Source organism: Symphodus melops, assembly GCF_947650265.1.
Source record: "Symphodus melops genome assembly, chromosome: 4".
Taxonomy (NCBI): Eukaryota; Metazoa; Chordata; class Actinopteri; order Labriformes; family Labridae; genus Symphodus; species Symphodus melops.
Genome location: NC_136694.1, coordinates 11,942,326 through 12,013,252, shown reverse-complemented (window position 1 = coordinate 12,013,252; position 70,927 = coordinate 11,942,326). Strand labels below are relative to the sequence as shown.

Here is a 70,927-nt window from a genome sequence, read left to right as displayed (position 1 = left end):
TGTTTGAGACAGACAGGTGGCTTTTAGGTATAACCTAGAAAACCATGGCCTAAATCCCTGGCTTATCATCCTTCAGAGATGCACAGTCTCATGCTCGCTCACACACACACACACACACACACACACACACACACACACACACACACACACACACACACACACACACACACACACAAAGAGAGGCAGCAGCACAGAACACAACTCACAAGATCAAACACGCAGAATTTGATGCCCCTGGTGCTGGATTTCACATTGTTAAAAAACCCTGTCTTGTGATTGCTCTCTAAAAGGAGTTAAGAAACCGTTATATGTTTTCCTCACTTCTGCAGCAAAAAAACTGTAGAAGAAAGGGAGTTGTGTTGTTTCAACATTTCATCTGATATACCCGCATCAATGTGACAGCTCCTTGGAATGCTGGAGGCTAGTTTGTGTCCTCTTTTTATTCACTGTTAGTCCTCAGCCTGGCTTGTTCGAACATCACTTCATTATTGTTGGTGTTGCGTAATTGTTGTTTCTTTTGAATGCACTACTTCCCGCTTCTCTGTCAGTAAAACTTACAGAATTTATTTTCACATCGCAGTATCCTGCTTTGTTATAGGACTTAGACCTATAGTGGTTGTGAAGTACAGATGGGCCTTTTTTGAATATATTTCACTATTCAATAAGGTATTTAAGTGCTAAAAGGGACATTTTCAGGCATGTTATGGATCTGCTCTTTTTAATTGCTTGACTCTGATCTCCCTGTAACAACATCAGACAACAAACTCACCTGTGTTCCTCAAAGAGGTGCATGACAAATGAAAGGCTTAAACAAAAATATGTGAAATGCCTTTTACAAAGATGCACTCCTAATAATGTCTCAATAATTTAAAGAGGACTGCTCCGGAAATTCTCCTAATATGGTTGTTCAACATTTCACCACACAGACTACCCGTATCGGACAGGAGAGGGCCTCTCCCCTCCTGTCCGGTGTCATGACATAAAAGGAACTACCCAGGAGCAATGAAGCAGCAGGAACAATTTGGGTTATTGTGTTTTGTCCAAGGACACCTCAATCTGAGGCTGCAGGACCTGGAGATCGAATCCCTGACCTGGTTCTGGTCTATGGACATGAACTTTGTGTTGGCCTGAAGGAATTGGAACTTGAGGCCAATGTATAGTCCCAAGAATTGCATCTCTGTCTTTTTCAGATGACATGGTTTTGTTGACTTAAAACATTGTTATACATAGAAGTCACTACGGTGAATGTACGCGAGTGTTAAAGCAGTTGGGATGACGGTGAGAACCTCCATGTCTGAAAGCATGGCTCTCTGCCAGAAAATGCAGAAAAGTGAAAGACTGACAGATTAATGCAGATATTGTACTGGACTCAAGCTATACTGACTGTGTTCATGTCTAAGTGACAGTTTGTGACATCTGTATTGCAGAAAAGTCAGATGAAAATGTATTTCTCCCCTTTTCATGCAAATGATGTTGAACAGCAGCAGAACGCATTTGTTAGATACACCGTGACAGTTTTAGCAATATGGTTGTGACAAAGACTTCACTCTCAGTTCTTAATTCTCATCAGACATCCAAATGTTTCTCTGTGAACACATCCTGAAATAAATGCCAAGCCTGCCCTTGTATTCATTTCATAGGTTACCATCAAGATTTCTTGGCCATTAGTGGATGCATTTAAATATTACTGAGTGCATTTCTATTAGTTTTAAATTATAGTATCCAGTATCTATCTACATTCTCTGACAATAAAGAGGAAAACACCTCACCAATCAGACCCTTTGTGTTTTTGAGGTTTTCACCTCTGGTTGATGGAAATACAAGTCACATTACTTTGTATATATGGCTTTAACACAGTTCTCCCAGAGGCTTGATGAGACACTGTGGTTAAAGCAATATCAAGCTCCATTCATCTAAAAAATGCTCTGCACTGCTGAGCGTGTAACTTTTATTGTGGCACAGATGGGTCACATGGAGCTTATCAAAACAATGGATCACTTCTTTCCGATATGATTTCCATCAAGGGTTATATCTTTCAATTTGTCCTCTTTTTTATGACTTGCTCTTCTCTTATATCAACTTTGAAATGATTATTGTCTGTGGAGGCTGTGGGGGAAAATAACACCTAGAAGATCTATCAGCACTTTCAATTCACAATCTTGAATATACTGGCATCGTATCTGTGAGAAAAGTTGATGTGATTTCAAGTATACTTTATTGAATTTCAAATAAGATTTTTTTTATTTTTTGTTACTGATGACCTCGATTTGAACCCTCGTTGCGCCCATATAGACCACTCTCCAGTCTGTGCTGAGACCAGTTGAATCAGAATAATTGGCCATGTATGTTTAACACACAAGGAATTTAACTTTCCTAGACTGTGCACTCTCTGTACAATTAGAACATTAAATAATTACAATCAACTAAAAATATAAACAAGGAGGTAATGAAAGACTCATATGTGCCAGACTAAATAAGATAAGTGGTGAGTAGTGCAAAAGAATGATGAAGTAGTTATCTTTTACAGTGTGCGTAAATGGACTTGAGCTCATATAGCGCTTTTCTTGCCTATTCTACCGGTCTTCTGACTACTCAAAGCACTTTTACACCTACCCATTCGCACTTGTTCACACACTGATGGCATTGGCTTCTATAGCACCGTTTCCACACAGCAGTCCAGTACGGATTGGTACAGTTTGGTACGGTTTGGTTTGGTAAAGCCTGATTCCGTTTATGTTTCCACAGCCTCCCATGCCCTATTTGGTAGGCGACGTGTAAGCCGGATGCCGATAGCCGCGTCAGCAACATAATCGCGTCACATGATAGCAGCTAACTGCTATATAATGAATTCAACAAAAGAGAAAAATGGGACACAAACACTGGAAGACATCCCGCAGTTCATCTACTCTGTCACTGACTGGTGGCTCTTTATTACAAAACTCAATCAAGTTTTGTTCAGAGAAGGCTGTGTGCTGCGAGGAGAAATAAACAGACTGTGTATTTAAACATGGCAGGGTTTTGTTTAGCATTGTCACACGGGAAGTGACGATTCTTTTGACCAATCAACGGACTGCAGTGTTTAGCTCCACCTTTTAGGGTTGGCTCGATATTCTTGGCACCCCAACACAAGTGTCCCAAGAAGTAGGATTATTCCCGGGATTAGTCTATGGAAACGTCGCAAAATGTGTGTGGGGGAAAGTAAATAACATGAAAATGAAAATAAATAAATAAATAATTCAAATTACTATAAATTTTTTCACATTAGAAAGTAAAACTGCTCATTCTAGAACCATACCACACATTCAGTTCACCCCTGGCACAGCAATTTGAGGTCACTGTTCATCAGAGTGACAGCCTGGGGGAAGAAACTGTTCTTATGATGGGTTGTTTTGTCATACAGGGATCTGTAATGCCTGCCAGAGTGAAGGAACTTGAACAGTTTGTGTCCCAGGTGTGAGGGGTCTGCAGTGATCCTATCTGGCCATTTCCTGACCCTGGACCGGTATACTGTAAGTCCTGGATAAGGCGAAGGTCGACACTGATGATTTTTTCTGCAGTCCTGACTGTCCGTTGCAGTTTGGCAGAGAGCAGGATGGGCAGGTGTGTCAAACCATTGTTACTTTTTAACAATATAAAGTTTGTATGCCTCAAGTATTGATACAGTAAAACACTTACTGTTAAATATTGCATTATTTTAAGCTGTATTATGTTGGTTTTATGCATTTAGATGTTTAGGTTTTGCATGTGTTCTTGAGTTTAGACAAAGAAAGATCATCCCAAAGTACTGACCTCTGATTTGTAATTGAGTAGACATATAAAGTACTATCAAATTTAAATATTAAGTGAGAAGCTTTTTCTGAAGTATTTCAGTTTGAATTCATCTACACTTTTCCAGTAAATGCAGCCAACTGCAATAAAAGAAACAATGAATAGAACAGAGGATAGAGTCAGAAATCTGGCAGAGAAACAACGGGGGACGACATATGGGAAAGGAGCCATGGGTCCGAAAAAAAAAAACGGGCCGTCCGCTTGGATCAACACAGCTTCCGTAAATGTTGCACATGTACAAATCACTACACCAACAGCGTCCTGAGAGAAAGAATGTTAGTACACCATAGTGACCTCTGAGGTCGTGTTCAACCGTTTGCAAGGAGCCAGTTTGAGCAAAAAATACCAGAGCCAAATCTTATTCCCGGTGCAGCGCTGCCATGAGATAATTAATGAGATACGAAATAGAAAGACACCTTTTTTGGAGAAATATATTGCAGTATTTTCTCCCTGGATTAAATGGTTTAATAGTGTAGATGAAAAAAAAAAACATCTTTTGAAATAGTTTACAACTCACAGAAGTCTTAGAAAACACAAAGCACCCAACGAAAATCTTTTTTAAGAGGTAACAGGCCACAAAAGTCAGAAACCATCCAAGAAACTTGTAAATGCAATCAATAAATATGTTCAATTTGTGATGAAAATCTCAATCTATAAACACACTGTTAAGGAGTGAAATAGTTTTCTTCTGTAATGTAGTGTAGTACTTCGTAATACAGTTTTGAAAAAAAAGGAACAAGACAGAGAAAGTGCTAGCCGTGTACGCAGAGAGACTAAAGGGTATAAGACAGCTTTAGAGAGAACAAAGCAGTAAAATGTTATTTCCAGGTTGTTTCACAGATATTTGCTATAAAGAGAACACATCACAGAACCCTGGGGGAAGGCTCCATCTTGCCCATGCATCGTGGCCTTCTTGCAGGGTGTTTGTATTACAACTGGCTCACACAGACAGATTGAGAATCTTTATATCTAATCTGCCACAGAAAAACACAATGCAATGAGACTGTTAGAGAGTCAAAACTGTGACTTCAAGTAAATATGTTTGGTGATACTTTACAAATTATTATCACATCAGTCCATTATTATAAAAACATTATTTGGTGACTGAGTTAATGTACTCAGACACATTTTATTATTGTGTCATGCCTACATTTATATGCAGAACCCACACCATAAATTTAAATGTTCTAGTTTAGAGTCAAGAGTAGGTATATTAATTGAACAGAAAGATAAAGCAAAAGCAAGAATAACTTATCTTCTTTTACAAGCTTTTGAGACCAAAATTAGCTAGCTTAAACACATCAAACTTAAACAGCCGTTCCAGTTTTTGCACATTGGTCCACCCCAATATTTCATTACATTTTGTACAATATAAAAGAAAATGGGACTCACTTTATCCAAATCACACATTTCACATCAGTTTTTTATTGGAATGTTTTTTAATAGACCAATGTCAATGATCTTAACTTAACGGAGCCACAAATGATCTTTGGTTTTAGATTAGCTACATGTTACAGGATTTTACATATTATGGATTTTGTGTGTACTTCTGTTCTCATAGATCTCTAAAAAATCATTCCAAACCCCCTTTTTAAATAAGCATCATTTATATGAGTAAACAGTCTGTGTTTGGTTACCTGAAATTAGCACTTGCTTCTCCTGCTGCACTGACCACTATCTGACCATTATTTACTGTGCACATTCCCTGCCACTATGTTCCCTCTGTGCAAACCAAAACATTATGGCACTCATGCCGTGCTACATTGTCTTTTCTGACACACACAAATGTTGACTGGCTGGGGTCGCCGGTGGCGCAGCGGCAGTGCGCGCGATCCCACGTATTGAGGCTCAGTCCTTGCGCGCGGGCGGCCCGGGTTCGTTTCCGGCCTGTGGCCCATTTCCCGCATATCTCTCCCCACTCTCTCCCCCCTTCTGACTCTATCCGCTTTCCTCCCTCTATAATAAAGGCATAAAAATGCCAAAAATAAATCTTAAAAAAAAAATAAAAAAAAAATGTTGACTGGCTGTTCTTGGGTTTCATAAGTTTACAAATCCATAGCCAGTACCTGCAGCCGACAAAATAGCTGACTCCCCATGTGGTCACAGGTCAGCACTCAGAGAGACAGCGCAGCACCAGGGATCCTGTTACTCCACTTCTACTCTATACTATATGTTTACACCACAGAGCACCGTGCTAATACTAGAAAAGCCCGAGTGTCAGAGGCCCCTGCTTGTTTTGTGAGTAATTTCTCCAAGAATTTTAAAAAATGGACAAATAATGTTCTCCCTGGCTGAGGGACCAGATTAATTTTTTATACTCTATACTTTTTGAAAGTACGCAAGCTTTTTTTACCTGCTGTCTTTGCCATATGCTTTGTGATTCTCGGACTGTCAAGACTGTGTCTCGGACATTAATGAAGGTGTGTATAGGTTGAAAGAACTGCACATTTCTCGGCTCCGAAAAGCCCTAATCCAGCCCTTAAACTCAGAAAAGTTTAGATCATTCTGTCAACACGTAAAGAAAGAGGAGAGATATGGTTCAGCATTTAATCATTACCCTTTCTCAGAAAGTTACTGTTGCTTGGTAGTCTGTTGACATGACATGCATCTGCCCATTGAAGACATGCAAACAGTTCAGTTGTTCTATAATTTCATGTTAACTCAGGAGGAAATATCGTCTTGTTTGCCAGAGGATCAAAGTGTGATAGTAATTACCTGTTCACTATGGGGATCAGGGGAAACAGGATACAATGTAATTGTTACCTCCAGCATCTATAATTGGCATACTCATTTGTGTAGGTACCTGATAAAATGATGTCATTGACAATAATCTTGTGGGACTGAAATGTAATCAGCAACTATGAAAGAAAATACTCCAATTATAATTTGTTGCATGCAGACAACAATAGCTGCAGTGTAATCAGCATTTTGATTAGAATGCAGGTGCACACACTTGGCACCTGAATAGAGGTTAGAACGTGATAACAGACGTTTCTGACGTGATGGCCATGTAGGCTGTTTTTATAGTTAATAATTGTTTAGGAGCAGCCATGCAGATGAGGTCCTGCACAGGACAGCAGGCTCAGTTGATGAAGTGTGAGACTCCAGATGCAGAGAATGAAGACAACATGAAAAGAAGCATCTGCTCACCTCATCACAGAGTCCCTTATGGAACAAGGAGATGGTATTTCTGAGGCTTTCACAGACGTGCTCACACAAATTTGCCAGAATCTTTGTTATCAGCACTACTCCAGAGAAGCAAGTCTGGAAGCTCAACAATCAATTGCAGCATGTACGGAAAAAAGCTGTTAATTCCCTGTGATGCAAACAGTACAAAACCAACCATATTTGATTTGTTTCCGTCTGTTTCTAGTAAGAGCCATGATACAGGATAAAAACCAATGTCCTATTCATTGTGAACGACTGACCCTAATATGTTGGTCTATAATGGAAGCATTGTGGGACATTTTAGCCCATGTCAGGAGGTGAGATTGCTTTCACCACAGTTGGCTGATAGGAAACTTACATGTATTCAAATAACAAAACAGCTTAAAACATTTCAGATCATTTAGCAGCCATTCTATGGTTATATATACTATATATATATATATATATATAACAACACAGCTTGTTGTCATTGTCAGGAACACACAGAAGAACAGTTATGATCTTAGGAGCAATATTTAAAGTTCTTATTAAAAAAAGACACAAACAAAATGAACCAATGGGACCAAACGGGATGTTTGCAATAATCTATACATTTCTGACTTTTATTCCTTCGGGTGTTTCTTCTTCTCTTTGTCTTTGTATGTACAGTATATATATTTAAGGCTGGATTAGGGCTGTCAATCAATCAATCAATCAATCAATCTTTATTTATATAGCGTCAATTCATAACAGGCGTTATCTCAAGACACTTTACAAAAGCAGGTAAAGGACCTTACTGTTTGTCTGTTAACATTAACAAAAGAGCAGGTAACAAGACCATGCTCATTGTTATGTTTACAAAAAGCAGGTAAAGGACCTTACTTATGGCTATATTACAAGAGCCCAGCTGTCAATCGATTAAAATATTTAATCGTGATTAATCGCACAATTTCCAATAGTTAATTCATGATTAATCTCAAATTAATTCTAATGAATTTCATCTGTTTTTCATGTACTTTAAAGGAATACTTTTTAAGTCTTAAATACTCATCAACATGGACAAATGTGTTTATTTCCATTGCAACAAACAATGAGAAATATTGTCCACAATAAGCTCCACAGTAACCTTAAAGGTACTGCATGCTCAAAACCTGAATGTAACATTACTTAGTAATACACACAATGTTAACTAAATCCTGTTTTTTAAACAGCTCAACACAAAGCCACTGACCTCATGCTTCCCAGATAGACACACGTAATGTGATTGTGTCTAACTTCACATGGGGGAAATAAAGACTCATTCAAGTGAGATCTAAATGGGGTGGTACAAAAAATTAAAACAAATGAAGTGCGCATGTTACAGTGAGGAGTGTAATACAAAATTAAGACTCAGCCTATATATTACATTAAGGCTATAGCTTATACTTCTTCATTTCTTTGGATAAAACCTTCCTTCAATTTTTTTTCATGACAAAAGGAACATAGAAACTCTACAAATAAATTAAAGGAACTACAGCATACAGTACATGAGTTGTCCCCATTACTTCTATTTCTTTGCACTGAGACAGTTGCTCAAACAGACAAGCCTGTTAACATTTTCGGATGACAGGGCAGCTCGCTTCTTCTGAACAACATGCCCAGACAGTGAAAATAACCTTTCACACGGTACGGATGTGGCAAGTGTTGCCCAGTACATGCACGCAAAGCTGGCCATCTCGCTGTGTGCCCCTTCATGTTTGGACCGTCATGTTGGGGAGTGATGGACCTCCATCACTCGTGATAGATGACACAACGTTGGCAGCACCACTGAGCAGGAAACGAACTTCTCTCCTCCCAGAAGATCAGTTATGTACCTGCAATAAAAGAGAAAAACACTTTAGTTAGGAATAACTTACATTCACACACCCAAGGACAAGTGAGTTCACTCTCTCTTTCCTCTCTTTACACTTCTGACACAGACCCACTTTGATTTAGAAATAAACACACAATAAACAATTGAATTAATAAATTCCCTGCAGTGCTCCAGCACTGTCTCCACCTTCTTCAGTTTCTCAAGCTCAGCTGTTGGAATGGTGAAGTTGGTTGGATGTAGGGCCGGTGCATCCCTCAGTGGTTCTTGATTTCTCTGAACACGCTTTATCTCCTCTGGTGTACTGGACCATCTCGTGGACACGTCCTGTGTGAGTGACTCTTTCTTGGGATGATGTGCAATTTGCTGCTGTTCAAGCTCCGCTGTATAGAACATCTGCAGCAGCTTTTTGCAGATGTTGAAGGACCCCAGCCTTCTCAGGAAGTACAGACGGCTCTGTCCCTTCCTGCAGGTAGTGTCCATGTTAGGCGACCAGTCCAGCTTGTCATCCAGCTGCAGCCCCAGGTACCCGTAGGTCCTGACCACCTCCACGTCGACCCCGCCGATGGAAACAGGTTCTAGATGTGGTTTCTTCCTTCGGAAGTCCACCACCATCTCCTTGGTCTTGGAGGTGTTTAGCTGCAGATGGTTGGCACTGCACCACGTCACAAAGTCCTCGATCAGGCTCCTGTACTCCTCCTCCTGTCCATCCCAGACACAAGCAACTATCGCAGTGTCGTCCGAGTATTTCTGCATGTGGCAGAGCTCAGAGTTATACTGGAAGTCAGAGGTGTACAGGGTGAACAGGACAGGGGAGAGCACAGTCCCCTGTGGTGCTCCGGTGCTGCTGACCACAGTGTCAGATGTGCAGTCCTTCAGTCTGACGTACTGTGGTCTCTCTGTGAGGTAGTCCGTGATCCACCTCACCAGGTGCGAGTCCACCCTCATCTCGGTCAGCTTGTCTCTCAGTAGGAGGGGATGGATGGTGTCGAAAGCGCTTGAGAAATCAAAGAACATGATTCTCATCACGCTGCTCCCTTTGTCCAGATGAGAGTAAGCCCTGTGTAGAAGATAGAGGATGGCATCGTCCACGCCCACCTTTGCCTGGTATGCAAACTGCAGGGGATCCTGTGCGTGTTGTACCTGGGGTCTGAGGTGTTGGAGCAGCAGCCGTTCGAAGGTCTTCATAACGTGGGATGTCAGAGCGATTGGTCTGAAGTCGCCTGGCTCACTGGGGTTCTTCTTCTTGGGGACAGGGGTGAGGCACGAGGTCTTCCAGAGCACAGGAACCTTCCCGAGCCGCAGGCTCATGTTGAAGATGTGCTGAAGTGGCTCCCCCAGCTCAGCAGAGCAGGCCTTTAGCATCCTGGGACACACCTTGTCTGGGCCTGCTGCCTTCCTGGGGCGGAGTCTCTTCAGCTCCTTGCTCACCTGGTCTCTGGTGATGGTGGGGGGCAGGGGGGATGGATTGTCACTGGAGGTTGTATCTGTTCTGGTGGAGGTGTTGGGGGGAGTGAGAGGGGGGGAGGGGGTGTGTAGAGGGGTGCTGGGGGGGTGTAGAGGGGTGCTGGGGGGGGGAGGAGTGAGAGGGGGGGAGGGGGTGTGTAGAGGGGTGCTGGGGGGACAGGCACTGGCTGCAGCGACGGGGCTGTCGAACCTGTTAAAAAACAAGTTGAGCTGGTTTGCTCTCTCAGGGTCCCCGTCTTCTGCGTTGTTGTTTTTCTTTTTGCAGCCTGTGATGGTCTTCATGCCCTCCCAGACCTCTCTCATGTTGTTCTGCTGCAGCTTCTGTTCTACCTTCCTTCTGTACTCCTCCTTTGCCTCTCGGAGTCTGACCTTGAGTTCCCCCTGCACCCGCTTCAGCTCTGCCTGGTCTCCCTCCTTGAATGCCCTTTTCTTCCTGTTAAGGATCTCCTTGACATCGCTGGTGATCCAGGGCTTGTTATTCGGGAAGCAGCGCACAGTTTTAGTGGGAACCACAACGTCCATGCAGAAGTTCATGTAGTCAGTTGTGCAGTGTGTGACCCCCTCAATGTCATCACCATGGGTCTCTTGTAGGGCACTCCAGTCAGTGGTCTCAAAACAGTCTCTGAGGGCCTCCTCTGCCTCGGGAGACCACTTTCTGAAGGTGCGTGTAGTTATCGGTTGTCTCTGGATCATAGTTTTGTACTGTGGCTTTAGTAGGACCAGGTTGTGGTCGGACTTACCCAGAGGTGGTAGGGGGGTGGCAGTGTAGGCGTCCTTCACGTTTGCATACAGGAGGTCTATTGTCCTGTTCTTCCTGGTGGGACAGCTTACAAACTGGTGAAAGTCCGGTAGTGTGGAGTTCAGAGTAACATGGTTAAAGTCCCCTGAGATGGCGATGAAAGCATCCGGGTGCAGCGTTTGTAATCTTGAGGTGGTCGCGTGGATGACGTCACACGCAGTTTCGGCGTGTGCCCGGGGAGGAACGTAAACACAGACCACGATCGCGTGAGAAAATTCCCTCGGCATGTAGTAAGGACGGAGACCCACCGCCAGCAGCTCGATGTCTTTGCTGCACGTTGCCTCCTTCACAGTAACATGTCCATGGTGGCACCATCTGTTGTTAATAAACAGCGCGAGTCCTCCTCCTTTCCGTTTGCCGCTGCGTTTCGTGTCTCTGTCCGCTCTCACTGTAGTAAAGCCCGGTAGATCCACGTTAGCGTCCGGGGTGTTTTGAGTCAGCCAGGTTTCTGTGAGGCACATTAAGCTGCACTCTCTAAATGTCCGGTTGTTCCTCACAAGAGCAGCCAGCTCGTCTGTCTTGTTTGTTAGACAGTTTACGTTCCCCATAACTATCACCGGAACCGAGGGCTTGTACCTCCATCGCTTAGCCGCGAGCTTAGCCCTTACCAGAGCCCCAGCTCTACAGCCTCTATAACGCCGCCTCAGCTCCTCTGGTATCGGGTGAACGATGCCGGCTTGTCCCGCTGACCGGAGCGAGAGCAGCGTTTCCCTTGAATAAGAGAGTTTTCTGCTGCTATTTCCACGAAGGCACGAAAAAGTATCCATAGGATACATAAAGTTATACACTGAAGGTGTACTATAAAAACTATATAGTATACTATAAAAACTATAAACGTAGAAGTTGGCACAGAGCCACAACAAACGAATAACATATCAGACGAGTACGACAGGGACGGAGCTACTGAATGTGCGGCCACTCACGTCGGCGCACAGGTGAGAAGTGAAATACTGCTTAAGCCTTTCTTTTTCAATGCCCAATTTATCTATCTTGATTTGCAACCGCAAAAGCTCCTTTTGCTGCTCAAATGACAAAGCAACCGAAGGAGGAACAACCAACTCACTTACTCTCTCACTAATAAATGGCAAAACAGCATTTTTGATTAAAGTAGCCCTCAGAAGCTCTTTAATGTCTTTTTTCAACCATTTGTCTTCAGGATCAACATTATAATGCTCAGCGAGCTCCAAAAGCTGCTCTTTATTCAAACAATCCAAAAGTTCATCAGAGGGAGAGTCAACAAAACAGGAAATAGAAGACTAAACCAGACAGTATTAATCTCTGTGGTGCAATGAAAATTAGAGCTTCCCCCCTATCTACTTACCCCTAATCTTAGTAACTACCCCCTCATCTTCATGTATTTAGTGGGTACATGCACACTCAAAACCATTGGAGGAAAAAGGAAACCATTTCGATTCGAGGGAGATGCCTCCGAGACAACTGCTCCAACTGCTTTCACTGCAACACTACCCCAACCAATAAATGAATCCCAAAGGAGAAACGTGCATACATTTCTCTACAGTTTTTCCTACATCCTACAAGGGAAAACTTTAATTTGAGCAATCTCACATTAAAAATTAACACTGTCAAATGGCTCAAATTACCTCAAACTGTCTCCATGTCTTTATTTGTCCATGCAGAACAAGTGCTCTATACCTGTGCAGACAGCCCAAACAAACTGATAAACGAGACAAATTACGTAGTAAAAATTATTCAAATCTGTGAAAACAGTCAAATTAATTGCATTCACACAAAAAACTAGACTAAGTCCTCCAAGAACCAGTGCTTCGTAAATTCAATCATCATTTCTTTTTTTCTCGAGTTCCTTCTATGTGGGAAAAAACAGATGTTCTCTGCCGGCACTAAACTGCATAATAAGCAGCAGGATGCGTTGCTGTTGTGGGAGGAAAATATTGGCAGAAGCCAAATAGTTTTGGCATTCACAGAGGTTGTCTTATTAGTAGAACAGCTGGGATTTGACTTTTTTTTTGTCTTTGAAAATGTCTGCATAGATTTACAGAGGGAGATAAATGTTCCTCTTAAGTGTATATAAATGTAATGAAAATTTACTTTTAGGCTCTTTTATTTGTGACCAATAAATTGAAGAACCTTGATCATAGATATCAAAAATGATCAAGGTGACATACTAGTCTGAAGAATTTAAATCCATTCATTATCTCCAGTTTGATAATAGGCTATAGGTTTATTATTCAAAGTGTTTCCGCTGCTTCCCTCAAATGACTGTTGTGTTTTATGTCAGCAGTAACCAGCCTCACTTTTAAGAATATTCTTTTATATTTCCTGTATTGAATCCAAATGCATAAACACAATTAATTATTTTTATTTCAAACCTGCTACATTACTAGACTGGATTACTTTATCTCTTTTAGTTTGTTTCTGTTTTTCATGTCGGCGCAAGTTGTAATTTCAATTGATGAAAAATGTGCCTGTACTGTTTGTATTTGAATATTCTACATGAAAGGGAGGAAACCTTAGTATGGATTGCCACTAAATTGCATTCATACATTTAGTGCCCAGCTGATGTATGTTGTTCTCCCCTTCATTAAGCTAAGGCCAGTATGTATTTGTTCAGTTTTCTGATTTTTAACCCAAAACCTGAAAAACATTATGCATCTGACTCACACTGTGCGATTCTTCTACAATTAAAGTCTGAATGGCACAGCAGCTCACACCGTACGACTGGATCTTTTACTAAGCAACCTTAAGAGTTAGGTGCTCACACTGTACAACCCGAGTGTCGGGTAAAACCTGAGAGCTTACATTGTAAGAGTGGAAGTGGGACGGCCCATTAAAATTTGTTAATAAAGTTTCATTTTAAAACCTTCAAGGACTCCAACAGACACGGTTGGTGAAAGACAAGTAAATGGAAGTTGGCAGGATAAAGGAAAGTTGATACAATCATAAACACACACACACACACACACACACACACACACACACACACACACATATATATATATATATATATATATACACATATATATACACATATACATATATACATATATTTTTTTATTTTTATCTTTTCTCAAAAAACATATATATATATATATATATATGTTTTTTTCAACCTTATTTATCCCCCTGGGGTAATTCAAAGGCACAGGGAAACACCAAGCAATCCACCGCAAGAGCAGCGACCCGCATACACATTCATACTCCCCTGACGCAGCAGTGCGGGTGCAATAAGTGTCTTACCCAAGGACACATTGGACATCTTGCTTGCAGGAGCTGGGGATCAAACCCTTGACCTTACAGTTGAGAGAAAACGACTCTACCAACTGAGCCACAGCCGCTCATAAGCAAGATAATCTTGGCAGATAATCGGTTCCAAGCAGCATTGAATTGAGAGCAACCCCGCGATTGTCAGGATCGGCCCAATTATCCTGCAGTGTGAACCAGGTTTAATAGCTTCCAAACAAGTAATAAATATAGAATTGGGCACGCGTCCCCATGTATGGAGGATATAGTCCTCAATGTGAGTGGCCCGGGTTCATTGTTTAAGGGCAGAATGACTCATACAGGGCTGCTCTGCAATAGTGCCTGTTGTATTAATGAATCATTGTCTGTCATGGCAGTATTTGTTCTCAGACTTCTCATTGTCTCATTCAAGGAAAGACTAATCATGTTTGTGAGTTTTTAACAGGAAGAGGTCTACCTTTGAGACAGAAAGTGCGAAGTTGTTACCTCAGACTAGATGATATCTGACCTCTTACCTCTTTTGAATCATAAACACTGCAGCGGGGAATTCTTTCATCCTCATCTCATTCCACACACCAAATTTCCCTTTTTATCAATTACACAGAGCAGCCTGCTGTCCCCAAAACAGACTAAACCAACAATGCAAACAAAACGTAAATTCAATGTTTTAAAAATCCATTTTCAAAAATCCAGATTTACATTTGCAACTATAGATGATTTAACATGTATTCTCCAAACGATAAATCTTAAAGCAGTATGGATAGATAAACCAATAAACTTCAGCATTTTCAAACAGTATGATGAAATATGAGAGAAGTATGCATGAGTCTGTCTGAGCTCAGAATGCGACTACATGAATCAGTTGTTTACTATAATTTCCTCCAGCTGAACATCCATTAGCACTGTCTGATAGAAGAGTCACTGAACAAGAGATTCCCTGATGAGATTTACAACCACAGGAAGTATTACAGTTACGGCTCTGTGTACCTACAGGTACTGTTCTTTGATGGCAGGATTGGATTCTCTCTAAAAGCTTTCGTTGGTCATCAGGAAGCATTTTTTACCTCATACAGTAAATATTTTCATTGTTCACATAAGGTAATATAACTCTTGCCTCATTGCCTCTGCACCCTCAGCAAGTCTATGCAGGTAATTGCACAGTAATGGTCTGATGTTCCAATCATTGAACAATTGTAAAGACACGGCCGCAATGTTTCCTGTCCTGGCTTTCTTCACCGCTACCTACCTTTGTGTCTGAAATAGAAAACATCCCAAATCATGCAGGTTTTTTTCTTGGCCGAATGAGACACTCAAAGGTTACATCAAAGCCAAAGAGTAGATTTTGCCCTTGAGCACTACCATTAAATCAAAACAAACTGCTATAGGTGACATCTCAATCTCTATTCTGAAGCCTTCGATCTCCTGCAGAGGCCTAACTCCAAATCCTCTCCACCATATGCTGTATTTCTAGGATTGCATTTTTGTATTGCAATGTGTTTTTTTCTGTTGTATGCCATCTCTGCATTGTTAATAGATCATAGGGAACATAAACAGAGAAGATTTAATGGGACGATATGAAGCAATAAATCCTGCAAAGATTATTATTACAGATTTGGGCATCCTACATCAGCAGAGCAGAAGGCCTTATTCTGCCGGTTTTTGAGTAGGTATAAACCACGAGACTTGAGCAATTGCAATTTTTGAATAGAGACACCAGTCTTTCTATCTATTCATGATCACTGAAAGTAACTTAAAACCACAGACTGCAGCAGAAAGTATGTGGACGTGATGGAAGCAAGAGGTGAAGTAAGGATTTCTAACAAGCAGAACTTCAGATCTTCAAAGCCAAGTTGTTTTCTACAGATACACAATTATATCTCACTGAACTGACAGAGGTGATTGGCTTAATGATGCCATCCCAATGCCTGAGTCAGGCTAACACAGTGAATTTCTTCATGATAAAAAAACAAACACGCAATTCATTGATGTAGCAGCAGGATGTAGTTAAAGTTGAAAGAGTCACTGTTTTATCCAGAACATGGGAGTGAAAGTGTGTGAAGAGAGGGATGTGACATTGATTTTGGCAAGGTTATTCCCAGGTCAGTCATTGACTATCTGATAAAACAGGTCAAGTTTGATTTACCGTAATTAAAGGGTTCATTAAGCCAGCACACATGTAGCTAACACTTTGGCAAAGGCGTGCCACACACAGCTTTCGCCCTTCTTTTCTGAAAGGTGAGGAAACAGGCTAAACTGTGCTTTTCCTTAGATGACTGAACCCATTTTAAGATAAGGACAGACGGAAGCACAACACAAATGTTTGTGTGTGTGTGTACGTGTGCATGTAAGTGTGACTAACAAAGGGAAAAGACAGCCAAGAGAGGTTTAGGGCAAATCTCTTGTAAAAGTGTAAAGTGCACAATACATCTTCAGTTGACTGTGTTGCATGCACATGTGCCATGTGTGTTTGCATGTGTGTGCAGTAGGGATTGGAGTGATTTTGATGAATGTGTCCTGACGGATGATCTAACCCCCCTAGGCCTGCCTCTATTTCTCTCGACAGCCCCCCTGTCACGTCTTAATATTGAGGTCAAACCACCTTTCATATCTGTTCCACATTGCAAGGACACATCCGAGAGAGCAGGAAAACATGTCATCTCTTGAGAATGTTGAAGTTTTCTCAGTTTTACAAGTTTGATTAATGATAATGCCAACAATTTTAATCAGCAGTGTAGCTTTAAATTAGGCAAAATAATTGGCTTGTTAAGTTATGGGCAATTGCAGGGATGACCTTCAATTAAAATCATACTTATGAGACAAAGAAAGCAACATCAACAAGCACCAATTCTTCAAGTTTGATTTAAATGCACCAGTGTCACCTCTAAATTTAAATGTAATCATAGTTGATTGAGTTGTGCTGAGTTTTCCCCCTTCTATTCAGGTCTGACACGGAGACCCAAAAAGAATCTGTCTTCCTCACCTGCCATCTCATGTGAGAAACACTGATCAGCAACAGGATGGAGGTCGGAGGTGAACAACACTGAGCAGTGGCAGAGTGTCTCACTTATCAGGCTTTCATCTTACTGTCATTTCAGAACACCTGTTGCAGCTTTGGGAGTCTGCCCTCTGATAAGAGGAAATAAAAGGTTGTCCTAATTTTTAAAAAGTGCTCTATTCTTTAAGATAAGGCACATCCACCTTTATTACATTTCACTTACACAACTGTGGTGCCTTTTGTAATAAGGGTTTAAAATAAGCTTTGAATGCAATATATTAAAAACCAATGTAGCTGCTGATAGAAGCAACATGTATATAATTCATAATTTTCATAGTTGGTGAAGATAAATAAATACAATGCATAAATAGAAGTTCATATTGTACACAAAGTGTGATTAAAAAGGTATGTTTTTTGGGTTAATTTATGCAAGTTCATGGACCTTTTATTCTGGTTACAAACCCATGTATATTGAGTGGGGAACATATTTTCTGTTCCGGTTGATTGCGTTGTTGGGGGGACAAATTAATCTGTGGCGCATAAAGAAAGCAGCATGGGACGGCAAGTGTTTGATGTGGAAGGCGTTAATGGAGTCTCGGATTGAAAGAAACTTTATTCCCTTGGAGTTTATGAGGCCAATGAGGTATGATTATTTCTAATATGTATGTGAAATCAATGTGTTTTCTTTTTGGATGTCAGACTAATTGTAAGTTCTGTTTGCTTATTTTATTAGTTCTGACGGCATTATTTGGCACTGTTTTGGCATCGTTGGTAACATGAAGAAGACGTGGCTAAATAAATGTCTGTGAGCAAAAACGAACGACTTGAGCCTTGATTAAGACCTCGGAGGGAGTAACAACCAATGTATGGTCACCAAACTTGTTAATTCTGAATTGTTACGGGAATTGTTTGATACCTTAGTCTGTGGAGAAATATTTTGGAGTGTTATTTCTTGGGAGTGATTAAATCTTTATGTGATCATGGTTTGAAAGTTTTAAAGTATAGTCACTCAACTACTGCCTACTTTTTAGTACTTGATGCTGCTTTATTCATACTTGTGTTTTTCATCTCATTATAAAGAAATTAATAGATAATACGATTGAGTTGTTATAATCCATCTCATTAATTTTAAAGTTGAAATGGCAAACGTGGGTCTGATTTAGCTCACTTGGTATAGAGCAGGTAGCATATCCTATGGATGAAAGCTGTATTGCTATTTGGTGCAAGTCATCCCCAACTTTTTCCTCCTATATTTTCTGAGTATCTTCTTCTGCATCAAATGAAGGCAAAAGACATGGAGCTTAGCGTAAGTTCAGACAGGAAGACTGGTGTTATTCTTTCATTCATTCACCTCTTCATTCATTCTTAAACCACACCCCCTACTACTACCTGCATCTCTCTCTGGTAAGCAGCTGATCATGGGCGTGTATCATCCTGGAATTAACCAACCAGACTCTGCCACGAACTTTCTCTACCAATCAATGGCTTGCTGTCAATAGTTTAAAAACTCTCTCTCTACGCTCTTCGTGCTGAATTTGCGGGCAGCGAGAGAGAGATGCTGCCTAAATCAGATTCAACTCAAAAGGAGAGTCATCTCCACTCGAATGACCTCAGCCCCACGGGCAATGGCAGGAAACGCAGGACCAGGAAGCAACCTGATCATCCAAAATCTGTGAAGTTCGGTAATTACCTCAAAGCTGCATCATGTCTCTCACAGTCGCTTAAATTTCATTTCTCAGTGACAGCATTCTCACTCAAAATACAGCCTGCTTCAAGAATAATGTTCATGTTGCATTTAATCCACGCAGCTGCTGGCCTCCGCTGCTCGGTGTCACAGGCAGAGAAAAACATGTTTTACAGCGGTCTCAGGCACATTCTTGTTAACTTTTATTTCGTAAGGAAGCGGGCATCACGCTGGCACGACTAAGCTTTTTTATGTCACAATAACTTGAAAAAACACATAATTACTGTGTCAGGCTAATCCTTAAACCGTGGTTAACTAATCAAAACCGTTTATATGCGTTAATCGGTTCATTCACGACCCGGCTCCTTACGCAATTCACGTGTGTGACAGCGCAGGTGATCAGCCTGCATACTCAGGAATGCCCGGTTACAACGAGCTGCAGCCACAGCGCATATTCCTTCCGTTTTTCTCATCAGCTGAGAAAGACTAGTTTCTTTTAATGTTAATTTCTCACACAGAGTCACGTCATTCAGTCACTCGGCCCAATAAGTCATGTATGAAATTCTGCTAGATCGGCTGATCAATCTGCTCATCAGTTAATTGCTCAGCTTCACGTGCGTCAGGGCTCGTGGCATCAATCACAAATGCATTCCTCTCTCGTTTTAAACGATTTTCAATTATTTAAATAAACTGTCGGAGTAGTGAACTAAGGGCATCTTAGCAGTAGGAATAATCATAATATGTTACACAATAAGCGTAATTCTCGTGAACCAATTTTCATGCTCTATTCCTTTAACCATTTAAACTCAGATCTGTCAGAAAAGCTCTTTAGAAATCCCCTTCAATCACTGCACAACGGGATTTGTCCTCAGGTGTTTGACTTTTCGTTTACTCAGGGTGTTTTATTAATTTATTTATAGCACGGATGCCGGTCAACCAAATGTAGATCCTGTAATTACAGCTCAGTCATCGTCAGAGATAGCGGGACTCGGGTGTCGCTCTCTTGGAGGACAGCAAGTACACAGGATATACTCGATCTCTGCTATATGCACTCTAAAAAAATTTCTAATTCAGTCTTTAAACCAGGTAATGGCCAGATATCGCAGTAATTCAAATCAGCACCACAGGTGGCGCTGTTGTGTTATAATTGAATGTCATTTCACTCTGGCAGTTGTCCGGCTGGCAGGTAAACCCGTGAGAGCTCTCTCTAATTCAGCAATGAGTCCGCACAGAGTAGTTTACTTCTGCTAAAGTATAAGTCATTTAGCATGCGTGTTGAACCTAATTTAGGTGGTGATGATAATCATAGATTAAAGCGCACATGGAGTTCTCACTATATTGTCAGTCAATGAGGTGTAGCTAACCAGCCATATAGGATTCTGCTCATGGCTCCCAGCTCTGGCTTCTCCAAACATACCAACCAGCAGCTCAATCGACCTGCATCACAATTATAAGCGTTGCAAGTACGAACAGTAGGTGATTGTCCAGTTAAGGCACACTATTTGGTGCGTGGTCGGAAGCAACTTCCGCAGACCGATGGACTCATGCAAGAATATGTAATCCCGAAGTAAATCAGAGATCACTAACTTACTATTTAAGCAAAAGGTACTTTAGCCCCTTCATACTAGTCATGGTAATTTGACCTCATTCAGCGGGTCGCATTACAATCGTGTCTCTTTAACATCAATTCTAGCGGACTGTGTCTACTCATAAAGTCAATGCTAAACCTTCATCTTATTTCAGTGCATCCCTATAGGTTTTGGGGGGAACTGCACTCTGCATCGGCATGGTAGTCTACAGGCCATTTACATTTAGGTTAATCGGAACGCAAATCGGATAACTCAGTGGGTCTGCACATTATGAAAATTCTGTCTCAGTCAAATCTGTCTCAGCTTCAGCATGGACTGCAGATTTGTAAACTGTTATTAATCCAAGTAAACGCTTGTTGATGAACTTGTCTGTTTTGTCATAAATCGGGATTGAATCACATTGCACCAAGGTCAACTAAACTTATTTCATACCGGCGACGTGTTACATCAATCACGAGCCATAAATAAGTTAGGTTCATGGCTATTCAGCTAATTCCATTAGAATAGTCGGCTCCACATCAGCAGTCAATCCAGGTGTTCTTTTCTCCTCGACAACTTGGATGATGGTCTTCCCCTGACTTCTAGTCCTATATTCGTCCAGTTATCTGGCGGTTCGGTAAGCCAAAGATGACTAAAGCGCTATCAAATGGTAAGAAAAACATATAACTGGTGGTGGTGTATTTCATGATGTTGTATAAGGTTAAGTCTAACTTCCTTCTAAATCACGGGCGTCACGTTTACAGTCTTCATTCTTCTCACAGTCATGCTGGCCACATGTCGGGTCTAACAGACCCAATACACGCCGGGCCAGATGGGTACTATGTCAGACCATTAGAGAGTCATGCCAGGCCACATGTCTGCGGTCCCGAACCTAACATGCCGGGCCACATGACCACAGGGCAGCTTAGTAATCATGCTGGCCACGTATCGGGTCTCGGCAGACCCCAGATACGCCGGGCCAGATGGCTACAGGGTAGGCTTAAGAGTCATGCCGGGCCACACGTCAGCGGTTGCCGAACCCTACGTGCGGGCCACATGACTAAGGGCGGCTAGCAGTCTTCTAGGCCACGTGTCGGTCAACGGACCTAGATGCGCAGGTCGGATGGCGGCTGGTCAGTCCTCGTTTTTGTGCTGGACAACATGTCAGCGGTCGCTGAACCCTACATGCAGGTCACATGATTACAGGGCAGGTTAGCAGTCATGCTGGCCACGTGTCGGGTCTGTCAGATCCATTACACGCCGGGCCAGATGGCTATAGGTGAGGTACAGTAGTCGTGCAGGGCTACTTGTCTGCGGCCGGCGAGCCCAACATGCGTGCCACACGACTATAGGGCAGCTTAAAAGGGTCATGCAAAGCCACGTCAGGTGAGAACCTAGACTGGCGCATGATCAGGTAAGTCACCATACAATAACTACACAGGGTGAATATTCTCTGATCGTATTTAACAATTACTCAATGTTCATCATCCAACTCATAAAAATGTTTCCCACAGACTCCAGGCAGCCGTAAGGTAAAACCTATAATGATGATTCTACCTTTGTCTTTCTCACTTTATTTTGGGGGGCATCCTATCCCGCGTCGGCCTCACTACCCCTCAGAGCTCATGAAGTCGTCATGACGGAGTCTAGCCCCCAAAAGACTTTGCACATTTCATTCTACAATTGTTGCACATTTCATTGTAATAAATAATTGTTCATTCTTAATTAAGTCTCTCCTGATTGAAATGGAGCTTAGCGTAAATTCAGACAGGAAGACTGGTGTTATTCTTTCATTCATTCACCTCTTCATTCATTCTTAAACCACACCCCCTACTGCTACCTGCATCTCTCTCTGATAAGCAGCTGATCATGGGCGTGTATCATCCTAGAATTAACCAACCAGACTCTGCCACGAACTTTCTCTACCAATCAATGGCTTGCTGTCAATAGTTTAAAAACTCTCTCTCTTCCAGTCATCCTGTAGCTGCAGGCATACGCCGCAACCCTCCTCCCCCCAGTCACCTCCTTCCAGCTCGGCAGAGTCCAGGCCCCGGCTGAAACCCACTCCTCTTCTCAGCCTCCATCCTTTTCACCACCACCAGTGTCTAGACTCCACAGGGGGGCATCCTATCCCGCATCAGCCTCACTACCCCTCAGAGCTCATTAAGTCGTCATGACGGAGTCTAGCCCCCAAAAGACTTTGCACATTTCATTCTACAATTGTTGCACATTTCATTGTAATAAATAATTGTTCATTCTTAATTAAGTCTCTCCTGATTGAAATAAAAATGTCTCATGTCTCCACCTTCCCTCTTCAAATCAAGCAAGTGGCCCTAATGTACTGGACTGACTGTCTTCACTCCCATCCATCTAACATGATTCAGTCGCTCATCCCACTACCTTGAATTCAAGAATCAGGTAATGGAAAAAATGCTCTCATTGAAGAGTTGTTCAATAGCAAGTAAAATATAGCCTGTCAGAAGTGGTACTTTCGGTGCATGGGGAAAGATAAATAGTAAGAGAGTTTGGCAGCTTCTGTGTTAGATTTTCAGGTACTGTTCCACGGAACCCTCACATTTAGATGCACTTTGCAGCAACAAACTCTTGAGAGGTTCAGAACACTATAGTTTGTATGAAAAGAGCCTAAACCCCTAAGTCAGTGTTTATCAAATTGGTGGTGGAATGAAAGAGCAAATCGGTGCTTTTTGGAGGGGTGTGTGAAATTATCCTCCAAAGAGAGTCAAAACTAAGTAACACGTAGCTCATCTGTAGTCTTAGTGTCCAATATACCTATAGGGCTACTTCTTTTGACGGTCTATCAAAAAAACTGGGTTTGGTCCCCATCGACACATACTGTCATTATTGAGCACTTCTTTGCATATTACACACTGTGGCTGCGGAGCAACATCTGGACCAATCCATGAAAATCCAAACTCTACATAGTCATATTTCCTTCTTTCTTCTCCCCCATATCTGTCCCCTCTCTATACCTATTTTATCCAATACATCGCAGAAGTCAGACAAGCAAATGTCTAGAATTGGGGGGTTTATTATCTCCCACTTTCTACCTCTCCTAGAGACCTCTACCGCCTCGCTATCTGAAAATGCTGCCCAAACCAAGTACACACGAAATGATTCAGATTGCTCATACTGTGATTTCAATGCTTAAATGTGGTTGAACGATGATGAAATGGGGTTGATATTTCTAAGACCTCTTTTTCAACCAGTTTTAACTAAAATACAGGTACAACTTCAACTATAGAACACGCTAAAAAAATTGTTTAAATTAAACCATTTGTTCGTTTTTGAAAGAATGGTGAAAAAGAACACTGTTGCAGTATTTCTCTTCTCCAGGTGTGTGTAATTTCATCTTTGTGGTCTATGCTAAGAAGACAGAAAGACCCTTAAGTGCTGATGTGGAGGATTAATACCTAAAGGGTGACTTAACCAGGGAGAGAATCGTGGTTGCTCATAAAATGCTGTAATGATAATTTGCATTTTATTTGTAGATCACTTTCCATTTCAGAATCTCAAAATGCTACAGAGTCTAAAAGGCTTGCATGCAATCAAGTCCAATACGTTTTTATTTGTGATACACTGTATATTACTATACTATACTATTACTACTATTACTATATATTATTATGTATTCATGTTAACAGCATGTGTATTAAAAAAAAAAGACTTTGAAATGTCAGTGTGTAAATGAGTGAATCTTATGGCAGAAGCAAATTTGTTCCAAAGATATACATATTATCAGTGTCTGACCTTTCACCTGAATTCCCCAAAAAAATCAAAAAACATATCATGAAAAGAAAAAATCGTGTGCACACAACATAATTATCTTGTGTGCACAATATGTTTCTGTGTCATTTGTTCATACAGCCTTATGGAGATAACTCAACAAAGCAAATTATACTTTAACTTAGGAATTTCATACAGTGATATTAAGGGTACTTAGAAAACAAAACTCTGTTTACGTTTGTATGTGTACATGTTACAGTACAATTCTATAACTAAGTATTTGACTATCGTGCTTAGGCAAATCTTACTTATGATACTTGTATCAATAAGTACGTATATAATTATCTTGTGCGCACAAGATTTCTTTTTTTTTTTTACTTTTCGGTCCTCATTAATGTGTAAAAACAGATAGAAAATGGAAAATAACAGATATAACGTTAAACAGTTTTTGGGGTTGTGATTTATTAATTCTTTCAATGTTGCAGTTTATTGTTGGTCTGTAGCTGGTTGTTAGTGTTTGGTCTTTGATCCATTTGTGTTGAAGCTGAAATTAGAGCACCTGTATATTTCCTGATGATCTCATGTGATGTAATCGACCATCCTGAAGAAAAAAAAAGATTCAAAAAACACACACATTTACACGCACACACTAGTGTGCATAAGTAGCTGTAGCTGATAGCTTATCTCTGTATTTCATGTAAACAACAAACTAAGGCATAAACCACAAACAGGCAGGGTAGTTCTTTCAGTCAGAAGAGTACAAATAAATGTCTCTACTTTTGAGTAATATTTGACAGTGGGAGGAGGCAGCTAGTTACAAGCCACAAGGTTGTCATTGGTCATAGTGGATCTGTATTTGGACTCAATGATTTGTATGTGAGAGAAAACAGACTCACACAAAGAGGTTGATCCAAAAAACAAAAACTCTCAGGTTTAAGACATCTTCTGTGGTTGGGATACTTTATTTCCAGCAGTAAGAACTTTCCATTGATTTTGCCCTGGATTTAATCTCAATGCTATTATGCAGTATCTGGAACTTTGGAATCAACGTTATCTACATCAATACATGCACCAAATGGAAAACACAGTGCTGGCAAAAGGCTCCATGGATGCAAAGCCGGTAAACAGCTTGTCAAATTCCTAACTTGCTGATCCTAACGTGCAATTTCAAGCTGTGCGACATTGTTGCCCTGGCGCTATAGTCCTGCCTGCATGTGAGGATGGGTCATAGTGTTACAGCCTTCTTGTCAGCAGTTCTGGCTTGCTTCTAAATGTGCTCACTGAACTGATCATGTCCATTACATCTTTATCTTTTCCCTGCAGCTCTAAATTAAGCTCAATGAGCAGGCCAGTGAGATCTGTGAGAAATTATTAATCATAAAGCCACTGGGCGTCCTCTAGCTTTGCATATTCTGCATGTTTCGAAAAATTCAGAAAATCTTTCACTTCAGGCAAATCATTGAATCGCACCAGAGATTTACCTCTGCTTAGCCCCTTTACATCTGTATTCAGCAGCAGGTGTGTGAGGTCCTTCCCTGTCTCCTCTGAGTGAGCATGGAATAACCTCCTCTGTTGACTCCTAGCCTGCACAGAACACACAATCTTCAACATCCATCACTTCTTCCGTATTTTAAATCTTTCTACACTATGATTGCTGGTGAGTTATAACATGGTAATGAGGAATGGCTGTGCAAGATTTACTTTGTTTCTATAACATTCTTTGATTGTTGAATGCAGCCTCTCACTTGTCCCCTTCCCTCTCTCACTAATTAAGCCAGCTGAAATTCGAGCTCTTATCTAGTTGGCCCAAGGTTCCCGGATCACAAGAGTTATTCTTTGTGAAACCTCACAGTGGTGAGTAGGGTGGCTCAGCTATTTAGCAGTTAGCTTGCAGTGTTATGATTCTTTTTAGTAACAGTTAGTTTTGTCAGACGTCTGCTGTCCCCTTTGGCTAGTAGCTCTTGCTTTTCCTTCACATTACATTTTGTACCCTTTAATATGCTTTTTTTTAAATTTCAAACCTTTAGTGTACCCTTGATAAAGCCCCCACTTTGGCTCCTTAAACCTGTTGTTTTTGGTCATGTTTATTAGTTTGGTTCAATTGTTAATTCTGTATTGTTTTTTTCACTTTTTTGATGTACTTGACTTTTTATTTATTGGTAGGTTAATTCTCATTATTTGAACCTTAAACTAACTGGGGTTTTGTTTTTTTAGTTTGTTTTTTCTTTCAGCAGTTGAGTTGCTTAGTTCAGAGGCAATCTGGGTGAGGAACCTCCACTTGTTACAAATTAAGACACATACTGTACCATAGTTGTTGTGAGGATTGCTGTGCTGTGATAGGGTAGCACTCCTGCAACTTTTTCAGTGGAGTCTGCCTCTCTACTAGCGGCCTCAGTTGTGTTTGGGTTAATTTGGGACTGAAAGCAGGGTTTCAATAGTCCTGTTTTTTAATATTGGACCTTTTTTTCAGTTGCTTAAACATTTTTCCCCCTAGCAGCTTCCATCCATCTTGATTAACTTTTTTAAGTAATTCAAATCTTTTTTTCTTTTGAAAACATGCATCGACCCCATCAGTTACTAATCTGTGTGCGTTATCAAATTACAAGAGCAATCACTTTTGCTGCAGCTCCCCCCCCCCCCTTCAGGTGGTGGAATTGATTTCTCTGTTGCCATAATTACTTATTTCCACCACCACCGCAATAATCCCTCTGGTGTTGCCTTTTATCGCTACAACTCCATCAGCTGTAACTGAGATGAGCTAGAAGTGGGGAAATTTGTTCTCGTTAACAAATTGCAGGAATGCATTGAACATGTCTGCTCCTCTTGTGTGTCTATTCAATGACAAAATAGTGAGTAGCTCTTCCTTGGCACTCATGTCTCTCAAAACCATTGTAATAAAAAAAACACATCCAGCAATTGAAATACCAAAACAATACACCATGCTTGAAACACTGAGTTGTCTGTATATATGTCAATCAATGTTATTGCCAAGGCTAACCAATTTTGAAACAAGACTAATATATATAGAGCTTAACAACAAAAAAAAGCATTTAATGATCAGTCAATGTATAATCGGACAAATCAGATTTAATGTAAATCCTTAGTTGGGAACAGGCCTATACCACTTGACAAACTTCAATACTTTGTCAATCAATTTACTGTTTGAGGATGTTGCTTAGATAGGGTTGCTTATCATACAAACATAACCTAATGTTAACTATAGGTTGTCAAGCTGTCATCCCAAAACAAAAGTCGACATTTTCCAAAGAGCTCAAAGGGAGTTACACCTTCCCTCGAGCAGTACCAGGCAATAAATATGCACTATTTTGCACACATGGTAAGTTTTCATTTACAGTTTTTCTTGTAGGGGGTTCAGACTGGCCTTCATAAGAGTGAAATTAAGAAAGAAAGGTGATCTGTCAAGCTAAGAGGCTCACTAGTCAGCCAAAAATTCATAGACTGTAACAGGTGTATAGACCCAATCGCAGCACAACAGAAAACTGGCATATATACTCACACACACTTCAGCCCAGAAAGCAGACAAACTGGTACTGGAAAAGGCTGAAGTAATAGTCGTGGTCGGGGGCAGAGGGCTGATGTAATTACTGGGGTTTTGACAGAGAAGGTGAGTCCAAGGCAAGCAGGGTCGCTACCAGGAGATCAGTCGCAGGAAAGCCAGGCATGAATGCGATGACAATCTGGCAATGAAAAAGTCTGGAGCAGCAGCTTATGTAGTGGCTTAATTACTGATGAGCTGATGAGGAGGGTGTGGCTGACAGGTACAGTGAGAGGGAGGCAGTCTGAATGGAAATGTACTGAGAGACAAAACAGGTTGACATATTTAAGATTTAATTCCATGGAGGACCTTATCCCCAAGACAAATCACCTTGTACAGGTAAATGCAACTGGAGCCTTCTAAATGTTTGCATTTAACTCGTGTGGAAGAGGGCTGAAGGTGACTTGCTGGAGGAGAGTGAAGGCTTCAGCATGTAGGAGAAAAAAAACAAAATGAAAAAACAAACTCCAGTTTTTGTTTCATGCTGGTGTCTAATAGATCCAAAAATCACACATTCTCTCTTTAAGATGTTTGTATGTGCACTTTGCAATACATTTCTTTAATACACTCTTAGAACTGCATTTGACGGTTATTTTAATCGTCAGTCATAAACCTGATGCGGACAACTCAAAAAAAAAAGTTTTATGACTTCTTTTTTCCCCAATCTGGCTTCCATATTACCCATAATTCAACATAGGCATACCTGCCAAAGCTAGGGTTTTATGCTAGTTTATTTTACTAGCTCATCTAATTTTAAGCCCTAGTATGTCAAGTCTTTATTATGCAGAATTTATGTTACATCCACTTAAACAATACTTATTCTCATGTGCAGTTGAAATGTCAAAAACCTGTTAAATTGTTGTTCTTACTGTTTGTGTAACTTACCTTTTTAAAGGTGTTTTATTTTAATGTAGGTTTTATGATCTTTGTCTTCATTTAATAGTGAACATGAATCTTGGCGGTAATTTTATTTATAATGGTATGCAATCATAAGACAACAGAGACCACCAGATTGATCTGCACAGTTTGGACTTTTCTTTATTCTATACAAATGCTATGTGCATTCATTTAGGCAGAGAGAGGAAGTTTATTGTTACACCTGCCCTCTTTCCACATTCATGTGCACAATACCTCTCACTCTTCTTTCCCTTGAAAAGAAAAAAAAAAGCTGTGGCATTGAGCGATAATTACATTCAGAATCAAACTACATTTCAGACAAAATGTCAAAAGGCAGCATATGGAGACACAGAGCTGTTTGCTCACTTGGGCCAAGACCTGTATATGTTTGAAACAGAGAGGGTGAGGAAGTGCATTCAGTCTTTTTTTCTTGGTGAAAAGACTGAACTGAAGGATTGTGTTGGCAGTTCAACGAAGAGTGCCTGCTGAGGTATTTTGTTCTCTCACTTGGCTTTATGTACTGATAGGGGAAGGTGCTGCATTGATATCATTCAAAGAAAACAAAGCTCGCTTGCATAGAATAGATGCAATCTTGTAGAGCAGGGTCACTTCTCTGGAGTCTGCTCTTTTTGTTACATTACATACATCTGCCTCTATATACACCTGCTGTCTACATCAGCGGGAGATAGGTCAGTCTGAGAAACTGAATTGGAGGAGAAGAAGCCTGAGAAGCACACCATGCAAATACTATGTATTAAAGTATTTTGGGTTGGATGGGGAGCTCTGTTGCATGTCTTCTGTTTCTGTACATTTCTCTGACAATCTTTCCTGTCATCCTCCCCACACAGACACGCGCGTGCACACACTCACACATACATAAACATTCTCACAATAGTATGAAGGTCAGTTGTTTATGCATGAGTGTAAAGTCACTGCTGAGTCTGGTAAAATGGAAGTTACATTAAAGGTGAAAACCCTCCAACCTTGCAGTGTTTATCCCTTTGTGAAAAGGCATAAACTCTCAAGTCACCTTCAGGAACATAACAGAGAACTCTGTACGGCTCAGCATGACAGCATTTTATTAGACAAATGATGACACATTTCACACTTCGAAGGACATCCGTATACATTCAGATCAGGTCATCTGTACAGTACAAAGATAGAGAGAGGTGCGGGAAAGTTGATGTATGACATCCAGATGTGTTGGCTCAGTGGCCTGCAGGTGGGTATGAGCTTTCCAAAGCTACAATCATTCCTGTTGACAAAACATCTTAACCTCATTGTGTCTGTGTTATTGAGTCACTCTTAGAAATCGTTGGTCATTCAGAACCGTCCTGACACTTCGGTCACTTTTTCAATAACAGAAAAAATGTAGTGTATGAACTGAATTAGTTAAACATGATCAAGTTTGATTATGTCACTTATAAATTAACAATCTGTTAATTAGTAAAACTTAAGGAACAAATCAGTAAGAACTTGAACATTGATGAATAATTTAAGTACTTTAAGCTCTGAAACAACCAGTAAAAAGAATCACAAAACAAGGTTAAATTCATTCATGAGTTAGGCAATCAATGGGTTACTTGTATACTGCTGCCTCAAACTGGTTGGTCGCAGTCATGAGGGGTTGATTTAGGAGTTTGTTGTCTATAAGTTATCATAACTTGACACAATTGTAACATGATCTTTGGTAACACATCATGTGTAACCTCAGATCGTGTGCAATTTAGACCAAATGGTGAACTTGTCAGTTTGTAGAAAAATCATTTTTTTTCTGCATGCCTTCCTAGACATGATTGCTGGGCACTAATTTTTGTCGACTTTTTGTTGACTTACTAATAGTTTCACATTTCCCCTTAATCCGAAAAAAAAAAAAAAACAGCAGTTCTGTTTGGCTAAAATCAGCTTAGGAGCTAATGGCTTGTAAGCAGAATATTTTGTATTCAAAATAAGATGTTCTACAATGTCAAGATTTGTTTTATTTAAAAAAAAGAAATCCTGTTTCCATTATGGATTGTGCTCCACAAATAGCAGCACTTTAGTTGAATAATTATAAAAACTGAGCATGATGCACCTATTAATTTAGGGGCTATCATAGAAGTGCATACTCAATGATGGACTACATGGTCACTCCTCAGTCATAAATATTGGTACTTTAAATGTTTAAAGACACATCTATGCTTGCGTGAGAGTGAGTAGTTTTGTGCCTGGTTCAATCAGAGGTAATCAGAAACGACTCGAGAGGAAAGTGATCAATGACATGGATTCACAGATATCCATGAGCTAATCAATACCTAATGATTTAATAATATGTAACTCCCTTGTCTGTTCTCTAGGTATTTATTATGACATATTATATTATCCACCACCAGGAATAATTATGAGGGGAGCACAATGACTCATCAGTATTTACGTTCATCTTGATTTGTTCCTTATTCCTTCCATAGTTGTTGTTTTTTCATATAAAACCAATATTTAAAAATAAACCCATCATGAACTATGCTTTAAAGTTTGTTTCTGACTTAACTTTCCACATCAACTATTGAAAAGTTTGACTGTTGTGTGATTTTCTCTTTTATTGTTACTGTAGTTAAATATCATTTGACAAAGCAGAACCGTGTAGTAGTTTTGGCCTCAATGAGAAATAAGTTACAAAAGTTACAACTCTGACGGCAAGAATGAGTCTGTAGGTTTTAGACTAAGTCTTTCATCTGGATCAGCAATTCCAGTGTAAACACGCTCACTCTTATGTGTTTGAAGCAGAGGACTTAAACGCTCCTGCCATCTAAGCCTGATCAAACAGCATAATAATAATAATAATAATAATAATAATAATAATAATAATAATAATAATAATAATAATAAATGAGGTGCAAAGCATGTGTGCTTGAGTGAGTGCAGAGGGTAAACACGTCAATACTGCGTTTTGGCATCATTTATCCAAACTTCAATTCAACACACATTCTTTTTTCATGTCTCAAAACTCTTTGAAAAAGCTGTAAGGCGCTGAAATGACTGCATTTTGTTATTTTGCTAAGGCTGCCCTCAGTTTTCAAACTCACTGGAAAGTGGGCACATGAGGTTTATAAGCAGCAAAGGGTCTCTATTATGGTCCCTCATGTTAATCTTTACAAATATTTCCACCCGTCCAAGCAGATGCACATGAGACAACGATGCTGCAAGTAATACCTTCGAGTAAACAACAGCTGTAGTTACACTGAACCTTTAAACAAGTGAACACAGACTTTACTTGTCATATAAATTAACACCTACACATCACTTTTTTCAGAACAGGACGACAACATCACATGTCAATTATAACGCAAATCGGCAGCAGGAAATACGTTTGGTGGTTTCGGAATCTTGCTGAAGTGTCCATGAGCAAGTCACTATATCCCATAGGCTATATAACAGACCAGTGGGCTCCATGTGGACATGAGCTTTTGGGACTATTAGGGAGCAGAATGGACGATGGAATTTATATCAATACATCCAATTACGCACATGGAGACAAAGTTGGAGTCAATGTAATCCATTTGGTGTAAAAGGGGACATCGTGTCAAGGCTGACGTCTGCCTCGCAGTCCTCCAAGTCACAAATTGAGTCGGTGGCGTGTTCGTTGTTGTGAGAAAACTGTGAAATCCTGTCAAAAGTCTCTTCGTGCTCAATACATTCAACCACGTTAGGGATCATGTTGACGTAGGCGTTCGCGATTTCCTTGTGAATAAGGGTATCTTGATTATAGGAGACCAGCTCGTTGCTGATATTTACCGTCTCCACTGGAGTGTTAGAGCAGAAATTGCGACAGCCCAAGAGGCTCGCGAAGGCCTTCCTGAATTCGGCGTTGAATGCGTAAATTATGGGATTAAGGGAGGAGTTTGTCCAGCCAAACCACACGAATATGTCAAATGTAGTCTCGCTTACGCAGGGCAGACCAGCCTCCCGGTCTGTGGTCGGTCTGTCGCAGAACGGGACCATACAGTTCAGGACGAAAAATGGTAACCAGCAACAAACAAAGACGCCCATAATCACCGACAGAGTTTTGAACACTTTGGTTTCCCGTTTAATTGACGTTTTCAAGGTGTTGTGGTGTTGGCACTCTATTCTGTTAGTCCTGCAACTTTGTGCGTGCTCTGCCGCTCTCTCCAGGGAGGCTATTCTTCTAATTTGTATTTGTGCAATCCTGTATATTCTGGTATATGTCACAATCATAATTGCAACGGGGATATAGAAACTTATCAAAGACGAGGATATAGCGTACTCTCGGCTCAGGCTGGAGTCGCAGTTTTCCTCCACCTGCCGAATAGAGGAAGAGTTGTCCATCCCAGCCATGTCGTCCCCGCTGGCTTTGTGCCAGTTTAGCTGGACCGGTATGAATGAAATGAGCACAGACAGCGTCCAAGTGATGCTTATCATAACAAAGGCAACTCGCTGGGTCATTTTCCTCTCGTAGCGGAAGGGACTGGAAATTGCCCAGTATCTATCCACGCTTATGATGCACAGGTTGAGGATGGACGCAGTAGAACACATAATGTCAAAAGCAACCCAAATATTACAGAAAGTGCCAAACGGCCAATACCCTGCCATCTCTGCCACAGCTTTCCAGGGCATCACAAGGACAGCCACGAATAAATCCGATAGAGCCAAAGAGACAATAAAAATGTTGGTGACTTTGGTCCGCAAGTGCCGAAAGCGCAACACCGCGGCGCAAACCATGATGTTCCCCAACAGGGTCCATAGAATGAGCAGGCACAGTAGGCAGCCCGTCATTGTCCGCAACATCATGTCCTTCCTCCAGTCGTTTGTCGCCTCCGTTTCGGTGCTGTTCCTCATAATCTCTCCGAGAGGTGCCGGCGCAGAGTCAATCCCCTGCACCGATGAGAGATATTTGGCAGGGTTCTCCATGTGTCTCTTCAAGTAAAACCGCAGTACAGTGTTCCGTGCGCGGGGACGGGAGCAATTATCATCCATTCACCGTGTTGCCCCCGTGTTCCTGATCCGCTGACAGCCTGATCCGGAGTGCACAATAGACGGAGTGAAAGAAGTAAGCGCGTTAAAACTGATCCAAGCGGCGCACCAGGTGCGCTGGGGGGCTGAAACGCAACGAGCAGTGGTGAGGGCATGTTGCAGCCTTGCCGGTCCGGTCGTCTGACCTGGCTGCTTCTAAATATCTGTGTCCACGGTATCCTGTGCGCTTTGGATGAGAAGGGAGACCTTAACACATTGTAGCAAGCCAGGGCTTTCCGCAGACCACATCACGCCTCCTTCGTGCGTGTTGTTACGCACAGCGGTGGATTTTTGCGTTTGAGAAAAGGTGTAATAAATCCCTCAAGTCATTTATTGTTTTTATTTTGTTTTGTTATGAAATTTTAATTGCGAAATAACAAACTCGACATCAATTGAGAGTCGTCTTGTGCGCATTGATACATTTCATATCTGCAAACATAAAACACATTGTGTAAGGCTTTCGTGCAAAATAAAGTGTGTGGACAATATGACATATACAAACATAATATGCAGACACATCCATCCATTTTCCAAAAAAGTATACAATTAAAGAATTGAATTACAACTATCACTGAGGCCCTTTCATAAAGAAGCATCGGCATTGGGGGAGCTGTCCGTGGTGCTGAAAAGGCAACACACACATTGGAGTACAATTCATCTATGTTAATCTTATTTAACATAGTTTAAAGTAATTATTTGAATCACCAGGACCATTATCTGTCAGGTTTCGTAGCTCAAAGTACGACAAGTACGATATTACTGATCGATATTAAGTAGGCTTTGTCATTTTTAAAGCGTGTTTTTCCCAGGCACATTGTTGTTTCTACTTAAAACTAATCTTGCCCTTGACGACAGTAGGTCACTTTTCATAGGTTTCTGAATGGGTACCTTACACTCAGCAAACTGGGAACATCAGGCGTGCCCTGGGTCACGTTACTGTGCTGCAGCAGCGGAAGCGTTTCCGGCTCTGAAACGTCACGGATATTTTTAGATGTGTCTGCTTGCCTGTCAGATCGTTGTGACACTACGTCAAAATAATCTCCCAACGCCTGATGCCAAATTCTCTGGACTAACCTATAATCTCGGGATGTCATGCTTTGATGCACCCAATCAAGATAAATTATTTTATTAACTTTTTGGTCGATTATGCTTAGAAAATCATTTCTAAAATTCGACCATGTAAAATCAAATGTAATTAAATTCAGTTATTTTGTTGTTATAGTTAAAATTCACACCCTGAAAGCGTATGCATTTCTGTGGGGAAAAGAAGTTGTCAGAAATTGAGTCAAATCTATTTTCCCCCTGAAATTCAGCTGCGGTTGAATGCGTTTTGAAAATATTTTTGAATGAAACAGGACCTATGAAGGACTTGATGGCGCAGGCTGAACTTGCTCTCAGAACAAGAGCTGTTGGACTGTTAATAGTGTTTTAAAAAAAATTATAAATATTTAGCGCCACCCTGTGGTACACAGTTCTATTACAATGTCTGCCCAAAAGTTTAGCAGAAATGTTCGCGAGCAGAAGAGAAGTAGATAAAATCATTAAAAGATGCGACACAAGAGGCGTGACACAATGAAGAGGTTTTTACCAAAAGTTTTTTTTTTATTTTCTTTCAGGCAATAGATATATACATTCATCACCATTATACACATCATTTCATATGAGCACCATTTTATGAGAATTTCACAAAATCGTTATCACAGTATCTGAATCATTTTGATAAGCATAACAGTATTTACAAGAATGATATCATATGGCATTTTGTACCTTAAAATAAAATTTAACCACAAATTGGCACATTGTGAGAACATAGTGAGAACACAAAGAGTGAGCACCAGGTTGAGAATTAGCTGGACTAACTGAAGTTATACACTGATTTGATATAAAGTTGTACAGTACAAGTACAATAAATTGTCTGTGTTTTATCACAGTGAAAGTTATTTTACAGACAGGGTTGTTGTTTGTTGTCACTGATCCTCCAGGTGAAAGTACAACCGTGCTGGTTATTGTTGTTCAGGTTGTCACCACAACAACATTAGTCTTTCACAAACATATTTTTAAACAATTTATTTGACAATGGTTTGCTTATTTTATGTGTATTCTCATGGAATATTTCAATTTGTCCATAATTTGGATGAAGCTGGAAATTCACTTTCTCCAAACACTCCATGAATGACGTGCATCGATCACAGGACTGGATTAAAATGCAAACAGTGTTGCCTAGTAACACAATTTTGAACGTCATTTACCACAGAACAGATAAACACTAATGAACTTTAAATTACTCACAGGCAGGATGAGAACGTAATTCCAACCCATAAGGATTATTCAAAATATAGTGCTAATATTGTCACTATCTTTGTTGCTCAAGTCAATGAACTACTAAGAGAAGTAAATGAGAACTACATCCATATACACGTTGAATGCTTCACATGCAGATAAAGTATGGCTCTATTTATCTGCAAAGCACAATTTGTTTTACTTTGTCAGGATTTTGAGACTGACACTGACTGTACATTATAGCCGATACATTTTACATGATGCACTCGAGAGAAAAGAATCCTACTGAAAGGTGTCTACAGAGCAAAGAGCACTCTTTAGGTTGTTGAAACAAAATATTATTTTAATCACCTTTATTAATATGTCCTTATTATTCAAGATCATTCTTCAAGGAATATTGGGTTGAATAGGTGGGTCTTCCTCTGCTATTCCCACACTGAGGGATCTACATTTGATCTGTCTCCACGGCTTCCTTTCTAGTCTGTCAGAGTGTGACCCAGACTGCCTCCTGAACGGTTGACCAGCGCTGTGAGACACTCTTGGGAGCCGGTGTTGACAAGTGTTCCTGTGCATGTTATCTGGCATCGTCAGTCATCTGTTATCCTGTCAGACCCGGCGGAACACCTCAAAAAGGGAGGCGACTGAGTGCATGCGGTAAAAAAGGTTCAAGGGAATGGCAAAATTGAGAACTGTGGTCCATATGCTGAAGCCAAATGTCTCCTGTTCCAACCCGTTGTCATACTGGGGGCGGCAGCCAAAGGCAGGAAGTATCCACAGCTGAAAGAAAGAAAATAAATGAGTTCATTGTTTTTGGCCACTTGGGGGCAGTGAAACAAGCTGCTGTACACAAAACGTTGTCAATGAATTTTCCTAAGAAGTTGTTGTAGCTACTTTTGAAGGTAACATTTGCCTCTTTCATTTTCATTTTGTTTGGTGTTCAGGTTCCTGTAATAAACTTTACATCCTCTCTATCCTCCGCTTAACAGTAACACCTGAATACTAATATATGTCTGCTGTTTGATGGTGTGCAATTTTTGTTTGGAGTTTTCCCTGAAACAGCTGTCAGTAATGTCTTCTATCAAGGTCCATGGGAGTGGTGAAGAGGAAATAAAAAACATTTGTGGATACTGTAACTGAAATAATAAGCTGAAAGACACGAACAACTCTATGAAGTAAGGGGATAATCTATAGAAGGGAGATAATTCTATATTAAAACAATGATGGTCATCTGAACATGAACATAACTGAAAAAGATGTTCATCAGACATTTGGACAAATACATGTGTTTCAGGCTCTGATTGTGAGCAAGAATACAGCTACAGAAAAAAAAAAAACGAGTTTCAGATAGTTTTTAACCATTATTTAGAAATTATGCAACCTACTTTTAACTATCACAAAACTCAAGAACACATGCTTACCGAAATATTGCACATCAGCAGGAACACAGCAATATTCTTCAAGATTTGCCTCTTTATATTTGGGGGCTCCTCCACTTTGTTTCCAACAGGAAGCGGCACTTCAGAAGGTTTCCTTGGACATCTATAACCTTGTCCTATCTCCTCCTGCTCATTCTCGATTGTGACACAGGCTCTGTCTGGAGTCTCATAGGCTCGGTTGATTATGCCATTGTATGGTGGAGCCATTGAGGAAGTCACTGAAAAGATTTCTGGAGCAGCAGGCAGCTCAGGGTTGTCCCTCACCCCATCGTCTTGTTGGCGATACAGAGACTCTATGATGAAAAGGTTTTGGATGTACTTCTCCAGCACAATAAGCAGGGAATAGACCAGGTTGGTCCAGCGATAAGGAGGACTGCTGTTGGTGCCTAACACAGCCACTACACTGCACCAGGACATGAGCCAGGAGCCAATAGAGGAGCCAAAGAGCATCTCTGTGTCCAGCTGCCTGGAAGGGTTCTTGGTGGTGTCCAGCGGCACATTGTCTGACCGAAATATAAGCAGACCTGAAGCACCAGCAGAGCACATGAACACCAGCATGACAATACTGTAAATGTAGAACATCGAAATGGCTGACTGGCGTGTTTTGAGGGATTCCTCTACATGGGTGATGTAGACTACTAAGATCCCGATCGTGCTGGCCAGTGCAAGTAGACCCAGAATGGGGCCTACGGTCAGACTCTTGGTTTTGGTAGCCAACCTCTTCCGGTTTGAAGAGATGTCAATGGTCCGTCCAATGTTCTTCCACATGACAAAGAGCATGGCAGAGACGAAGATGTGGTACTCAATGTTGAAGGGATAGAGAAAGTAAAGACTGCTGGAGAACATGGAGCAAGTGCTGGTGGTGCAGTTACAGTGGGGCTCTGAGTGAACTGCAAAACAAATCAAACAGGTGGATGTCCATGAGAAATATGCTCTGGTATCATGTTAATGGTTTATCTTTTAGGACAGGGTTCCCAATAACACAGCCATCTTCATGAAAAAATACAATATCGGCGATATTACGGAAAACCATAGGTAAAATCATTAAAATAAACACAAGCATGTTATATTATATTATGGCAAATATTAGGAATACATTTTATGTATTTAGTTTTGTTCAAATATGTTCACACAAAGGTGTTGCAGACAGCAATTAATGGACAAAGTATATTTGTTGGTGATATCACATGTATGTCATTTCTGTCTAACCCTAACCCTTTAAGCTGTAAAACAGAGATGTTTTGAAAGCTCTGAGACATAAATGTTTCTACTAAACACTGCATATTACTGACATTTAACTGTGTCTTAAAGGATTTCTGTATACTTCCAAATCGTTTAGAATATGCTCCAGTGGATTGGTACAGCCAGAAGAACACAGCTGTAATGTCTACAATGTAGTCCTTTGGGGCAATTATAAGCAAGCAAGTAAAGTCCTCTCGAGGGTGTTTGCTTTAAGTATTGACAGGGACAGATTGTTACTCTTCCTCAGTGTACTCTGGGGACAACTGGCAAAATTTGGTCACCTTACTTATATATTTAAAATAATTGAACAATAAATTCCTGCAAGCAGTTTCTCTATGAAGACGACACAACTCTCGGATTCATCTTTCAAGTGTCCTCATCATGCAATAAGGCGCCCATTCCAGTCTGGTGTCAGACGCTTAGAATAACAATATGAGCCTGTCATTGGTAAAAGCAATCATTTAACATCTCCAATTGTCCCAAAGAATACCATTGTACTCCGAACAGCAATGTCATGTTTAGTGGTCGCAATGATCTACGAGAGTGAATTCAAAAGACTTTGAATTTAACAGTCATTTACACACTTAAACATAGAGAATAAAAGGGCCCATGTGGAGAAATGCAGGAATCCCCATTAGTTTTTCAAAGGTACTACTTGAAAACATATTTAATGTCTATACATATTTGTCCCCCACAGTTTAGTCAAGTTGAGAATTTGGCCAGTCCCTTTAAGAGGGGTTTTGAAGGCCAGAAGATGTCAAATGATCAATTAATCTCAATGGTTTAAGACCAAAGAGTGGTTGATGATGTAAAAACACGTCATAATTTTGTTTACCAGAAGGGTCATGTTCATTAACCCACTCAATAGATTTGTTTCATTTAGACACCCCAAGGATTTCAAATTATTATAAAACCTAACTTTTTAATTGTATTGTTGTTATTATTTTGATCACAGTGTAGCCAATATAATTAATTTCTCAATCTGCTTTTTTGAAGATTGTAAAAGCACAGCATGGATTCTTTTGCAGCACTCAACTCTAAGTATAACTTTCTTTCTTGAATATGGTTGGTATTTTTCTTATTAGCTGAATGTCTGAGCATTTCGGATGTGGATGACAATGAACTTTTATTCTTACTCACTCCTTGTCAGACGCTCAAGTAATACTGTTGCCCTCTAGGTATCAACGCAACAAAACCCTGCCGTGTGCCCCCTCTCACCCCCTCCCACACTCACGCTGCAAAGGCCACCACTATGGTACTGCACCCTTTAATTAAAAAAGGAACAACAGTCAGGGTGCAGCCAGCCTCGTAGTCAGCCGGATATGAGGAGGAGCAGCCGAACCCCCCAACCCCAGGCTTAGCAGTATCAGTTACTGTAATTGCAGCACCCTTGGGAGTAAGCGGCCTGGGGACAAAGCCGTCTGAGGTCAAGCAGGGGGTTGCCAAGTAGGGTGGTGGTGGCTGAAGTGTGGGGAAAGGGCTGTTGAAGGGAGTCCTCAGAAGTAGCAATATTGTGTATCTCCTGAAACCTAATAGAGGCACGTTCGACACAAACAAGACCCAATGGGCTGCTGAGCTCACCTCCCTTCCCCTATAAGACCCTACCCTCCTTTTTTATCTTTCATCCAATGAAGTGAGCTCTCAAGTGGACTATTGTCCTTTTCTTCCAGGTACAAGTCAGCAATCGACCCCTTGGCCCTTACCTATGGTGTGGTTTCCGTAGCCCAGGGCAGACAATCTTCTCTTATGGTTGTTCAAGAAGTGCTCAGCCTCTGACATCACACCATTGCACCACAGGAGGAGGTTGGTAAACACAGCGTGGATTACACCAAATCTAAGAAGTCAAGCAGTTGACAACAAGGTTTAGAACCACTCATGAAATAGCATAACACAGCATAACAATAATAGCTTGTTGTGATTAGCATACATAAAGAAGTTTTAAAACAAAGAAATGTCACGTTTTGTTATAAAATACTGTAGGTCGATAACAGCACTTACATTGCACCTTGAATAGCATATTTGACATACCTCTCAAATGTTTCGAAGCTCTTTATAACATCCTTGATGTGAAACCAGAGAAAATGCACCTGAACAAAAGAAATGACAAAAAAAATTAAAGCACAAATTAGTCATAACATTTGGGGCTCTTTTTTTTTTTTAAATCAGAAAGGTCTGAAGTTACAAAACATGGACAATGACAAGATTTCATTGGAGCAACTCTGTACTCGCCTCAGCAACAAAGAGCATATTATTCAAAGCAGCTGAAAGAGTCTCACTTCTTTTTTTTTTTATTTAAAGTGGATTTGTCAATTTACCTGAGCTATGGTGTGAGTTGCATGAATGGCAGGATATACCCCGAGCACAGCCGACACACAAGACTGATAGCCGACAAAATAACCGATTCGGAAAGCGTCCATAATGAGGGAAAGGAGTGCAAGGAGAGTCAAACCACCTACAAAGAAAAAACAAACACAGATGAAAATGGATTGCCACGTATAAAGAGAAATACAAATGATTTCATTTGGCTATATTTAAAAAACAAATTCCATTGCTGCCTTTTTATCTCGTTAAAATTGAAACGTTTAGTTTGTTTAGAAATGTTTTTACTTAAACTCTTTACTTTTAAATGTACTCTTATGCAATCGTATGTAAGCACATGGAAAGGAATAACTTTCACATACAAATTCAGTCAGTTTTAACTTTTAAACTTGTGCGTGATGTCCAAACTTACCTCTGATCCAACATGTTGTTGCGTGGACATCTTTATCAGTCCGCGTGTTCTTCTGTCTGTCCCGCACCAAGATGTACCACAACATCCAGAACAGCTGGAGGATCATTAAGCAGGTGACAAAGGACAGCAAGTGCTCTTCCTTGACAGATGGGCCATGATGCGCAATAGCCAGCATCAACGCCGCCCCGATCAGCAGCAAATTGGTGCCATACTGGCCACTTAGGAGCTCTGCGTTCTTCCTCGGATATTCCCCTGACAAACTGAGTCGTAACTTAGAGAAAATCTTCTTGTCTTGCTCGGAGCTGGAAGAAGAGGAGGAACTGTGACAGTACTTGTTCAGGCACATGATATCCAGGCCGTTGTGTTCCACCATGGTTGGAGACATGTCGAAAAATCAGTTGTGCCGAGAGGAGAATAAAGTCAACCCGACGCGCTATAAGTAGCCTACATTTGAAGGAGGCCAGGTGCGTAACCTGTGGCTACAAGGTGGGGATTCAGGCGAAGGGGTACCGTGCCAAACATGCTCATTCAATCTTCTAGGTCCGGCTCAGTGGACACGCAGAGTCTCAATGTCCAGCCTCGCTGAGGATGGACTTGGTAGATGCCATTGTCATCTGGTAACTCTGAAACAAAAATATCTGGTCGTATTACTTGCTTGCTGAGTCACTGAAAAAAAAAATCTAAGATAGCGTTTCAGTCTTCGGTGATCCCAAACCCCCGTCCTCAAGAAACATATATTTCAGAGAAATCACTGGGCCTTCGTGCCAACCATTCACCTTCTAAGAAAGCAAAGACTCTGAGCACGGAATTATCCACAATAACAGAAAAAACACCAAATCCACCTCCCCAGAGTAGCCTCGCTGCCAGATAGTCTTTCCAAGTCTGCTGAAATCCTTTCGGATGTAAAGCATACAGGCCCAGATTTCATGAAAAGAGAGATGGCTTTTCAAAATCCTGTGATTTTTGATGGCTGAAGGCATGTGACCTGTCCTGTCCAGTGCCACCACCGTGAGCCTTTATGTCCACCTGTGGCTACAAACTTTGTTTTCAAGTTGGAAAAAAAGCCCAGAGGAATCAGATTTCCGTGGTCAAATTCACAATAGCTTTTTGTAAGTGGATGTCAAGAGGTAGAGTGCTGGAGAGCATCCACACTGAGGGTTCCTTTGGATATGATCATGTGGTTCAATATAAATAGGCTGGCTGAGGCGGGCGCACAATCAGCATAACAATGGAAGGACAGTTTACACTGATTGAGGTGATAGGGTTTAGTTTAGGGGTCAGTTTATAAGTAATTCGGGTCCCTTTAATCGTTAATTTATACATTTTTTGAAAACTATGAGATTGCTGTGTTTTAATTGTAATTAATACGTTTAAATTAATTCAATCTAAAAGGCAGATGGGCTATAGATTTAATTCTGCATTTAGAGTCTAGTCAGTTTATCAATAAACTGCATTTACTGACTGAAAAGGAAGTTTTGACAAGTTGTTGACAAGCAGGCTCAGCATTTTAAAAATAAAACTTACAATAAAAACTCTATTTATCATCGTTTATTACCCCATCACTTTCAATTAAGGCTATTTCCCCATACATCGCCAGCATGTTCAAGACAATTATGTACAATTATTTGAACAAGAAAATTTGAAGAACACTCAATTCATTTTTCTCTATGTTGAGTCTTACCCATTGAAATGATATTTTAAGTTATATAGGAGAGCTTGCACATTTTAATTGTTGTTCTTAAAAAAAGGTTATGTAAAGTGTTTCTTGGTAATGTGTGTTTATTATGACGTGTAAGAGCTGCTGCCTGGGCCAACCTAGTGAAAGATATCTTGATCTTAATGACTTAATTACCTGGTTAGAAAAACGTGTCCATTTACAGTTTTAACGTGCGAGACTGACTTCGAGAAGAGTCATGCGCGAGCTGACTCAGTAGAACGTGCATGATTACTGGTCGTCCCATTGCGCTTCGACGCACGCAGTGATTTGGCTAAACGGCGTCACGAGGACAGGACACATGATCAAAACAACACATATAAATACAAAAACCCGCCTAGTATCGATTTTCCCATCAACGTGAATCAATCGGTTAAAGACAAAGAGTCAAAACTACTGGTTATCAGGAAACTAAGAGGCGATTGGTCTGGACATTTTGATTCACTCTCGACAAAGTTATGTTGAAAGACCTAAACGAGGGAAACACCAGAAGATGTTTCTGAGCTGTTGCACCTCCATGCTCTAGTCAGAGCAATACGGACTTAAAACCAGGTGCTCTTGGGTGTTCCAAAGTGAGGCAGAAAAAGGCGAGGTGACAGAGCTTTAGCTGTGGCTGAACCCAATCTGTGAAACAGTCTACCCACTAATATAAGAACTACTCAGACCATTGAAAACTTCATATCTCTGCTTAAAACCCACCTCTTTGTTCTGGCTTTTAATACAAGCTGAGCTTGACATTTTAAAAAATGTTTATTCATGCTCCTATTTATAGTATTTTTATTGTGTTTCACTCTATATGTTGTTTTATTTGTTGTCTTTACACTGTGTGTTTGTTTTTTTACACTTGTACAGCACTTTGGTCAGCCATGGTTGTTTTAAATGTAAAAGTTTAACAACACTCCATTAATTGAAGGACATGTGACATGTCAATGTTAAAATTGTACAATAACTAAAACAAACTGCAACTACGAGGCTACATGTAAAAATCTAAATACTTAATCATGTCTTTATCAACAAACTAAGAAATAATAATAAACAGGTTTCCTTTATTAAGTGATAATCTGTCAATACCTTATTCTTTAGAGACTTATTAAATATTCATGTGTGTACATGTGTTCGAGATAAATAAGCCATTAAGGCCAGAGAGTTCGGTCAAAAAAGCATCAGGTAATAAAAAACTGAACATAAAATGTTCCCATATTGTTTTGGTTTATTTGCATAAGTTATTTAACACATATTTCGATCAAGTGTTGCACTGCAAACTAAAAAAGAGGAACACAATTTGGATTTTAAGAAAACAAGTTTTCTGCTTTTGTGATCAAATATCAAGTTATTTTAGGTAGTGCTAATTTTTGTTTGGATTATTTTAACACACTACTTTTGAAATGTGTTTTGTTTTTAGGTGTCAAGAATTGTAAATTGTTTGACTCACAAAATAAAATGTATAACAGGGCTACTTGTTTAATGCACTACATTTAATTCAGGTCAAAAAACAAAACTAATGAAAACAAAAGGCCAACAGATGTTTCCTCCTGGTCACAAATGAGTTAACAGGTGCAATGTCTCAGCATTAAGGTTTCCCAGCAGCATGTTCAGATCATTATGGTAATAATCATATGTTATGGATTGGGTTAAGGTTGTGATTCATCACCAAAGGGCATCAGTTCAGTGGAAAGTCTGCTAAAGAAAAAAAAATAGGCAGAAGTGGATTTATTCTTCACAATAAACCTCTTCTTAAAAAAATGAAATAAAATCTTTGTTTTTATTAACATGGTTATAAATGAAGAGACAGTTTGTATACACTCTTTTCATTTGTACCAGAAGATGTTTTTAACATTTAGCAGTAGGAACAATAAAGAAATAAATGTAAATGAACTACGGCTGAATGCATTAAGCTGCTGTAGTCCCAGGTATTCTGTGTGCTCACTGTCACACCTTCACAGTCTATTGAAACATTTAAATAGAACAAAGCCAATGTTTATGGTATGAGTAACACCTTTTAGAAAGGAAATGCTGCTTTAACTCTTGTCCTTGTAGGACAAAATGGGACCAACATCAAAACATTAACTTGTTACACTCAAAACTTGCAAGCTCTCTTTGCAGACCCCCCAATACAGAGTGTCATGTTTCATGACACTCTTGTCTTTGGCTTCTTAAAGAAAACACAATGATGTCAAGTCATAAAGTGAGGTGCTCAGCATCATAAAACACCAACACTGTTGATCCAACAATGCTGACTGTCAGAGACCAAGGCATCAATAACAGTTGAGTTGTTTCAGCAGACGTCTCTCACCAGTCTGCTGCAAGTGCAGGTCTGCAACACGCACACAATATCTGGAGGAACCAGGAGGAAGATTAGATAGTTTCAAATCAAATTTGAGACAACATTATTGACCAAATCATGATGACAGCTGGAGGGGATCAGATCAGGGAGTCCAGATAAAGCTCAGCAGAAACACACAAAACAGTGAGGGGCATGTGTTAGTCTACAATAGTATAAAGAGTTATCTGGTGTTAAGATTCACTTGTATGTGGTGCACTGAATCACTGATGATGACGAATTAAATGTAAAATGGTTTATTCTTATTTAGACCATTTATATGGAGCATTGAACTTGGGTCAAAGAGAAGGAGCCCATAGATACAGTAGGATAGTTGACTTACTTTGTTCACAACCTACAGTCTCTGCATGACTACACTTCAATCATTTCTAATTCATATTTAAGTCATGTCCCTCATATTGCCACAAAAATATTTTATGCATGTAAGCAAAAAAAAAAAAAAGCCCCACCATAAATAAATCTTAGACTGCAAAAGAGGATGTTAGCTAACTCAATAGACACGTTCGTCTCCCGTCTTAGTTTATTTAGAGCCGGTGCGGCCAGATGTGTGTTTTGTAAATGAAACACAGCGTTACTCATTCAGTGATAAACATTAGGTGAACAATTCACCATATTCAGGTAACAGCCATTTTTCTTGTCTTTCATGTTTAGGGCAGGAAGGTCAAATGCTCTTGTAACGTTGCGCAGTATGCTGTATGTGCTCCTTTGTGTGCCTGTGTGCAGGCTGCTGTTTGTTTCTGACTTCTTGGTGTTGAGCGTCTTCCTTTTGTCTGTTTTTTGTCATTCCTTTTTTGCTGGCGATTTTTTTGAGCTGTGCCCTTCTCATTCCATGCCTTTTGGAGTGATTTCTTCGGACGGTTTTTGGACCGATCTACAACATGTGTTGCGCAGCAACCCCCGCATTGTTTACAGCTGGGATCAGCTGTTCATGCTGAAGCCAACCGGCACAGCACCTAGAGATACAACTGTTCATCCCAGTGGAAATACAATTCCAGACACTCAGGGGATGCAGAGTACAAAAGAAGCAGCGAGGGTGGAGAGTAGGACTGAGACACAAGACACTTATGGAAAGGAGTTTTAAGCCGTGTCTTCCAACTCTCATCATGGGTAATGTGAGTTCCCTGGAGAAGAACATGGATGAGCTAATGGCGTTAGCCAGGAGCCAGCGAGAGTAACAGGAGTGCAGCCTGGTGTTTCACTGAGACGCGGCTGCTTCAGGATGTTCCCGACAACAACGTCTCCCTGAATGGCTTCCAGACTATCCGGGCCGACCGGGATGCCACCAAAAGTGGTAAGAAGAAAGGTGGTGGGTTCGCTGTACTCGTCAACAACCAATGTTGTCATCCTGGCCACATAACAAAGAGCAACGGCAACAGCTGAACTTCCCCCTGGGATTATGAAAGTATTTCTGATTTTGATTCTAATTCTGATATACCAAAATTGTTACTGTTTCTTAGTTAAACTGCAGAGACAGTGGATGGAGGAAGTCCAGAGGGATATAGACTGGTATCATCTTAATGTAATCACCTCTTTGCTCCTGCTTACATTACCTTTAGCTAACATTAGCTGATGGGTTATCAAAGATGTTGTTTAACCTTCAAATCTGTTCTTTTTAACTTCCTGATTGATCCCCTTTCCCTTATCAGTGACTGATCAATCAGGAAGCCAGGCATTGTTGTTGGACTCCCTGTGTGTAATACAATTAGCACAGTCAGCAGTTCAACATGCTAGCAGAGTTAAGAGTCTCACTCTGTGTGTGAAGTCAAAGACAAATGGCCAACATGTAAATAAGGTGAATTCAAACGACAGCGTATTATCCTCACCTGTCCAATTCATCCAAGCAAAGAGATGAACATGACCACACCCATGAACTGTGTGAAGAGGATGAGAGGAGTGAAGAAGGACCATACTGGCCACAGAGCCATGTTCAAGCTGAAAGGAAAGAACATCAACTTAATGGTATGTGTGTTGTCTGAATTATTACCCAACCAATCAAGAATAATTAGGAATGCTGTTCAATGAAAGTGTGTTTTCAGAGACGAATGCTGAGGACGAAGTGCAGATAAGACGTGAGAACCAAGCGTTCACCACAAGAACTTCTTAAGGCTGCATCAAACACATCTGGTCTTCCTTTTGGACTGCTTCCCGTTTTTCCACTAATCGTTGACCCAGTTACCGAGTTTCATGATAAAGCTAATTCATCACATAAACAAGGTCGATGAGCCAATCACGGGAAAAAGCAGGCCGAGTGACCAATCAAATCAGGTAGCTGCTGAGACTTGAGACGAAAACGGCAAAGCACTGACCAGACATCATGGTGAACGCAAGAAGTAAGAGGGAAGTTCAATTCACACTCGATCACTCAGTCCTTTCATTCTTTCTGTTAAAAGTGTGAGCCCTGTTTCTAACAGGAAACATATAAAGGTGACCTTAGGGAAGTCAATGAACCCAGAAATGCTACTGGAGCCTCTGTTGTGTTAATGTGTGTGTTTTTAATACATCATTATTGTAATTATTAAAATCATTGCTTCGTCGGCCCCAAGTCAAATACCGACAACTATTTATTGATTCAGAAAAAACATTTGTGAAGTTAAAGCTCCCACTTAAAGATCACTCTTGTGTTGGGGACTGTTACTGCAGAGACCCTGTCCTCTGTCTCGATTTTCATGTTTTAGTTGACTCAGGACACACTTCTTACAAGTGAAATAGGATCAATTGAGTCCCTGAGATAACACCTTTTAAATCCATTGCGGTCTTGATTTTTGTAGGCGCTAACCCATGGCTCATTTGTTATTCTGCAGCTCCTCATTTTGGAGCTCATCCAGACCACTTTAGCAGAGTCAACAATTTATTCAGCTTGAGCTGATGGTCCAAGCTGAAATCCAACAACACAGTACCCCTTTATTTTACTCCCTTCTTACCTCTTTTTCAAAGGAGATGGAGAAACAGCTAGCTTCTACACTGAGCCGCAAGGAAAAAGACGTACTATGAAATACAAGGGGAAGAAAAGCCAACTGACAGGCTGTTGTCATTTTTATCTGAGCTGTGTGATGGGCAGTTAGATCTCATCATAGATTTAAAATAGTAATCGACTTCTTCACCATCAACATGACATCTATTGCCCCATTGATGTTTCTCTATTAAAACTTGTTGTTTATAATTGACAATCATGCGCACAAAGTGGTTAATTCATGGGCATTTATATGGGGGAGGTGAAGTACATCAGTGGTGTTCAATGTTACACATGAAGGCTTTGCTTCTTGTTTTACCTGCACGATGCTGCGATAAAGGCTGCTGTGGTGATGGGAGGGATGGCGGGGTACTCTTGGTCATAGTGCTCGATGCCTTTGAACCACTCCAGGTACACGATGCAAAACATGGCCAGAGACAGGCAGACCCCAAGAAGGACCAGACCTACATTGAACCACCAACTGGGAAAACAGAGGGCAAGAGAAAGAATCGAGATTTACTTCATGAAGGGAGGCAGATTATAACTTCAAGGTGGAATAGATGCTGGTGACACAACTTTTAAAGTTTGATGTCAACTCTTCTCCTATTGATGATAAAAACTGATGAGGGAATGCTGTTTGAAATATTAAACTATCAAAATGTGAATTATAGAACTGAGCAGTGACATTGTGTGAATTGAAAACTAATGTGATAAATTGTGTGAAGAGCTAATCGCTGCTGTCAAACCATTTATTATTCACAAGCTAAAGCTAAAGTGAATTGTTTATAAGAAACAGTTTTTGTTCATTTGACATTTATAGTTTAACGCACACAGTTGATACTTTCACCTTAAAAAAAAAAAGAAAAAAGAACAGGCTCATTCATCAAACCCCTCGACTCTCCTTGAGGGGAGGGCTTTAAGGATTTTTTCTCCACTTAATTCACTTCTGGACGTCTTTAAGGTGACAAATTGTTGTTTGAGATAATTTGTCACAGATTTCAGAACACTTACATCACATTACAAAGAGTATTTCATTGAGAAGCTCCACAAGCTCCTTGTCCTGGGTCATTGTGACTGTGAGAAGGCTTGACTGATCGGCATACTGCTTGTATAGCTTTTCATGTCAGAACTTGTTTCTGTTTATTTTTGTAAATATGTCCACTAAAATATGAATAACCTCAAACAACAAGTACTTGCCTAAAAAACTTCCAGAAGTGTATTCAGTGACCAAATGGATCCCAAAAATCTTTAAAAAGATTCCGTAGCGTGCCTCTTCCAGTAAAAGTCACTGGTCGAGCTGTTTGATGAAAGGGGGTTAATTTTTTAAGGAGAAAGTAACAACATTTCATGTTCTTAACATATATTTTAGCTGGAGGTTGTGAGTCACAAATCAATCAGCAGGAAGTGATTTTCTTTGAGGTTCTTTTCCTAACATGACAAATGGAGATGTTTGTGTTGTGAATGATAAATGATGGAAACAATTTAATAAGTACATGGCTAATAATATGGCTTTAGTGTCACTAAATTACAGCTATCTTAATCAAGTGGATCACTTAAGGTCTTTTTTTAATTACACCACTTTTATATGCACATGACAAACCTGCTACCTGGTTGCTTTTTGTAAGAGAGAATGAATGAACAAGGCTATGAAGAAAAGTTTGCAGTCTCCCTCTTAACCTCCTCACCTTTTGATGTCGTCATTTTCCATGATGTTATGAAGAAAGTCCACGTAGTAGGTCACACTTATAGATGCAACTATCCAGAAAATAGAGTGTCTGTTAATGCGAGGGAGAGGTTTAGCATCCTTTTCCTCCTGACCTGAAGGTACAAGAAGAAAAAAAATACAGTGATTAAAGATCTGTCTCAAAATTGTGTTTACTCTTAGTCAGGCTTCATTCAACAGAGACTTTAAGAGAGATCCAAAGTCAATGGTAATTGGCCTTCAGCTTGTATAGCACTTTTTCTATTCTTCAGACTACTCTAAGTGCCTTACTGCAAGTCAAACTTACCCATTTAATGACTGATTCTACAATTCAACAATTCACTTAGAAAATTCTTTAGTCCAAAGTGACGTACATCAGAGAGTAAGTACAACAGAAGCAAAGATCTACAATGGAATAACGTAGGTAAGTGCAAACAAACAATGCAGTGCACAGAGTCAAAGCACAAATATTTATGGCAGTTCTTAAGAGCTCCAACCAGTATAGAAACCATCCTAAAAGTTGTTGTTATCAAACAAAAGCATGATCATCATCCTCTTTAAGGTTGTAGGTATTCTTGAAAGAGCTGGGTCTTTAGATTTTTCTTAAAGGTGCAAAGGGCCTCTGCAGCTGGAAGTTCGTCCCACCATCAGGGGGCGACAGAGAAGACAAGTCTAGTTAGTGTCAAAGGACTCTGTAGTGAACGTTGCATCAGACGTCTTTCACTGGCAGAGCGTAGTGGGCTCTGTCAATGAACGCTGGATTATAGAGTTTAGGTAAGAAGGAGCCGTTTTTGTCGCTGTTTTGTAGGCGAGCAGCAGAGTTTTAAATTTGATGTGAGCAGTAACTGGGAGCCAGTGGAGAGAGATGAACAGCAGAGTGACGTGTCCTCTTTTGAAGACCAGTCGTGCTGGTGCATTTTGTATCATCTGCAGAGGTTTGATAGCGCATGTACGAAGACCTGTCAGTAAAGAGTTGGAATAGTCAATGCGTAACATCCCAAAAGCCTGATGAGACTAATGGCAGAGGCTGCAATGTTAAATGGCCATCAGTGTTAACCAACAAAACACCATTCATACATGAACACACCACCAACAATACAGCCTAAGCTACTTAGGGTTATGTCTCTTGCCCAGGCAGGCACACATGAGACATGTGTCTTCAGGAGCTGGGGATCGAAAATTCAACCTTCTATCTATACGACAACCGACTTCACCACTGAGCCACAGCCATGATTCATAACAAATGACTTAATCTGCAATTTGCATTCACCCCTGAAGTGTGACACGACCTAAAAGTATTTCATGATCAACTTCATATTAGGACATCTCAAGTCGTGCCACCAGTAAACGCTGTTACCCTGCATGTTTACCTGAAGAAAAAATAAGTTCAAGATCCCTTTCTTCCAGGTTTTGGACGAAGCTTTTGGGTGAATGTTAACTTTGAGGTTTTCTTACTTCATAGAGAGCTATTCATCTCCATATTAAAGGATGATTAAATGTATCAGAGCCTGTTGTTGGCTGCTGAAGTGCTTCAGGATGCTGGTCTACCCTATGAAGAGTTGTCAATGAACCCACACAAGTATTTGGCCTATATCTGAGGTGGAAGTGGTGCCAAGTGGTCCATTTTGGATACAAGATATATTACACCGGGACCTCCTGGAAGATGGTATGCAAACTGAAATGAAACACAAGCATGAGTGAAAAAAAAGTGTTGACCATTGGACTTTTTTTCTCAGATTACACAAGCAAAGAGATGACTCTGTGGTTGGGGACACAGTAGGAGCAGTTTCCCCGTATTATGTTGCTGAGCTGACACAGCCTTTGCTCACAGTCAAAACAATCAAGAATTGCTGGTTATCTGCCAGAGAAGGCCTCAAAGTTGTACAATTGTTCACTGTGCAAGCTGCCTACATCCCTTAAATAGAATGCAACTTCACGCTCCTAAACCAGTTTTTTAAAGACTATCTAGAAATGTAGTAAAATAAAAACTGACATTTTGAAGATTTAGTAAACCCTATCATATGTAAATATATCTTGGAGACTTCCTTAAGTGAGTTAAGTCAAACTTCCTCTGGATATGTTGTTCTCAGCTCTGTGTTAACATTTAAACAGGACGGTGCTTCCTCAAACTCGTTTATGTTTCAATCGGAGGCTCAAACATGTTTCATCTGAACTCCTCCCTCTCCAACCGTTAACCCTGCCACCATGTGAGAGAGGAGAGACAGCCCCGCCCACTCTGAGAAGCTGTTTGTGGAGGCGGTATAACGGAGTGACATCACAACTGTACAACCAAAGAACTGAAAGACATTCACGTCTAAAGAAAATACTTTTTATGGCTTGAAAGACAAATGAGTAACAATCAAATTAACTTTGGGATGACTATCATAACATGTAACTTTAGTCTTATTTTCATATATATATATATATATATATATATACACGGGGGAAGTGTGGGGACAGGAGAGGAGGGATGAAATGATGGAGGGTGTGTGTCTGAAGAGAAAGTTTGTATTAGTCTGAAAATCTGCTCTTCAAGTTACATAGTAGGCCTTTAAACATACAACTAAAAGTTAGACTTGTCTGACGATACCGATTGCTCAGTAAACCAAAGTTTGACTCTGATATGTTAAGCTCTTGGTAAGCTACAGGATGGATGTCAGTTCCAAATGGGAAGCTACATATTTTAAGTCGGTAAACTGAATTTAATTAGTTTTAATTTGAGAGGGATGATGCAATTTAACATATAGTTTCAACAACAACAAAACACAATAAGATAGTTTACTGCTAGTGCAATGAGTGTATACATTTAAAAACATTCAGAAACATACAAGGATACAAAACAACATAAACTAGGCCAAAACAAACTGAACAAATCTGTAAGCAAAGATAATCTTCAAAGAAATAAAAATGAGTACAGCTTGTGTTTGCTTTTAGCCAGCACTTGACTTTTGTTCTGAAAGATTAAAAGATGTTTGATTAATCTTATTTTAGTGGGTAAATGGGATGCAGACTTTACAGCCCTGAATAAAGAGTCTGCTTCAGTTTCCATTTGATTACTTACAGTAACTTCAAACACATCAGGACAAAGGTTTCGAGGCAAGTTTTTTGGATACATAAGAAAAGTAATTTGAGAAAACACAAATACAGTGCTTAAATAGTTAACAACTTTCTAATAGCTTTCTTTCAGTTGGGTTAAACCGGTTGAATCTTACTCTTTTCATCTTCGTCACCCGCTGTCGTTGTTTGCATGAGAAATTCGGCATCTTTTTTAAATCTATTCCGCAACGTAGCAAGTTCACTGTCGTTCAGCATGATGTCGATACAATCATAGATAGATATAATCTCTGTATATAACCTTTGATTACACTAGCTGATGACTCAAAAAAGGCACTTCCGGACTAGAGATACACTTGTCGCATTTTCATGACGTATTTGGAAGCGACAGTCGTAGTTTTCTTCCCCGTCTATATTTACTACAGTCTGAAATTGAAAATAACTTGAAATAATTCAATGCTTAATAATGCCTGGATGTAGCAACAGAAATGTTTTTTAGAAAAGCTTTTCATACTCGATATTTGTGAGAATCATTTCATCATTAAGTCTTCGTCGTAATTGTCTTTTGTTATTCATTCAATTAACTGCCTGTCATAAATATCAAATGTAAGTGAACAAAGGTACCTCTATCTAAATTAGCCTTCATGTGTAGTTGTTGACTCACTCTACAGAGATCACCTTGACAGAAAGTACATCACTGAGCCGCTGTTAGAATGCTCAATAAAAGCCACACTGAAGATCTTTATAGAATAACAATTGCAGAACATAAAGGTCTATAGCCAGTTGTTTTCTGATGTTGACCTTGACATAGTGCAATCAAGAATCTGACAGTGAACATATATTTGTCAGTCTGAAATAAAAACGATTTTATCCTGTAGTAAACAGTCAAACCTACCATTTCTTCAGTCAATGTAAAGTGGCCAGTTTACAATGAAATCCTAAAACTAGTACCGGTAGTCACATTCTGCAAACTCTTGAATACGAAGTGTTGTCATTAAAGTAAAACTACTTGTCGGCAAGAGTGTTGATTAATGTAAGTTACAATGCAATACACATGTACAGATAAAACGAAAACCTCAACATTTCTGGGATGAAACGCACCAGAACCAACATATGGCCACATCATTAATCCTGCGTATCTAATTGCAGAAATCAAATATTGATCTTTCCAGCAAGATTTGTTTTACAACAGTAGAGATGGGTCTTGTTACAGGTTTGAGTACCCTGTGAGGTCTGGATTTAACAGTAGCTTTAAGCGACACTGAGTCCCACTGAGGACTAGAAAACACAGGTTTAATACTGCCAAACTTGAGTAACAGCTTGACTAATACCCTAAGTATGCAATATACAATTACAGGTAAGCAGTGCAATGAATGAGCATCTGTGTTAAACCTGCTGGGATTAGCAGAGCTTCATAAAGCTGGGAAGACTTCCTCCTGTTGCAGTGTGTGTGTGTACTCAGGGTAAAGGCTGCTCATTCTAGCGATGGAAAATCAGACAGCATTAAAACTTCACCTGAGGCTGACACCAAGCATCTTGCTTCTATGGAGCTTCTGTGTACCTGGCCAAATGAACCCCGTTCAGGGTGCCGAGGAATGTGCATTAGCGTTGTCCCGTGTGAGAGTCAAATTCACCTCAGGTGCACCTCTCCTGTTTCCCTTCCCCCCATCGAACATCCAATCCCACAGATAAGGTGCCATTTCCCAGCCGTACTGTGGGCTTGGAATGTGGAGAGCAGTCATCTATCACAATGTGTCATCTTATACATTAAACAACACTGACATGTTATTATGGACTACTGGACAAAACAGGACTCATAATTCAGTAATAAAAACTTTTAATCTTTAAGATTAAATCATCTGCATAAGAACACCCAGGGGAGGATGGAGGAAAACAAAGGCTTTTCAATTTTTAAAAGTCTATGAACAACATACATTTCATGCCGGATGTGTGAGAATACAAATACAAACTACTTCATGAGCTTCACTCTGTCTTTCAGAACTCTAAATTTGGGATTTTTGTTGATCTTCTTGTTGAAAAGTGCTAGCACCTCTTCTTCCTTCTTAAAGTTTTGTTCACCAGTAAAAGAGTAGTAGGCTGCCAAAACCTGTAGCAGAGAAAGAAAAAGGATAAAGACAACTTTAATATTTAAAAGTATGAAGATGCAGGGTCGAGAAGTCATACTGGTTACTTTACAAAGTCATTAAGATTGCATAGCTTGACAAAGATTATCTCCAACATGCTTTGACTTACCTTTTTTCTGAGTTTCTTGACTGCCAGCTCCTGGTCAGGTGATTCTCTGAGCACTGCCTTGATGTTTCCCTTCCAGTTAAACTTGCCTGTTAAATATGAAGGAAGCTACATCAGCTGATAGTTTGTTTATGTGTGACAGGTATCAACTGGTGATCCTTTCATTCCTCTAAGCATATGAAGCAACATTGACCCCTGGTGGTTTAATTGTTTCAATTTGATTCTGTGGGAACTTCATCTAGTTCAACCATCGTACCTTTGGGAACCTCTTGATCATCGGTCTCCTTGGAGTCATCGTCATCATCTTCTTCTTCTTCTGGGTGGACTGAAAGACAATAAAACAGTTAAGATATTAAACTAAACACCAGAATGTGTTGTCCCTTGTTAAATCTGTTTTGTAATAATAATAATAATAATAATAATTTACACTTTATTAATCCCACGAGGGGAAATTCGGTTTTTACACTCTGTCTAACACACACATAGGCCGAGATACACACTCATGCACAAACAGGGTTCTAGTGACATGCATTAATGGAGAGGTCTCAGAGTGAGGGGGCTGCCCACAGCGAGCGCTCCAGAGCAGTTTTGGGGTTCGGTGCCTTGCTCAGGGGCACCTCGGCAGTGCTCAGGAAATGGACTGGCTCCTCTCCAGTTACCAGACCAGTTTCCGGACTTGGTCCGTGCCGGGACTTGAACCGGCGACCCTCCGGTTCCCAACCCAAGTCCCTACAGACTGAGCTACTGCCGCCCCAATCTGCGTATCATAATGGAAATCTACCTACAGGAACAAATAGAATAACTGAGAAATGTACATTTAGTAAATAAAAGGTATGGTACAAGGATGCAATTCTGAACATTTTTAAAAACAATTATTTAACATCTGCAGCAGCCAATTTTGTTCTCACCACCTTGCGTCTGTTAGTCAATCAGAATCATTCAAAATCGAGAGGCATGTACCCGCAACCTGCAATCAACATACTACCACGCCCCCATCTCTCGATTCAATGACATCCGATTGGTGTTACAGGACGAGCATGGTCAGGTGAAGAAAAGCAAAAGTTCTGTCTTGTTCTTGGGAATTACACAGTTGCAGCCGTTCTATACATGCGTTTGCAGTCAGAATCAGCCGTTAAGTTACACGCCGATCTCTTTAATGTTATAACTGTCTGATGCGCTTTCTTCTGAGGGCTGCGATATCTTTCAGCAAGGCTGGATCTTTACACTTACTTGAACATAAATCACAATCATACATGTTCCCTACATGCCTTCAAACAGGCTCCAATTAATCAGCTGGATTTGGTAACAGTTGTCATGGCACTATTGGTGGAAGTGGTCGATAATTAAGTGAAAGTCAAAGCTGTTACATTTCAAGGTGTACTGCCATATTCTTGACTGTAAACTTTTTACTTAAGATGAAAGAGTTTAGGGTCATGGTTATTTAATACATTTACTCAATGCACACACAGACACGTGGGCTGTGCATATAAATCTATGTATGACAATACTAAAATAAAAACCTCCAAATTATATAAATATAATATATACAAGGCTTTTTAATGAACATACTTCTCACAGAAAGCTGGTCCATCATTTGTGCATATGCATGATTTGTGGGAGTTCTAACTTTGTTCGCAAAGTAAGATCAAATTGAAGAACATATTGATGAATCTCAGGTTAGTGCGACAAACGTTCATTGTATGGTATACAAACAGATTTGTGCGTACGCACCGTTAGTGAACGAGGCCCTTTGTGAGTAGTCCTGTAGGAGATCACTTACTTTTCTTTGATTTCTTGCAGGATGTCTCACTAACAGCATCCTGTCCGTTCTGCTCCTCTTCTGACTCAGAGCTGTGTTTCCTCTTCCTGTCCTTTTTCTTCTTTTTTCCAGCCTGTTCTTGTTCCGGCTCCTGTGCATCAGGCTTTTCAGCAGCTTTTACAGATTTCCCATTCTTCTGCTGACGAGCCTCTTTGCGCTCACGTTTATTAAGTTTCTTTTTAACGTCAGGATTTCCATTCTGCTTTTCATTTTCATTAGTATCAGCTTTGACTTCAGCCACTGATGCTTTAGCTTCTTTTGTCTCCTGTGGGGCGACTGGAGGCTGTCAGATTACAGATGGTTAGTTAGAGTAAGTTGTGAAGCTGAAGACATATGAAACTCATTTTAATTACCCCTGAACTAATATTTTAAAATGAAGAATATCAAACGAGACTGCTGAAGAACATAGACAGAATATAGCTGCCATGTTTTCCCATCATCCCAATACATCAAAGCTTTACCAGCTACCTCTTACACTATACACTTCAATCAAATAAAAAAAAGGCATTTAAATGTTCAAAGGGCAAATTTGGTTCCATGGCAGATTGCTTATATACAACACTGATTAAGGTAGCTTAAGTAAATCTCCTTAGCCAAAGGGAGCCTGTAAATGTCTGATTGTTTTAGAATCAAGCATGAGTAAAAGTTAAACAGTTAAACAAACATCACAGAAAGAATCTTGAAAAAGTGTTGTTTACTTTGTCAGCTTCAGAAAGGATGACCCAGACTTCTTCATGCAGACTTGTGTTGCCTATTTTCAGGCTGTTTCTCATCCAGTTCTGAGGAAACACAAGAAAGTTGAGCAGTTTATGCAGGCAAATCCAGCAATACATCACTGTGAAAATAAATGGAAATCATAAATCGGCTGCCCTTATAAGGTGTATTTCTAATCTAAACTTTTATCCTACACACACATAGGAGAGCTATGCCTCCAGGAGTAACATTGGGTTCAAAAGCTCCTTTTGGACCAAAGGTCCCCAGAACTAAAAGGTTCAGGTGTTTCTCCTGAAGGAACTAAAAGGTTACCGTCACCCATGGCTGTCTGCGTTTCAACTTGTTTGCTTTTTAATTTATTTTTAGTATAGTTAATGTGTTCTTAAAGTCATACTAAGTCTGATCTATAATAATGTGTTTTGTACCTTTTTATAAATGTAACAAGTCAAAAGTTGATTAAGATAAAGGTAGGGTAAAAACAATGGCCGTTCAGCTGTAGTCTTTTGACACAGCAGGTGATCTAACACCTAGCTGTGAATGACCAATCAGAGCCATTTAGCTCTGCAGGGACTGCCTGCAGGGTCTTTTTTAGTAGTAAACTTCTACACCAGAACTACATTTCTACCCATGTAGATCTGGTGGAAACGCACATAGTTCCTCAAAAAGACCACAGTTCTTGGGTATAGTTCCTCAGGTCGAACCAGGGCTATAGACTTGCCCAAGACACTGAACCTTGCCGTCCTGTTCTTCACAATAAAAAAAAATACCATTTATGGCACAGATTAGAGCAACACAAACCTGGAACTTTGCCTTCTTCCTCGGGACGTTATCATACGCACTGACTTGTCTGAGCACATCCTTCAGCTTTGCACTGACACCAGGCTTGTTCATGGCTTCATGTACTCTCTACAGGAAAACAAACATCAAGTTAGACATCCAAAAAATGTTCAGAGACATCAAGTGAATAATGTTTCTACATCTACCTGGATCCACTGCTGCTGCTTCACGTCTCCTTTGTTTGCCTTAGCCTCGAAGCCTTTACCTCCATACTTTTGATCCTCACTGATGCATTTAATGTGGTTCTTGTAGTCGTCACCCCTGTTCAACAAGGACAGTGGGAAAATACCACATGAGACCCTACAGCAAAGCGAACAAGTTAGTTAAAACAATAGTTTAAAGTGAAAGAAAAAAACACTTATTGCTACCAGAAGTCTTTTCCACAATCGATGCAAGAAAGGACCTGGCAACCCCGGCATATGTTCACATGTTTATCAACCTGAGCTTTTTTCAGGGACTCCCCACACCCGCTACAGGTGAAGAACACCATTTTGACGACGCTGAATTCACAAACAACAAAATCAACCGAATATACAAAATCGACGTGCCAGATCAAGCTAATAACACCTATTTATAAACAGAAATAAGGAAAAGGAGCGAAAATGGAAACCGCCACAGAGGTGTATGAGCTTAGTGTTAGCCAACCTAATTAAGATGACGAATAACTTAATCGACTCTAATAAATAGATGCCTCTGTTGAGGTTTGTTTTGCTTTAAAATCGTATTAAGTGAAACGACTCTCCTACAGCGTCCATGCGTATCAACTTTTCAAAACACACGTGACCGACAGTCGAGAGCTACATTAAAGCTGCTCCGTGTAAAACCACAACCAAAATAAAGTTCCGACTAGGGTGGATATCGGTTCTAGTATAGTCTTTGTTCGTGTATAAAATGTATACGTATTTTTTGCATTAAAGCAGCTGAATTGCATTAACTTTGTGGTTCTGGTAGTGTTTTTGTTGTTGTTTGAAAGTAATGATGCGAGTTTGGGTGGGACACGAAACAACAGGCTGAACAAGGAAGTGATGTGACGTTACTGCTCTCTAAAAGTGACCCATCATCCAAATGAAAGGATGACTCCATAGTAGTAAGTTTAGTTTTAGGTTTATGATAAACATCGCACAAAATAACTGTATTTATGTCTTCGAAAATGTAATTCCTGAGGGATTTATTGCGGCACTGGTTTACAACACTGGCCGTATTGGTTCGTGTTGCTTAGCTTTGTTGTTAGCTTGTTAGCAGTTTCCAATTTTTGCATGGGTGGTCTCTTAATGCAGACACACTGGATTGTGCGCGGTTGTTGAATCATTTACATGACCATTGCCTTTTAAAAAACTATAACCAGAGTTCATATATATATATATATAACATAATTTGATTGGTTTTCATCTCAAGGACTAGTTACACCATGCATGTTTTATATATATATGACATGTCTATTTGTTATTTGGTTTTGTAGAGGTTGGCAACTGAGCCAGCAGCTGAGTGACCATGGACCCTCTGTCCAGCCACAGCTCTTACCTCCTGCAGCAGCTCCAGGAGCAGAGGATTCAGGGGCTGCTGTGTGACTGCATGCTGGTGGTCAAAGGGGTCTGCTTCAAAGCCCACAAAAACGTCCTGGCTGCTTTCAGCTCTTATTTCAGGTGCATTTATTTATTTACATGCATTGTGTGAATAAGTGGCATATTTACATAGCCATCTCGAGCTAGGTATCCACACTTTGCAGGTGTAGAGTGACACAATGTGAACAGTTCTGTTATCATCTCTCTAGGTCTTTATTCCAAAACTCCCCCAGTCAGAAGAATGAGGTGTTTAACTTGGTTATCCAGGATGTAGGTGGCATCGGACAAATATTGGACTACATGTACACCTCCCACCTTGACATCAACCAAGATAATGTTCAAGCACTCCTGGACATCGCCCAGTGTTTGCAGGTTCCAAATGTGCAGACCATGTGTAACGCTTTCCTGAAGCCTTGTCCTCCACCAGTGGAAATCTCATCATTTTCTCTACCAGGCATGCTGAGCTCAGAGCATGACTGCCTCCTGGGGAGCGGTCTTCCTCACGATGTTGATCTGCACTGTTCCTCTGAAAGCCAGAGGCCTGGCTTTGGTAGTGATATGGACCACACCAAAAAGATGCCTGTCTCTGGGCCTAATAGCAGCCTAAACTGTGACACAGCGAGCACCTCTCAGGCACCGATTGAAAAACAGCTTGTCCATGGTTACAAGCTCCGTAACTTCTACAGTAAGCAGTACTTCAAACAAAGTGCAATTGAAACTAATATGGCTGCTTCAAATCAAGGCCCAAGCCCTCTGGTGCTGGTGGAAGAGCAGCAGAGTCAGCCAGGGGTCAGCAACACTCCCATATGCTCAGGAAACCCTGCGCAGCCCAGCACTCCTTGCACATCTGTGGTAGCTGAGAAGAACACAGTCTCCTCTCTCACACCCTCCGATAATTTAACCACCCCTAACTCCATCTCAGGAGACTCCCTGCTCAACAAACCAGTGCGTCCAAAAAAGGCTGTGTACCTGAAGAAATACAACTACCTCCGCTCTCAGAAAGCTTTGGAGGAGATGTTTGCAGAATCAGTCAGTGAACCTGTCCTCAGCTGCTCCAAAGAGAGCCATCCGAGTGAGCCTGTGCTCCAGACTGAAGCTTCACAAGCTCCTGTTGAGGACAATAATGAAGCTCCGGAGGAAGTTACAGAGACAGCAACAGATGCACAACTTCCCAGCCTGCCTGTCAACCAAGGCGATCAAAATATTGAGACTGCGCCCGCGCCACAGCAACAGACAGGACAAAAGCAATATTGTTGTGACGTGTGTGGAAAGATCTTCAAACACCCGAGCAATCTGGAGCTTCACAAGCGCTCACATACAGGTATATATTGGCTTTAACTTTTGTATTAATTTGCTTATAACTGTAATAATTAGCAAATACACTTTGAGATGCAAAAATATCTTCTCCTCTTTGTTGCAGGGGAGAAGCCCTTCCAGTGTAATGTCTGCGGTAGAAACTTCTCACAGGTATCATCTGACCTTTCATTTAGTTTAACTTAGAAATGTTCAGATAAATAAAACAGATAATGTTGATAAATCTGATGTTGTTTTATAGGCTGGAAACCTGCAGACACATTTGCGGCGACATTCAGGAGAGAAACCGTACATCTGTGAGTTATGCGGTAAAAGGTGAGGTCCCCTCCGTGTCTTTTGCGTTTCTCCCTGACGTGTATTTTCTGCTGAATCCTGACTGTCCCACAAAAGCCTCATCTTTGCATTTCCAGTAATGTTATGTATTAGTTTCCCTGAGTTACACAGCCGTAAAGTTGCCTATAAATTGAATTGTTGTCCATGTTTTCCAGCTTTACAGCATCAGGTGATGTCCAACGTCACAAAGTGGTCCACACAGGAGAGAAGCCACATCTGTGTGATATATGTGGTCGAGGTAAATGTTGTTTTTCCAGACCAGTCATCTGCCCTAAGTACTCCTTCAATCCTTTCATGTTTAATACTTATCTAATGGTCATATTCTTTAGCCAGACCTTTAGTACATAGACCCGACAGACCACACATTTTTTCTATAAATTAGGTGGGGGTTTTTTTGTTTTTTTTTACTACTTATCATTCTGTTCTTAAGGATTTAACAATCTGAGTAATCTCAAGGAGCACAAGAGGACTCATGCCACAGACAAGACATTCACATGTGACCAGTGTGGCAAATCCTTCAACACGCACCGAAAGCTTCTGAAGCACAAGGCCCGCCACGCTGGGGAAAAACCACACAGCTGTGCCACCTGTGGTAAGATGCAGCCTCTATCGTGTGTGAGAGTTATTTACATTGTTTCCACTATAGATGAAAAAAAATACTATTCTACGGCTGGCACAATAAGCCATCAACTCTTTTTACTGGGCATACCAAGCACAAGAAATATGTGTAACTGCTGACTGTGAAGTCGGTGTCCAGTTCTGTTTTCTTTTTCAAATATCTTACATAAAATCTCTCGGTCATTTCCTGCTGTAGGGCCAAAACAGGCAGTTTGACTTTTTAATGAATGAATCTCTTATCAAGCTTACTTGATACCACTGAATGCTACATATACTGTACAGCACAATATTCGCATGCTTAAATGAGCAAAACTGAAGGCAGGAAAATGCTTGAAAGCGTAATGTGAACTCAGTCTGTAAGCTCAGTCAAACTTGTACACACTGCAGCTGCCCTTAAAGAGAAGGTGCATTGCATACAGTATACATGTTACAGTATTTGGACACACTACTCGGTCATGATGATTAATCACTATGTTGTGCATCATTGTGTGTTCTCTCTCTCGCTATGTGCTGTAGAGTAACTATGTGAAGTATTTGAGCTTTGCATTTGATTGTGAGTCAAAACAAACACTAAACGTGTGGGCTTACATACTGTAAAATGCAGTGGGCCATCTTTTTTTTTCTTTTACACTTCATTTAAAATACAAATAATAATAATTAAGAAAACACTGAGTATGTAATACTTTTTTTTTTCTTGCATACCTAATCAGTTTGGAAGTATTATATGGAAGTCTTATGTTGTTTATACTGTAGCTATCTAAGCAGTGTTTTCCTTTTATCTGTTTTTAAATTTTTTTTAATTGATGTAGGGAAGTGTTTTATCGGCTCAGGGGATCTGCAGCGTCACATACGCTCACACACTGGTGAGAAGCCGTACGTCTGTAACGCGTGTGGAAAGAGCTTCACCCGCTCTGCCATGTTGAGGAGACACAACACCTCACACTGTAAAGGTGCTTTGGCTGACAACTCGGGAACAGACAACTCTGACCCACCCCGCAGCTCAGATGGAGCGGCCTCAGTCCCAGGCCCGAGCAGGCACAGTAAACCTGCTACAGCGACCAGTGAGGAGCATTTTCCCAGTGTGATGTCTCTTTCCGGGTTAGATAAACCCTCCCCATCTACTCCTTCACCATCACAACCAGCACCTCATATTGAGACTCCATCCCCCAGCATGCAACTCAGCCCAGCTCCGACTCCCACGCCGCTCCCGGAGCTTCGCTCACTGGTGCCCCACCACCTCCTCTCTTCAACGAACCAGGAGAGGACTGCAGCTCTGCCTGCTACAGACCACACAAAGCTGGCAAAGCAACACATGCCTGAGGAGGTGGTGTACGGTCCGTATGTGGAAAATGAGAACATGTCAGTGGAGATGGGACGAGGAATGGTAGGGAGGCAGTACCTACCCCCCACAGAAAATCACTGCAGTGCACTTACTTCCTCCAGCAGGACCAGTAGTGGGTCCTACAGGTCCAGTGAAGGCCAGTTTATCTCCAGTGTGACTCTGTGGGGCCTGGCAATGAAAACTTTGCAAAATGACAATGACATGGACCAGTAAAACATTTCTTTTTTTTTTTTTCTCCAAGGGTGTGCCCCTTGATGCTGATTTCGATTATTTAATTGCTTATGTTTTTCGTTTTTTTGTATACAGATATGTAAACGTATAAACATAGTAGCTCCTAAGATCGAGCAAACATGAAATATAAGTGCTTCCTTGTTTTTCTTAGCATTAAAGAAATCCCTAATCCACCTTTAGTCATGATGGGTAAAAACTGGTGTTGCACTTTTCTTGAAATGCTGAAGATATTAATTCTCTTGCAAAACCCCAGTCGATGATGTCACCACAGGTAACTGATAGAGATGTATTACAGCATCACATATCGGGGGATTATATCTTATAAATTATTTGGGTCCGTTTTTTTATTGTGTGGGGCTTCAAACTAAGGTTACAGTGAGATGATCTGTTTTTGTGATAATTTTTTTAAAATTGATTTTCAATGTTTCAGCAATATACATTTACATATCACATATCAGCGGTCAAGAATCTTCAACCCAACCCCGCTGCAAGATCTCTTTTTATAAAGACAAGTTCAGGAACTTTTGATTAACATGGCTGGTAAGTCATACTCCACTCACTGCATTATGTTGCATATTGTATACATTATGTTATTGCCGTTACATTGACGTAAGAATACACATACATGACCTTAAATGTTCATATACAGATACATTTATCTACATTCCAAATAAATGCCACCTACGTTAACTCAGATAGATCCTAATACCAGTTTATAAATTGAGGTGTCTTTAGTCAAGACTCAACTGTGAGATGTAGAAAACGCTTTGCATAACAAGCCAAACATTAACATCCACTTGTTCTCTCAGTAAGGCACGATTCTTTCACATATTGGTAGTTAATGATTCATTTCTTGTTGGCATTGATATCCAAGATGAGATGGTATTTCGATTGGCACCATGGATTTTGGATACAGAAAGTTCCATATTTACAGGTGGAAACACTGAGATGTTCTTATGGCTTGAAAAACATAAAGAAGCCTTTCATAACTTGGCAAATCACACCACTAAATGTTAATGTTTATAGTTTTTTCAAAAAGCAATAAAGCCCCAAATGATATATTATATCATTGTATATTTTATGAATATTGAATATAAATGAGTGTTGAGGTTTTGCACACTCATTGAGGCTGGTTTATAAATGCATGTGTTGCCTAAAAAGCCTACATTCAAATATTTTATTCATACTGACCCTAAATAAAGTGTTGGGTCAGGGGGCCTTGTGTGTTTATGGTTGATATTTGGGACCTTTAAAAATCTCAGTCACATTGCCATGTTTGTTTGTTTTTTGGGAATGACATTCTTTATATAAGCTCATTACTCAAATGATACTGCTTAATATCAACAGTGATGTTTGAATCATCAACAGTAATCTGTCAGACGATGATAATAATTTGCCACAGCCACCACCAACACAATGTTACAACTGTGTGCTATAGTTTCATTATCATCTGCCCATGTCAAGTATTGCACAAAGTGAATCATTCTTAAATAATAGAGCCCATAAAGAGACGTTCTGCTGTAGTTGTATACACAACTGAGTGAGTCCATAATGCATCTCTGCTAGGATTGCAAAGGGGAGGAAAGTTTCTGATAAATTTCCACAGGAAGTTAAGCTTGGAATATTTTGGAAATATTCCAAATTGGAAAATTTTCATGGAAATTTATGAGAATTAACTTGAAATTGAGGATTGTTTTATGGAACTGTATCATATCCATGCCTGAAAATAAACATTTGGTTTTGTCCTGAGCAGACATCCATGCAAAATAATACAATTAAAAAACATTTCAACTATTTTTAAAATATATTGTTTCATAAAAATGATCAATTACCAATGTGTGGCTTCAATAGTCTTGTGTTCGGGGCTCAAAGTGTGGTCCAGGGTTCTAGAATAATCTGTGCATGTGCTGGAGCAGTGCACAATGCATGTAGGGGGTGTGGCCTTAATAGCCCTGCAGTAAAAGTGTGCTATGTGCATGCATGCAAGAGCATATTCAAGTGTACTTGGATGAAATTGGGTTGTTTTAATCAAGATTATACTAAAATTAATTTCCCCAACTATATATAAGTTCCCTGTTCAGGGCCAACCTTCAATTTTGTAAATTCCCAGTCTATTTCCGTTAATTCCCATTAATTCCTGTTAATTCCCATGGAAAGTTTCCAACTTTGAAAATTCCCAGAATTTTTCAGCCCTCCAGCCAAACACTATTCTCTTAGTAAATATTGCACAACAAATTAAAACAGAGACCCATGATTAACTTTCATTGTCATACCTGAATGTGGTGAATTCATGTAAGACTATAAGTATCTTTAATGTGTCATTATGATTACATTTGGACAGCCCAAAAATATTTTCTATTTTCACTTAACTGTGTCCACTCTGAGAAGGTAGGGTGTGAAAAGGGCTTTTAGCATGGATTTAGTTTTTGTGCACACCACAAACATGTAGGTGACATATTTCACACTCGTGAGATTCACACTCACCACAAATGCATTGTACACTCTGCACCAGTAAACATTGTGCAACATCATTGCTGAATGTTTAAACAGACAATAATTGGCCTTCATTGTCGTTAAAAACCATGCCCCGTTCCTGTTGGATTAATTGCCTCGCAACGAAGGATAAATCTGTTGATGGTGTTCATTCTCCTTCATTGCCCTTCACATCTATTCTCCAACCAGCATTGGACTACAGATATGGAGACTATGTTGAAAAATGAGCACAACATGGCCCCAAATGATAGATAGATAGATAGATAGATAGATAGATAGATAGATAGATAGATAGATAGATAGATAGATAGATACTTTATTGATCCCGAGGGAAATTCAAATGTTTCAAAGACTGAGAAATGTGTGTCATAGATGTAGATCGTTTTATGTAACCTGCTATAATTGAGAATTTACAGTTCTTTGTCATTTTTTAGGTCCTTTTTCACAAAATTGGTGTGTTGCATATCGCATCACAGAATGTTTCAAACCCTGATGTGCTTGAGCGTGTTCTCACTTTACAGCAGATACCGATGTCTGAAAGTGTAAAGAAAACCCTTCTGTTTTCACAACTTGGTTGCAGAAGGAAACAGCACGTCTTCTCCCAAGCACATGCTGCTTCTGTACATTTCCTCCATGATAGCTGGTTTAAGAAAAAATGCCAAAATGTCGGGGAAATGATTCTGTTAGGACGAGCAACATTGTCTCTCCATTAATCTCAGAATCCTTCAGCCAATGAAGATATTAGTCTCTGGTAGCTACAGCACACTTTTGGGGCTTTCAATGTAGCGCATAAAGAACTATGGGCTTTTACTTGTTTCTGTGCATTGCCAAAGTTGCATTCTTTAAAATCAGACTAGCAGCTATGGGAGCGAGAGTGGAGGAAGAGTTGATAAATAATGTCTATGTGCAAATTTAAATTTTGATGACATTGAGCAAAACTAGCTTGACATTAGATGACTGTTCATGGGCTCCTGAAATAGTTGATGATACTACAAATGAACACCAGAACACTTCCGATACCAAAATCCTGAGATGAGCTGTATATTCCAGAATTTGTTGAAAGATTATTAGATCCCAAGCTCCTGCGAGTAACATGTCTGACGTGTCCTTGTACAACACATTTAACCCAGAATTGCTCCCCCTGCTGTGTCAGTGGGCTTTTTTATGTGTATGAATAGGATTAGTTACTTCTAATGGACAATTTACATAGCAAACACTGCAATCAGTGTGTGAATGGGTAGGTGTAACATGTGGTGTAAAAGCACTTTGAGTAGTCAGTATGCACTATTCAAGCTCAAGTCCATTTACCATATTTCGGTAATGATCAATTATCAGTCAAACTATTAGCATCAGTAGATTCTATTTTAAAGCACCATCCACAATATTCCCAGCTCCCCTTTTGGATACACAGGCTATTACCATGATTTAGGAATCACTTTTTCTATTTTAAGTGGCAATATGTAAGAGGTGAAATATCCATCCACATATCTGTTACACATGAGATAAGTAGGCATATTTTGGTAACTATCTCATACCATAAATGAAGAGGCATAAACGTAACAGAACAAAACAACAACCAATCATTATAAATAACACAACCTATTCTGCATGGGTGAATATTCTCATATTTGCACACTTTAAGATTATAGAAAACCTCTAGTCTCTGATAGAGCTAAAGGAGTGAACACAGAAACAATAGCACTTATTATGCATTCATTACAGGCTAATTACTCCTGCAGTGTTGCTATCTGTTACCAGCATGAGTTACTTTGAATTCTGTTTTCCAGTATGCCATCCCTTCTCACTCTCTCTCTCTCACTCTCTCTCTCTCTGCAGCTCCCCATCATGCTAAAGTTAATCCCGATTATGTACGCTGTCTAACTGGTGCAGAATGAGACCACGGCTAATGCCATTTTACCCAGAAACGTTTCCAAAGCTCGTCTTTTGTTTTGGCACCTAATCATGTTTCATTGCTTTGTGTCAGTACAGGCATATGAGGATGGGTTTAATTAACAGGCGAGTGTGAAATGTATGAATCCATCCAAAATCAGTCCACTGTGTCATATTTTTGGACAGAGAGAGAGTCATATTTGACTTAAGAAAAACATGAGATTTGTGTTGCTTTGTTTTAGATATGCTTTACTCACACGGAAATGTTTTTTTTATCCTCACATTTTTCAGAGCTATTTTCATTTTTCCACAAAGCAACCCTTGCCTTATTCAGGCTTCAAAGGAAAAAACACAGGCACACTGACTGTATTAAGTTTTGTTTCCCTCTACAACCTATATATCTTTATGTTTATCATTAAACGAGAAACTCCATCAGCCTCAGCGGATGTGGATGTGCTCTGGCAGCTGTTCCAGCAGAGCAGTAATTGCTGTGGAGTTGCGGCTTATTGCATTGTGAGATGAGATGAATAAGTGGCTGACCTAGTCTCTGCGCTGTAATTCCACGGTGTCTTGCAATTGAAAGAAGCTCAAGCGGAGGAGAAGAATGGCAATTCTTTCTACACCGTTGTGCTAGTAACAGTCTGTCCCCCTGTACCTCTTGTCATTTCTCCACAGTTGGCTGTCACACCTTACTCCATCAAAGCACCTCCCAACTCTGTCCAGATCTGCCCTTCAGATTACAAATTTATAGTTTCATAGTTTGCTTGTTTTACCTCTGAAGTTTCATTTCCTTAAACCTGGATCTGCTTTTCCTGCTTAGCTGACTTCATGCCAGTACCTGAACGAAAGTTATCTTTTCCTCATTAAATCAAATAATTGAAGAAGTCTGACATTCTCCACATTGGTTCTTCCAAAGTAGCTACTACCAGCCTGGATGGTCTGACACAACAATCTCTGCCCTTAAGCTTTAGAACTGAACCTTTACAGACGTCATTGAAATACTGCGCAGGAGTCTGGGAGTCATTTTTCAGTCCTGCTTTAGTGTAAAAATAAGGACGAGGATATCATGACATCATGGGTGTCTTGGAAACAAGATGAGCTGTTAAATTATAACAAAAAGGCTAATCTCTGTTAATATACAGTATAATAGCAAACTACAAAAAGTTATCAAGTATTTGATGTAAATCATTTTCGAAGAAATAACCACAAAAATGATTACTTTGATCATAGCACATTCGAATGAAAGAGTGTGGTTTTTCGAGATTGTCCATGCTTTCTTTGTTAACTTTTGCAGTATTTTTTTGTCTTTTAAACTTGAATGATTTCTACTTTAAATGCTATTTGTTTGGTCATAGGCATGAAACTATTGACAAAAAGGAGACAGATGCTGGTGGTGCCACTTGGAGCCAGAACTGTGTAATAGAGACTCTACAGTTTTGATATCATGTCCTTTCCACCAAACAAACACACATTCAACTTATCCTCTAAACAGTAAAGATCCCTCAGGTTGGTCCAGTCCACAGAAGAACAGATTCTTGGTTTGAAGAAGAAATTCACAGGTATGATAGGTTCAATGGCTCCTGTGTGAGTCTTGGTTTCCTCTAATCATTTCCACTGTACTGAAGTCTAAATACTGAGACGAATAAAGCCTTTGATAAGTCAACTTAAACTCACTGAAAGTGTGTGAATATAGAAAACCCTTAGAGCATTTATAAGATAAGTTTGATATGAAAAGTAATTTTCCTGAGACTAAAAAATGTTTAGGTGTGAAATAGCTAAAGAAAAAATGTCCTGTGACTAGCTGACATTTTTTAGTTTTAACTAGTTTATATTTAAACTTTTTAAGCCTCATCAGCAAACTATAGGGTTAAGAAAATACCCCAACTTGTGTAAGTTGACGCTTTTTTTCTAGCTAGTTAGTAGCTAGCTAGTAAAATTAGGCGAACACAAACTAATTAAAATGTCTGTCTTACTTGTTAACGAATGAGATTCATTAAACCATCACTTATAACAATATTATAACAATATTCTTACCAACCATGTTTCTTTCTGCTCATGAAGTGTTGTTTCTCTTCTGTACAAACATACAAACTCACCCACATATGAACACACTCTTACTCTGGCCTTCAGCTACTGTACCCAGGTGGGTTCAACATTGGGTCTGTTTCCCAGTTTCTTGAGATGCGTTAAGACACCTGTCAGTATTTGTAAACAGCTATATTCTGTTTCCTCCCTTGAGCAAAAAAAAAAGAGGCTGTTTCATCACATTGAAAGAACCTAAACGCTTGGAGTGAGTAGGAAACAGAGACTTGGT

At 40.2% G+C, this 70,927-nt stretch overlaps 5 protein-coding genes and 1 long non-coding RNA gene across 8 annotated transcripts; 1 reads left to right on the top strand and 5 right to left on the bottom strand.

The window, feature by feature from the left end:
* Positions 1-24,660: 24,660 nt before the first annotated feature.
* On the bottom strand, positions 24,661-27,992 carry LOC306821862. Its single transcript, XR_013778836.1, has 3 exons — positions 27,818-27,992; positions 25,782-25,884; positions 24,661-24,901 (listed from the first exon to the last, which is right to left on the bottom strand). It is a non-coding gene; the product is annotated as an uncharacterized lncRNA (long non-coding RNA).
* A 3,232-nt stretch (positions 27,993-31,224) lies between these two features.
* drd5a (dopamine receptor D5a) lies at positions 31,225-33,928 on the bottom strand. The gene has a single exon (XM_079342697.1). The coding sequence runs from the start codon at positions 33,722-33,724 to the stop codon at positions 32,276-32,278; it is 1,449 nt and encodes a 482-aa protein (XP_079198823.1). The 5' UTR covers positions 33,725-33,928; the 3' UTR covers positions 31,225-32,275.
* Positions 33,929-35,468: 1,540 nt separating this feature from the next.
* On the bottom strand, positions 35,469-44,733 carry otop1 (otopetrin 1). Its single transcript, XM_079342573.1, has 6 exons — positions 41,450-44,733; positions 41,034-41,170; positions 40,747-40,805; positions 40,422-40,552; positions 37,459-38,366; positions 35,469-36,817 (listed from the first exon to the last, which is right to left on the bottom strand). Exons 1-6 carry the CDS (start codon positions 41,832-41,834, stop codon positions 36,647-36,649), a joined length of 1,791 nt encoding a protein of 596 aa, XP_079198699.1. The 5' UTR covers positions 41,835-44,733; the 3' UTR covers positions 35,469-36,646.
* Positions 44,734-44,909: 176 nt separating this feature from the next.
* tmem128 (transmembrane protein 128) lies at positions 44,910-53,586 on the bottom strand. 2 transcript variants are annotated; one of them, XM_079342576.1, is made up of 5 exons: positions 53,369-53,585; positions 50,140-50,272; positions 48,774-48,935; positions 47,328-47,436; positions 44,910-45,497 (listed from the first exon to the last, which is right to left on the bottom strand). In XM_079342576.1, the coding sequence occupies exons 1-4, from the start codon at positions 53,466-53,468 to the stop codon at positions 47,337-47,339; spliced, it is 495 nt and encodes a 164-aa protein (XP_079198702.1). In that variant the 5' UTR covers positions 53,469-53,585; the 3' UTR covers positions 44,910-45,497; positions 47,328-47,336. The 2 variants fall into 2 exon arrangements, with proteins under 2 accessions (XP_079198702.1, XP_079198703.1); XM_079342577.1 differs by lacking the exon at positions 47,328-47,436 and having other exon boundaries at positions 53,369-53,586.
* A 1,444-nt stretch (positions 53,587-55,030) lies between these two features.
* On the bottom strand, positions 55,031-59,798 carry lyar (Ly1 antibody reactive homolog (mouse)). Of its 2 annotated transcripts, none has more exons than XM_079342574.1 (8): positions 59,199-59,798; positions 58,977-59,091; positions 58,792-58,899; positions 57,978-58,058; positions 57,241-57,562; positions 55,717-55,785; positions 55,464-55,549; positions 55,031-55,317 (listed from the first exon to the last, which is right to left on the bottom strand). In XM_079342574.1, exons 1-8 carry the CDS (start codon positions 59,318-59,320, stop codon positions 55,180-55,182), a joined length of 1,041 nt encoding a protein of 346 aa, XP_079198700.1. In that variant the 5' UTR covers positions 59,321-59,798; the 3' UTR covers positions 55,031-55,179. The 2 variants fall into 2 exon arrangements, with proteins under 2 accessions (XP_079198700.1, XP_079198701.1); XM_079342575.1 differs by having other exon boundaries at positions 55,717-55,773.
* A 28-nt stretch (positions 59,799-59,826) lies between these two features.
* zbtb49 (zinc finger and BTB domain containing 49) lies at positions 59,827-64,535 on the top strand. Its single transcript, XM_079342572.1, has 8 exons — positions 59,827-59,917; positions 60,290-60,473; positions 60,602-61,713; positions 61,813-61,859; positions 61,948-62,021; positions 62,195-62,277; positions 62,470-62,631; positions 63,467-64,535. The coding sequence occupies exons 2-8, from the start codon at positions 60,322-60,324 to the stop codon at positions 64,210-64,212; spliced, it is 2,376 nt and encodes a 791-aa protein (XP_079198698.1). The 5' UTR covers positions 59,827-59,917; positions 60,290-60,321; the 3' UTR covers positions 64,213-64,535.
* Positions 64,536-70,927: the final 6,392 nt, after the last annotated feature.

What these genes read in the sequence shown, in the direction of transcription:
- drd5a (XM_079342697.1), bottom strand. Translation starts at nt 33,724, where the DNA reads ATGGATGATAATTGCTCCCGTCCCCGCGCACGGAACACTGTACTGCGG.
- tmem128 (XM_079342576.1), bottom strand. Translation starts at nt 53,468, where the DNA reads ATGCTGAACGACAGTGAACTTGCTACGTTGCGGAATAGATTTAAAAAA. An exon ending in GGGTGACGAAGATGAAAAGA is followed by an intron (nt 50,273 to 53,368) that starts GTAAGATTCAAC and finishes TTGTACCTTCAG; the next exon opens with GTCAGGAGGAAAAGGATGCT. An exon ending in GAAAATGACGACATCAAAAG is followed by an intron (nt 48,936 to 50,139) that starts GTGAGGAGGTTA and finishes CTGTTTTCCCAG; the next exon opens with TTGGTGGTTCAATGTAGGTC.
- zbtb49 (XM_079342572.1), top strand. Translation starts at nt 60,322, where the DNA reads ATGGACCCTCTGTCCAGCCACAGCTCTTACCTCCTGCAGCAGCTCCAG. An exon ending in GCGGTAGAAACTTCTCACAG is followed by an intron (nt 61,860 to 61,947) that starts GTATCATCTGAC and finishes GTTGTTTTATAG; the next exon opens with GCTGGAAACCTGCAGACACA. An exon ending in TGTGAGTTATGCGGTAAAAG is followed by an intron (nt 62,022 to 62,194) that starts GTGAGGTCCCCT and finishes CATGTTTTCCAG; the next exon opens with CTTTACAGCATCAGGTGATG.
- lyar (XM_079342574.1), bottom strand. Translation starts at nt 59,320, where the DNA reads ATGGTGTTCTTCACCTGTAGCGGGTGTGGGGAGTCCCTGAAAAAAGCT. An exon ending in AGCAGCAGCAGTGGATCCAG is followed by an intron (nt 58,900 to 58,976) that starts GTAGATGTAGAA and finishes GTTTTCCTGTAG; the next exon opens with AGAGTACATGAAGCCATGAA. An exon ending in CTGCAAGAAATCAAAGAAAA is followed by an intron (nt 55,786 to 57,240) that starts GTAAGTGATCTC and finishes ATTGTCTTTCAG; the next exon opens with TCCACCCAGAAGAAGAAGAA.
- otop1 (XM_079342573.1), bottom strand. Translation starts at nt 41,834, where the DNA reads ATGTCTCCAACCATGGTGGAACACAACGGCCTGGATATCATGTGCCTG. An exon ending in AACAACATGTTGGATCAGAG is followed by an intron (nt 41,171 to 41,449) that starts GTAAGTTTGGAC and finishes TTTTCTTTGTAG; the next exon opens with GTGGTTTGACTCTCCTTGCA. An exon ending in CAACTCACACCATAGCTCAG is followed by an intron (nt 40,806 to 41,033) that starts GTAAATTGACAA and finishes TCTTTTGTTCAG; the next exon opens with GTGCATTTTCTCTGGTTTCA.